We start from the raw sequence: 72,089 nt of genomic DNA on the forward strand, positions 1-72,089 counted from the left end.
GCGAGGGTCCCACAAAAAAAAAAAAAAAAAAAAAAATATATATATATATATATATATATATATATAACTTCCTTAAAAACTCTAGTTCCCTGAAATGTTTCATCTTACCAGCAAGATCCATAATACAAATCCATCACCATCAGCTACTTCTTTTTCATTTGACAAGGAGATGTGATATTAACAGTGTATCACAATTTTCAATTGCGAAACATTCCTAATACCCAGTACCTCAAAATGTGACCTTATACGGATGTCATCAATGAAGATGCAATTAGTTAAGATGAGGTCATTGACATGGGTCCTAATTCAATAACTGGTGTACTAATGATAAGGACAGATCTATTAGGACAGGCATGAATAGAAGGTGGCAAAGAGACAGAAACAAGATGGCCACCTACACCAGTTTTCTCTAACACTCACTGCCCTGCCTATAGCTTGATCTCAGACATCCATCTCCAGAACTGTAAACAAGTCCCACGTAGGCCACCCAGTTTGTTACTTTATGGCAAGCCCAGCATACTAATAAAACTATAAGCAGAAGTTAATTGTAAATAAGTAGTCATCTCAGAAGACTAATCATTTAAAAGCATGCAAGGATTTTCTCATCTCACTAAAGGTATACTTAGATATTTCTGAGAGTTTGTTAAATCCAACAACAAATATTCTACCAATAGTGGCCGAGTATGGAATCCAGTCTCTTAACATAGCATTTCCTAAACAATTCACAGGTTGCTAAGGTTAGTTGATGATGGAAAAAATGCAATGGTACAGGCCAGATGCGCAGGAGGGTGAGAGGAGTCACCAGAGACAGATCAGGGAACAGAACAGGCAGACTGACTGAAACACACTGCTGAGGGGAGCAGCGGGCGGGACAGGCGAGGTCTGCCGCACCATGTGGTATTCTCGCCAGGTGGCTGGGATCGAACTCGCGCTGCAGAGGCTGCGGACAGTTTCACTGCGCTGCTCTCAACCACCTGCGCCACCAGGGGAGGCCCCAACTATTAGATATTTCTAAAATGTTTCTCCACTTATTTGGTCTGCTTTTGTGTTGCTTCTATTGAGTCAGGCGACTCCATTCTTTATTTGTGCAAGTTAATTTTTAAGTCATGTGTGCTTTTCTCTCACCACACACACTCAGTTACCCTTTTTTCCCCCCTCAACACTGTCTTTTTGGAAGACACCAGGCCACTGTCTTAGAGAAGATATGACATACTTAATGAATGCATACATGCCCTCAGAGCCAACAGTTTCCTTTCTGAAAATTCATTTAACATTTACTGAGCAAATGCAAGTTAGAGCAGGCACAGGGGATAAAGGTAAATAAACCAGTTCCAAGCTATGAAGACAGTATATTAAATATATTAAACAATTCAAATACATAAGACTTTCTACTGGCAATATTAGGGCCCAGACACACCCAATTCAGCTTGTGAATGAAGGGGCTGGCATGCAAATCAGGAAGTGATTCAAAGGGAGTTGCGTATTACACTTGCAGAAAATATGCAACTGGACAAGTAAACGACTCTGGTTGCATAAGTTGCGTGTATCTAGTACAGCTATCCCATAGAGGTGCACCAGGAAGTGTGGGGAAAATAAATCCTAGGGAATTGGAGTGAACCACGTAAGACCTGTGACATCAGGTTAAGATCTTTTTTTCCATATGGTCAGTTTCATTTTTAATACAAGCCATATACTGGGACAGTGAGTTAGGGAAAGACAAGCTCATGACCGCTTCCAGGCAGTCCTTTAATGGGGGCTGACATGAGGTTTTACCTAAATTCCTGAATCTTCTGCCACCTCTAATTCTCTCATTGAGTTAGAATTTCATAGCAGTAAGACAAGAAGTCAACTGATCAAGACCTTGTTAGGACAAGTAAGCTAGACTGAAATTTATTTTCTCACTTTCCTGCAGAAGTTCTCTTTCTGCAGCTAAGTTGGGGCAACACTTTTTTCAATAGTTATTAAATTTAAGTAACAAGAAATTAATTTGATTTTACTTCAGAAATGCCAGCAAGAAAAACTGTTCCTAGAATTGGATTCCTGATCTTTTCACTACTGCTTTTGTTGCATTTTGAAATTACAGTTGATTATGCCTGAGTCTTAAAACTACACTATTTTTCCTTAATAAATTATATTCAATTCTCAATTTCATCAGTTTTGCTATTTGGTATTTAGTTAACCAGAAATATGATCCAGGCCTTAGAGCTGCAAGATTAAAATATGGTTTAAATTAAAGACATTAAATTATACTCAAAGTATCACTTAGTATATTTTCTTATAAACTTGATTCTCTGAAAATCTGGTTATCACTGTCAGCATCCCAGTTACCAGGGACAAATACAACTAATTTGTATATTATATCAACTCTATTTGTTTAAAACCCTCCGACATACTGTGTGATATATTTTTTGATCCCCATTTTAATCACTAGAAAACCCAAGTTAATAGTAATAAGTGTTGTTTAAAAATGTCCAGCTCCGCATCCATTGTTCTCCTTTTAATCCCCAGGTAGAAAATTTCGCCTTAGTCTATCCCAGTTCTCAATGTAGGACAATTTTGCTACCTGCCCACAGAGACCACTCAGCAACATTGAGACATTTCTGATAATCACATCTTCTGGGGGGAGTGAGTGCCACTGGCATCTAGTGGGTAGACTCCAGGATGCTGATAAACACACTATAATGTATAGGATGGGCCCCCCCAAAACAAAAAATAAAATCATCTAGTTCAAAATGTTAAAACTGTGGTTGAGAAACCCTAGTATGACACAATATTCCTCAAAATGTCTTCTTACAGGTGATTACACAGTCCCATCCTGGATTTTCCTAGAACCATAACTAGGTGTGCATTTAATACATGTTTGAATACATGTTTTAAACGCATTTCAAACGCTGAGTTTATTATATAAATTGCAAAGTAATAGAAATTTGGGGACTGCAATGCCAATTACTCTATATATTGTTATATGAATGCACAGTAGTGAAGAAATTATATATATTTGAAATGCTTTCACTGATCTGATTGTTGCGGTCTTTATTCTGTTTGATAAAGGGGGGGACACTGATTTCGGGAAGCAAAGGGGAATAGCATATTGTAGACATTTTTGTTTTTGCGTTTGTTAAGGCACAATGAAGCCACACCATGAGGCAAAAAAAACTGCTTTCTTGATTTTATTTCAAAAGTACACAAGGTCACAAAACTAGAGCAAGTTTTCTGTTTTTTTAAAACAAATTTTGTTTTTACAAATTTCAAAATCTGCACCATTGGATACTAAATCCAGAAACTATAAATACAAAGTCATTTTTGAAACTGACACTATCCATTCTCTACTTGTATATGTTAAGTGTCAAAATATCAGAAGCACAAGTGTATTTCTCACAAAAATTGAGTTAGGGATGAGAATAAGTGAATCAATGAATTGTGGTTCCCTTAAACACTTATGTCATTAAATAAACTAGTAGAAAACACAAGAGTCATTCTTTCCTTGAGCTGAACTTTTTAGTGTTCATGACCAAAACCAAACCCAAAAGATATTCACCACAAAATAGGGGATTCTGTAAAACTAGATTTTAATGAAGAAGCCAAACACAGTGAATAATTCCTGGTATTACCATCCATAAAATAAACAGAACCACAATTCACAAATCATATCATTCTTCCCTTCATCTATAACATTAATAACTAAGATTTGTGCTCAGTTGTGAAACGTGTCAAAATAGGCAAATGACTAAAAATTCCAACTGCAGAATATGTTGCCTTTTTTGCAAGAATAGTCAAAGGCATTTGAAATATTAAAACTTGCCCAGAACATGTATACTACTAAACACAGGAATATTATAAAGATGTAGGTACATATATAATATATAATGTCACAAGCCACTAAAAAGTTAAAATTGTGCCAACATTTTCTATAAACTATTTCTATGTGACGCATCAAAACATTGATCACATAAAATATGGACAAATAAGGCATCTGAAAGCCCTAAACACTGCTGAGATGAAGAGATTAGGGAAAAAAAACTTTAAAGGTTCACATAACTTCAAACTGACATGCTGCACACACACACACACACAAATCAGAGAATAGTTATTTTAAGAGCTATACATTACAGAATTTGATATAGAACTTCATGCAACCAGTTATTTTTATATTTAACCAAAATGTTTACCTGCCCCTTCACTAGCTCCAAATTTCCACAACTCAATCTCTTAATTAAAAATCCTTTTAGTAAAATCAGAATTTCTTCATATCCATAGTCTAACTGCGTTTCTTCAATTAACATCCCTGTCAGACACATGCAGGCTGTGTTTCCGTTGTAACAATCCCATGGTAGATAGCCCAAATTTAAAGGGAATGATTTGTTTGGAAGAACTAGCTGGTGTAATCGAGAACAGGTTTTATTTGTTTTTGGTTTTGCCTGCTAACAGGGGACTATTAATAAAATTGTCAATAAGAAAAAGAACACCTGTTGCAAACCTGTTGTCACTTATCTTTAAAAAAAAAATACCTGTAAACTACATATTCAAAATTCAGAGTTAAGTAACTCTACAGCAGCATTTCTTTTCAACATAATTGCTTTTCATGTTACACTGCTTCACTCAAAACCATGGTGCCAAGTCTGTGTAAAGTAGAATCAGGCAGCTTCCGAGATGCAGCGCCATCTTGCCTACTGTTGTTTGGCTTGAATGATTATATGTTGAACAGCTCAATGATTACCAATTGTAATTGTAGAAAAAATATTTGATCTCTGGTTTAACTAAAATCATCACTGAGAATTCGGGAAGTTATCAATAATACCTGACCTCTGGATTAACTGAAATTTATAATGCGAATACCTGGAAGATATTACCTAAAATTGAATTCTGTCCTCTAAACTCAGTGACACCAATAGGTCTCCTTCAGGTGACAGGAATGATTTTTTTACCTGCTCCCTTCTCAGGTTGTAGTTGGTATGGACCTGAACTATAAGTATTTTTGAAGAGATTCTGATTTACTTATCGCCAAATCTTACATATTTCCAGCTTTACATAATCTTCATTACATCAAAACTGAGACAAGGGAGGACCGAAAATTTTTTATTCAAATTTGTGCTATTACTTCTGGTAATATCTTACAAATTTTGCTCATATAAAACAGATATGTATCATTCAAAAACAGTTATAAAATCAGAAACACATCAAGAGTGTTGGGGATGTAGACATTTTTATATCTATGTGAATAACAGTCAATTAATTTGCATCCACGAAGGAACAGAGAAGAGGAGGTCAGACAGAGAATATGAGGATAAAGAGGTGTCACAGTGATACATCTAAGGAACAGTACCTTCACCTCTAAGCACCCTTTAGGTGATAGCTAGCTCATAGGCACCAGAAATTCATAATAAAAATTAAATTACCCAAAAGGCACAAATGAAAAATGTTAACACAAGTATAAAAAGCAGTATTATGAAAGGTTAAAAACCTATTTTTAAAATGCTTCCAAATATGTAAAACTATACACTAATCCATTACACATTCAGCTTAAATTTACCATTAAAGTGTACACAATACACCGCCTAGCTATAAACTCATGCCAACGTTGATTTATAATGCAGCACTGCTCATCACAGCACCCAAAGAGATGATCAGAAACCAACTCCCTACTAAAATCTAGGGAAAAGGTTTTAGAGCTAGTGAAATAATTTATTGCAGACCTTATTTACTATAAAGAAATTGTTGGCTCATTCTACTATATCCACACTCCCTCACAATCTTAAGGGAAGTAACAATAAACTCACTTTCTTCTACAAAAACAATATTTAACACATTTGGCAGTTAGGAGTATTCTACTCCTTTTCCTTTCATTTTTTAAAAAGAATATTCACTTTCACAAAATGAACACTCAAACTTCAAAGCCCAAATTTATTTTCTGCAACTACACAAAGACACGTTGGCCATACAATAGCAACCGTACATCCTCCCCAAGTCTGAAACACAGCACTGGTGGAGGACATGTACAGCTTAAAATGTATTTCATTATTCTGAATCTGTGAAGAAAATATTCTCCAGGAACTGCATTCAAGAGGGTAAATTTTAGATTATGTGTTTCTAGAATATATAATATGCAACACCATCCAAAACATGAAAGCAAAAAAATGTAATTTGGAACCAAGAAATCGGGAATTTTGATCTGTAATTGTCAATAAATGAGTTAGAACTTTTTTTCATTAGAAAAATACCACTTAAGGTGGACAGCCAGTATTTAGATGGGAACTACAAAACTACAGCCTTGATCTGGCTGGTCACTGTTCCGAAGACATCCACGAGTCTCAAGGATAAATCCATCCCTGCTATCATACCTGTAGTGTCACTGCTGTAGCTGAGAAGGTGATTTTTAAGTGAATCTTACAGATGCCAATTATTTTAGCAGGTTAAGAGCTTCCTATGTACTTGGTGCCTGTAGTGTCTACCAATGAATGATCTAAAAAATCATTTTATAGACAAGGTTATGAATGAACTCAGAGGTAAAACTAGCAATTTCTAATTGCTATAAAAATGCTATAAAAGATGCTACAAAAATAATAAACATTAATTTATGCAAGCATTTTTTGCCAGTAATGCTTCTTTACCAATTTGGGGTGGGGAGGCTAGTGGGTTAAAAACGAAGAAAGGCCTAATAAAAATAACGACAGAAATTATAAAGTACCACTTTCAGATGATTCAAGTATCAACTGGGTGTGCATAAGTTCACCAATTTCTTCATCTCGTATTTCATATTCAAAGTGCTACATTCTTAATTAAGTATTGATATTTAGAAACCTATAAAAGTCAACCTTTTAAAGGCTATCTTTTCCCAATAGTGAATTTGTCTTTAGAAATTTAATGCCTTTACTCTTTCAGTACAACCAAACAAAATTTTTTGAAGTATATTTCTTACAGTTTGTGGTTAACTTTTCTTTTTGCTGTATTTTGAGACTAGTAACGAAATTTAACAGAGGTTTTCTTTCCAGAGAAGACATGAAAGTAGGAGAGCACAGATGTAGCTGCAGAGGCTCTATACTATAGACCCGTCCTTGCTCTGTGCTGGAATCATCACAGGCACGGCTCCCATCCTACTTAGATTAGGCGCAGCTACCTTAGCAGGTGGGAGAGTTGGGCTCTGAGGAGCGCGTTCAAAGTCTTCACTCGGTACTTGGTTATACTGAGTCTTAGAATATCCTTCCATATTGGAAGGAGACATGGATCCCAGGGATGAGTGATTGCTGCCGATGTAGCTTCTGGCAGTGGACGTGCGGCTCTTTGGGGGAGGCACATCTTCCCTATGAAAGCAAAGACCCCAAAACAAGTTCAAGAAACAATTTTCTAAAAAAACTACAAGTATGCTAGCTATGAATCATGTAGTTGTGAGGGACAGACCCTCTATTTATATATAAGTATGTAAAAGCTTATGTGTCCCCCACAAAAATATAAATGCATTAAGATATAGCAGTGTGAACTATAAACTATGTATCCCAATTATGATTTACAGAGTATAATGAAATATGTTTTTTTACAAAACATGAATGATTCTACAATGTTGTCTTACAAGGAGCAAAGCTCAAATATTTGCCTATACTGGTGTATCACCCATCAAGATAATCTAGTTTCTGTCAGGTAACACTTCAGAGCTGACAAACACTAAAAACTGCAGATATATTTCTACCAAAAAACCTTTTTGTTATGAAAATTATCTTAATACCTTTTCTGAATACATATTTAAGTTGGCATAAAATGGGAATTTGGGCATAAAAAATTTCACACCAAACACTGACAAAGAATATGTGCCTGAGTTATCTCTGGTGCATTTAAAAAAAAACACAAGTGGGCCTCCCCTGGTGATGCAGCGGTTGAGCGCTGGGCTGCGAAGCTGCCCGCAGCCTCTGCAGCGCCGGTTCGATCCCCGGGCCCTGGCGAGGGTCCCACATGGCACGCAGACCTCTCCTGCCGCCCGCTGCTCCCCTCAGCAGTGTACTTTGTCAGTCTGCCTGTTCTATTCCCAGCTCTGGCTCTGGTGAATTCTCTCACCCTCCTGTGCTTCTGACTGTACCCAGTGCTTGTATAAATAAATAAATAAATCTTTAAAAAAAATAAAAATAAAAAAACACAAGGCCCAGACCCATGTGCACAATGTCAATTTCCTGGGTATTATTTAATTTGTTGTTATTTTTAAAGGTTCTGTAATTCTATGTGCTCTGCTAATTAAGATTTACAAGTTTAGAATACTTCTTAAAAATAAAAATTAAGGTGGATGTTAGCTGAACCTATTGTAATCATTTTCACACACGTTAATCAAATCATTATGCTTGTAAACCTTAAACTTATGTAGTGATATATGTCAGTTTTTCTCACAACTAGAAAGATGCAAATACATAAAAATCACATCATCAAAAGTGCTATAAACTACCTATATCACTTGATAGAGTCAGGTTTTTTTTTTTTTTTTTTTTAACAAAGAGAAACCTGCACCCCCCGACCAAAAGAAAAAAAAAAACACAACCCTCAACATGTTTTTAAAAACCTCATACCTGTATTTTATTTGGAGAAGACAGACTAAACTAGTTTGAGATAAGCATTTTGTAGTGTTTCTTAAAATAGGATCCAATAAGCAGACAAGTATGGGTATGTGGGGTGGGGTGGAGACTGCAAACTGAAACTGACTGCGACTGAAAGCAGAAGCAATCAAATGTGTATGTAGAAGGGAAGAACTCTCTTACCCAATTTTCATAAGGGAAGATGTTTCAGATGGATATGGAAATTAGTACCTTCGAAATATAATAGACGTAATAAACATCAATCAACTCTTGTGTCACTTAATTACCTGATATCATGATGAACTTCCTTTTCATATTTTTCTTCTCTGCGCTTTTTACGACAACAAAAGACGATTAGACCAATGAGCACTAGAGCAAGTAAAGTTCCTATAACTGCTCCTGCAATTGTTCCAGCTCTATTTGAAGCTAAAAGAAGACGTTAATAAAGTAAGTCTATATTCAGTCATATTGAAAGGATATACTTTAAGTCAATTGCATTTAATACATTAATGTTGACAAGCAAATTAATTAGCTTTTTCTTTTTGATCTTTTTAATTTTAAAAAAAATTAAAATTTTTTTTTTCTAAACTACACAATCTACAGGCATACATTATTTTATTCCACTATGCTTTATTGTGAATCTCAGGTACCACATGGTTTTTAAACAAATTGAAGGTTTTGAGGGAACCTTGTGTCAACAAGTCTACAAACACCCGTTACAACAGCATGTGCAGCATTTGTAACATAAAGTGTCTTTAAATGAAATATTTACATTGCTATTTTAGACATAATACTTGTAGGGTAAGGTTAAAAAAAAGTGTCAGGCTTTTCAGCCCTCCCGCCATTAGGAGAGATGATGGATCCCTGCGGTCCTGAATGCATGCCTGATGGCGGGCACCTGGAGTAGGGTGAGGGCATGCGTAAGTGGGGTACACCTGGGCTGAGAGACTGGGCTTATCAGGGTAGCGTCATGGGGACGCCAGCAGAAGCGGAACCACGAGAAGAGCAGAGAAGCAGAGAGAACACAAGAGAAAGCCGGAGAGCTCAGATAGTGAAGACTTGCTGGGGGCTAGGAGGCCTACCAGCTTCCTGGCCCCACAGCACCCCTAATCTGCCGTGTGCCTGGTAAATCCCAATAAAAGCCTGCAAAAGCCACCGAGGGCTCCAGGACTCACTCTTCCTTCACCCGTCTGCTCGGGTCATAGAGATCCTGCTCCGTGACCTTCCTGCCTTTACAATGCTATACTGCACACTATACTACCATATAGCAGAAACATAACTTTTATGTGGACTGTCAAGTCAAAATGTTCTTGTGACTCTCTTCATGGTGATATCTACTTTATTGGTATGGTCTGAAACCAAAACTGCCATTATCTTTGAGTTGTGCCAATATTTCAAACATGAACGTGATAAAATTAAACTAAAAGGTTTTAATATTCATAGCTCTCTTGATTGGCATATAAGAATGTTCTAAATAGCTAAATATAGTAAAAGTTGATTTGACAATGCTTACTTTCTTAATGATGCTACAAAAACAGAATTTTTTAACAAAATATAATTATTTTTTTCCTTTTTATGACTTAAAAAAGCTGCATACCAAGCCACAACATGCTCTGCTCAGTTAGATCACCGTGCCCTCGATACACACTGACAGACTGAACCAAACGAGGGTGAATGAAGATGAAGGACACGAACATTCTCACAAACAGTGAAAAGAAGATACTCACGGGGAACAACATTCAGGCGGAGCGTGCACTGATCAGAGCCCACTCTGTTTTTGACTGTACAGCTATATACTCCAGAGTACTCAGTACTGGCATTTTTTACAGATATAATTGGTGAATTCATTTCTGTGGGGAAAAAAGACCCATTGCTGAGTGTTCAGTAAAGGTAAACCCTACTGAGGACCTCCCTGGTGGCGCAGAGGATTGAGCGCAGCACTGTGAAGCTGTTTGCAGCCTCTGCAGTGCCGGTTCGATTCCTGGCCGGCCAGGGAGAAAACCCACATAGTGAGGCAGACCTCTCCTGCCTCGCCCGCTGCTCCCCTCAGCAGTGTCTTTGGTCCATCTGCCTGTTCTGTTCCCCGCTCTGTCTCTGGTGAATCCTCTCATCCCCGCACATCTGGCCTGTACCCCAGTTCTTGCATAAATAAATAAATCTTTAAAAAAAAAAAAGGTAAACCCTACTGAGAGTGACAATACAGGTAAAAGCCAAGACACACTGAGGTTGGGCGCAAAACAAACTGCCAGGAGCCACATGCATGTCTCCAGATTGCACACGGCTGTGCTTCCTGTTCATGTGCATCAAGGCAAAGCATAACCATGGTCCATAGCCAGGCACAGCGAGCCTCACCTGAAGCAGTCACATTGATAATAATGAAAAAAAAGAAAAAGAAAACCCTATGCCACAAAGGTTTTTTTGGTGCAGCAGACTCCTCCAGGTTGGGGGCGGCGGGAGACCAAAAACATACAAAGAATCATACAGATTGGCCTTTAGCTTGAAAAGAGAAAGGGAGGCAGGGAGAAATCCTACTAAGACCAATCTGGGGAGGGTGGAGCGTGACAAGAAGTCTGAATAACAGGTCACCTGCAACAAATGGTAAAAGATCAGATTTAACCAATGTGTAGCTTCCTATTTAGCTTCACATATTTTCTTTTTACAGACATATCATAGGTAAATGATCACATCTTCAACACAAACCCACTTAAAATGTTCAAGATCCAACTCTTGTTATCTAATTTACAATCATGAACATTTTCTATTAGTACATCCATCAACTAAAAATACATATCAAAGAAGCTAATTAAAGTATCTTAAACAGCTAAATCATTTTTAAAATATGTCTTCACTTATACTATGTGACACTAAGTCGTTACAAAACAATAAGGAATTCCCATGGAATCCTAACTGTTCTGTAAAGAAAAGTAAAGGTATTTGGAAATTAAATATAATCACACAGACCCTACTAGATTTAGTCCTACTCAATCAGCAGAATTGGCAGTACCTGCTAACCACGAGGTGGGCAGTTTCTGGGACTCAGAGACCCTTTGCCATTCATATCGTAATGGGAGTGAGCCTTCTTTTGGTTCGCATTTTAGTTTGAAGTCATTTCCAATTTCTTCTAATCCATCAACGTAACACCTTGTACCTGAAGGCTTAACTGAACAAAGAAAATAAACAATTTTATGCGAAAGAATAAGATTTCTGTTTATAACAATGACTTAAACACATAGCATGCTACACAACCACTGAGTCATTATCAGGTGGTTCTGGGTCCAGAGTGGACGAGACCAAGAAACTAGTCAACGCCAGTTTACTTGGCTTTATCCAACACAAAACAAGCAAGGATGAGCTCAGGCAAGCAGCCACTGCATAAGGAAGCTGGGCAGCATCTGCGGCGAGGCTTGTACCCCTCCATTCCATGGGGTACATCTGAGAAAAGCAAGGATGATGCAGGTTGGGCCATTTCAGACTCAAGGAAGAGTCCCCCCTCCATTCCTTACCTATTCTCCCACTCGGTGCTTGACCTGCAGCCCGCTAGGAGTATGTGCCATGTCACATCCCTCTGGGCGCCGTTACCCCGCCAATCAGGGGGTTTATAATAATAATGCTGATAACAGGGACAATTTGCTTAGTGCAGCCAGGACCAAGGAACATTCTACATTTACATTAACCCAAAAATATCCAGAGAACATTGTTATAAAAAAAGTAACTCTGAGGGAACTCCCTGGTAGTGCAGGGGTTAAAGTCTCAATGCTATCAAACTTTTCCCAACCACTGTGGCATGAGTTCGATCCCCAGCCAGGGAGCTGATGCACATGGGGCAGCAGACCTCTCCTGTCTCACCCGCTGCTCCCCTCAGCAGTGTATTTCAACAGATCTGCCTGTTCTGCTCCCCACTCTGTCTCTGGTGAATCCTCTTACCGCCCCCCACCCCCAGCACCTCTGGCCTATACCCCAGTTCTTGTATGCATAATTAAAAATAAATCTTTAAAAAAAAAAAAAAAAACTGACGTTACAGTCCATCTGTCTCTGGTGTAACTGTTTAAAGCAGCTGCTAACACTGTTAATGACAACTCACCCAACACTGGATTAATACCTTAGCATGTCATACTCAGCCCTGCTGAGCTCTATTAGGAGCATAATACACAAAAAATAAAATTAACAAATCTTAATTGCATGAGTTGATAACTTTTAACAAGGGTGTGTATATATGGATACGGACATACTACAGAAAAGATGATGTGGATACACATTCCAGTCCTCTCCCAAGCACCTTCCCTCCTGTTGGTTGCTGAAGTCTCACGTGACAACCCTGGCCCCAGGCAGCCACTGAAGTGATTTCTATCATGACAGATCAGTTCTGCTTTTCTATAAACAGAATACAATCTGCACTTTTGTCTTCTGTTCCTGGTAAGGCTTCAGAGATTGATCCATGTTGAGCACATCAGTAGTTAACTCTTTTTTTATTGCCGAGTTGTATTCTAGGGACTATGACATAAAGTTGCTCATCTGTTCACCTACAAATGAATTCTATTTTTGGCTACTCTTAAAGAATAGTTACATCAACCAGGAGTGGGTATATAGTCTATCAATGACAGATTGATCAATGAGGACAGCACGATGACCCCTACAGAAGGCCAGTGGACAAGAGCGAGGAGAGGATTCTGAAGGCTTCAGAGGAGAGTGAAGAGATCAATTCTAAATCAGATGCTGGGTCTTGAGAAAGGATCAGAAGTGCAGATAAAATAGAGATGAGCCATATAGCACTGAGTATGCCAGTAAAGGGAGGGGGTAGACCCAGTCCGCCTGGAGAGCTCTGAGGAGACAGCAGCAGTCCGTTTACTGCTGCTCCACCGCCTTGGGAGGATGTGTTTCCTTATAAACTGTGTCAAGTTTCATCTGCTTCAGTCCTGAATAAAAGCAGCCTGATAAATGGCAGACCTTCTTTTCTTTTTGTCTGAGCTGGTTTTCAATATTTCAGTCCCAGATGGGCTTGTGATACTTGCTCTGCTATAAACAAACATGTATGGGCTTTAGTTCTGCACTATGAACAGCACTGCTTGAACACTCCAGTAAATATTGGGATGTTTTTCTATCCTTTAGTGTTAATTGCTGGGTAAATATGGTTAATGTATAACTCTATAAGAAGCTGTCAAACTATTTTGACTGTTTTCTGAAGTTGGCCAACAAGATCTGTCATATTCAGGGGGGCATCTTTAAAGATGTCAATCATGACTTCATTTCTTCAAACATTTCTTGATAATTCACAATTTTGATTACATTTCACCCCCTCATCTGTGCTACTTGTACTTTTTAATAAGGACTCAACAGATGCACTTAACTGCATTGTTGATTTTCCTAAGCAAATCTGTTCCTTTTTTCCTGGGTTGATCAGTTGTCTTAGCGATGATATCATTTGGACTTTTAAATAAGTTTGTAAATCACTTTACCCTGCATGTCTTCAATGAAATGAGTCTTGCTCTTCATTTTCCAAACTACCAATAAATCCTTTAGTACATAAACTAGCAGCATGATATAAAAGCAATGCTTGGTACAAACAGTCACTGGTAACAAAGTACACTAACCCTAACTACCGTCATCTTTTTTGCTGAAAATATCCCTTTACCAAACAGCAAATATAACCAATAATGGGCAGTTACTCAAAGCTGCTGCTCAGGAAAGGGAGAGCCCAAATGAGTCTGAGATGTCAGCACATCCCATCCACAACAGAACAACACTTCACCAACACTGGTTTCTGAGTATTATTTTGGAGTAGCCTTCCTGCTTCCCACTGAGAGGAGAAAATACAAATCTGTTGCATGCCAAACCCCAACCTCACACAACAGACAATTAACTCCTAATCCACAGCACTCTTGCTGGATCAAAAGAATGGTAACACCAAACAGGGTATACAGGTTAAGTCTTGTCCCCTGTTTCTTTGGTCCGGGGGTTCCAGAACACCTGGTTGTTATCTCAGGTTCAGGTACATCACTGTCAACTTGTACTTGGTCAGTACCCCATCAATATAATAATGCTGTGCTCCACATGTAATTGCACCATTGTTTCTTCATGCTGGTGTCCTGAGCCTACTTTCTATTCCCCTATACAGGACAAGATAATATGTAATTACATCATTCATCCAGGAGTGATATTTCTGCTTGGCTCAAAAGATCTTGACTTGGGCAAAATCTATGCACAGCTGCTAAAAATCTGTGTGTAAAAGTTTGAGGAGAAACATGATATTTGCATACTCAAAGTGTCTTGCCCCCCAATTTTTTTAATTAGAGGAGAAAACGGTAATTTTATAGTAGAGAAACCCACCAGAAAAAAAATAGGTGATCATATACCTTTGACATGCCTGGAGGAGACTAAGAAGATATAAATGCAACCTGACCCTTGCACCAAAAAAACTAGTTGAAAACTGCAATTCTATTATGGTCTGAATTTAGTTAGTAGTACTGTCCCAACATTAATGTCTTGGTGTTGGTAAACATACTATAAATTTGTAAAATGTTAACATTAGGAGAAATTAGATGGTGGGCATATTCAGGAACTCTCTGGTATTACTGTAACTTTTTGATAACTACTAAAATTATTCAAAGAAAAATACCCCACCTGTGCCAATGGCTTATAAATCTCTCAGGTCTGGAAGGGCCAATGATGGCTAAGCCACCATACATGCTGTAACTACAGAGCTCTCTCTGGTGGGTGGGTAGCCTGTACTAGATTCACCCAAGTAACTTCATGAGCATGCCCCACTGTTCAAAACAACCAGTGTGTTTATAATGAAAGGTCTGAAAAATAGGCCTTTTCAGAGTTCTGGGGGGAAGTGTTAGTGATATCCGGCCACCACATTAACACTCCAGATAACGACTGTCTGTGTTATCACCCCCCTTTTTGGCTTCTTCACTGAACTGCATCCACATGCACTTTTGGGTTATTTGAAAGAGTGCACAGGCTGGTGGCAAGGCTGCAGCCTCCAGCAACATGTACCCTTCACACCCAGGCAAACATGTGTCATTCTGGTTCATTTCCACACAGCACAATGAATGACCTCTCACCACGGTGGCCACCATGATGGCATCTCCTCCAGATTTCCCAGAGACAAATCAAAGTTTGAGACAGTCTCTATCATGAACCCAGCAAGAGCTCCACTGGGCCACTTTCGGTCTGGTCCCTAGAGGGCACTTTCATCTTTCCTCAGATAATCCAAGCAGAACATTCAGGCAAAGCCAACAGATAAATTTCCTTCAACTCTCACTTTTAAGGGAAAATTCTGGTGGTTTTTCTCATTAGTGGTCATGACTCATCTACAAACATGGAAGAGAATCACAAAAAACCCTATGGCTCTGAGAGAACTTTCCCAGATCAGATTATGAGTCACCCTACTTCTCCCTTCTACAACCACTCTTCCCTTTTCCCTCTTACCCGCCCCCCATCCCCCTTCTTTGTTTGAATTCAGAGCTTGTTTGGTCGTGATGATCCCCCCAAGAGCTAAGAGGAGTCACTGTACTATTTTGGGGCTTCTCATTTATCCATCCAGAGGAGCTAGATATTGGGCTTGTGGGGTTTAATATAAAAGGGCCACTCCTCCTGCCCTGGCAGTAATGGCTGTGGCCAGGAGTGAACTCAGTCACACTATGTGTCAGTCACTACTGTCCAGCGCAGCTAAAAGTTTAATAACTTAAGCCCAGTTCTGGATTATGTGCTGCCTTGCGCTGCACTGATCCCTTCAGTCAAAACCTACAAATTCAATCTAGAACCTGAATCAGCCTCCTATCCACCCACCCCCACTCATTTTCACACATACAAATTGTGTTTGTCTACATCTGGGAATTCACGCCAAGTATTTTCCTCCTAGTCTACATGCTCCAAAGATTTCACAATAAATAATGCTGAGAAACAAATATAATGTAGTTGGCACATCATGAAATAGTTAAAATTCCATATGTATCTTAACCTACTGCTTCCAGCTCAGCAGTGTTGAACGATGCAGTGAAGTTATGTTACAATGCCAGGTATGACTGGGTCTGGGATAAGAGTTCCAAGAAGTTACTAAACTTTTACCTGCTTACACATGATAAGCTATCTCCATGTTTATTCAATATAGACACAGAAAGCTAGAATTCCCACCGTTACCACATTCCTTTTTCTGGTTCCTTGTTGAGCTTCATTTGCTTTCATATCATAGGAACATTCTGACCAAGTACTTTTAGAGAAAGACATCTTTTACTAGGACCAAGGTAATAAAATTACCTTATCAAATCTCTGAAGTTACCACTGGGAGGCACAAAAATCTGCATTCTTGTTCCTAATCTCTTATCTGCTCTGCTACAGTCCACAGGAAAAAAGTGATGTGCTAAGTTGAAAATCTGGAACCCAACTCACTTTTCTACTTCTCTACCCTCCCCCTAATCAGTTCTTTAAAATACAAGGAATGAGGTAGAAGTTGGTGTTGGGGAAACTGGCTTCGATTATATTTCCAGGAATACACTAGACAATTGTAGTCTTTCCTATGTGCCCCCAAACAGAAGACCTTAGATCACGAAATGGAGTTTACACAGCACAGGCAGACTGTTTTTTGCTTCTACATTAGAGCAATTGCACTTCTCTGAATTCCACCACAGTAATATTTTACAAGTATATTTATTTATGAACAATCACCCTTCAGAGTTTCTCAATTTGAAGGATTTGAGAGCCTATGCACAACCACAGAATCTAAGGATAAAAACCCTGCAGTCTTTTTTATAGTTTACACAGCAGTTTACACCAATTTCCTCAGCAATCAAAGCTAGTACAAGGTAACTGAGTAACCATCACTTAAGCCCCTTAACCATAAGTGAAAAACAGTGAAATGGCTGGCTGATGTCTAATGCCCTTAGCCATATCTCAACCCATAAAATCTCATTCTTTAGGCAATGTAGTTTGAACATGCTTAGAGCATCCATAATACACAATTTTGAAATGACTGCAAACAGACAGATTAAATGATAATTAAATTTCTTTGAATGTTTCAAAAAGCTAGACTGAGACCCAGGACGATGAAGAAATTCTCAGGGAAAAGGCAAGGATAACACATTAAAAGAAACCTGGATTCCTACCTCCTGGCTTAAGGTTTTTCTCCCATTATCACAAAACTCCATCTACTGTCAAAAAGTCTTAGAAATTTCACGAACAAACTGGTCACTTCTTATTTTCTCTCTCCAAAAAAGTGTGCTATGCATATATTGTACAAAAATGAAAAATAATGTAAAAAATACATAAAATTAAAAAAAAAAAGTGTGCTAGGTTTGTATTTTATACTGAGGACTGTAGAATCACTTCAAATATTTAAATTACTCCAAGAAATTACGCTTTGTGTTACATAAATGGTTCCACAGTACTGTGACCACTCACCCTCTCAAAAAAGCAACATGAATACAAACACCTTACCAAGAACTGTGAGCTGAATCTTCTTACTTTCAACACCAGGAGCTTTTTTCACTTTGCACTGATAGGTGCCGATATCTGACAACTGTAGATTTGTTACATTTATTGATGCATCACCAGATTTGAGATCACTGCTTGTAAAATGTACTCGTCCTTTTAGATCTTTATAGTAGTCCTCATAAATTTTGTCTCCAGAATATAAAATAATCTAGAAGAAAACCAAATCAAGAAGGAAAAAACAAACCCTCTCATTAAAGTAAACATTATGGTATTGTGGCATTTTAAAAAAAGTAAGAACATAGTATTATGACAAAACCTATAATTAATCAAAACATAGAATAAAAAAAAGTAAAGATCTCAACATGACACTTAAGAATCATCACACGTTCTCATTTTAAATTGGGAAATGGACGGCAAACAGAACTATATTTGTGGAAACTGAGCAAGAACAGATTTGTTAATTCCTCTGTGCCCTAATTCTCATATGTCTCAGAAGCTGCAGTAGAGCATACACTTGTATACAATCAGGTACATACCACAACCCCATTCTTCAATAAGGTTTGTGATCGTTTCACTGTGGAATCCAACAAAAAAGGTATTTTTTAATCTTAATACTAAGTTGAAAATACATGAGGGTTCTAGACTTTAAGACATAAAAATCATGAAGTAAACTTCTTAAGAAAAGTGTGCCGGGTGAGTAAGACCTCTCAATTAATCTCCTTTGCCTAAGAGCAAATACCCATTCCAAATTTCATGGAGACTTCTGAGTCACCATCACAGGTTTAATGAAAGAAATAAAGGCAAGACTTAGATGGAACATTAAATCCTGAGTTAAACTTGAACTTGGAAGAGAATCATAATAGTCATCTCTATCACTAAAATTAATTTTAACACACTTTATAATTTTTTACATTAGGCTAATGAAATTTTCCATTCTGGTCATTTGAGACCAAAGAAAGCAGTGCCAAATCAAATAAACACTAGAAAACACATCTGTAGTCTACACCATGCAATTAATTTTATCTGAAATGTCAATTATTGACATTACAATCAGAATTAGTGTGTCTGCAGGAATTTTCTTTTTTTTTTTTTTAAAGATTTATTTATTTCGCATACAAGAGCTGGGGTACAGGCCAGAGGCATGGAGGGTGAGAGGATTCACCAGAGACAGAGTGGGGAACAGAACAGGCGGAGTGACTGAAATACACTGCTGAGGGGAGCAGCAGGCGAGACAGGAGAGGTCTGCTGCGCCATGTGGGTATCTCCCTGGCTGACCGGGAACCGAACTCATGCAGCACAGGCTGTGGACAGCTTCATAGGCTGCATCTTAACCCTTGCGCCACCAGGGAGGCCCTGCAGGGATTTTCTTAAGGACAAAGCTTGGTTTCTGTTCTGTAGGATAACCTCCCCTACCATGTCAATCCCATTCCTGATCCGCTAATATCTTTTATTTTTATATGAAGTGTCTGCATCTAGGACACATTCAATACCATTTTGTTAAGTAAATAAAAGCAGCAACTGAAGGGGCCTCCCTGATGGTACAGGGGGCTAAGCACAGCACTATGAAGCTATCAGAGTTCAATTCCTGGCCAGGGAGCTAACCCATTTGGCACAGCAGACCTCTCCTGTCTCACTCGCTGCTCCCCTCAGCAGTGTATTTCAGTAGAACCATCTGTTCTGCTCCCCACTCGGTCTATGGTGATTCCTCTCATCCCCGCCCCCCACAGCACCGGCCTGCACCCCAGTTCTTTTATGCAAAAAATAAAACAAAAAAATTAAGTGGGCCTGACAAAAAAATATTTCCCTACCATGAGTTATTTTGTAAACTTAGTATTTTCCCATGAAAACCATGTTATAAACAGTAATCAAGAAACAGAGAACTAAAATATTTACCAGGCAATTCTGATTCCTCTTCAAAATGTTGCAAGGATGGTGGGCATTACTTACGCTAGCCTTTGGACTGAGAAAAGTAGTAGCTCTCACAGATTGAACCTTGCAATGTCACACAGCTGAGATACAAACCATTTTGACTAGGCACAATATACTGACTTTCCTAACATTTCTATATGACTTTAAGCTTACAGAATACTAAGCATATAATATTGCAATATTCATCACAATGATAAGGTAGGTATATTTGGTCCTATTTACACATAAGGAAACAAGCTCCTAAAAAAACTGGGACGCACTGCAGCAGAGTACAAAGGATAATAGGTGTTGGGGTATAGGGTGGGGGAAGGATCAGTGAAACCGGGCTTCATACCTGAGACTTAAGCCAGAAAAATTTACAACCTGTGCTCTCCATTCATTCATCTTAACCATGGAGCCGAGTCCTCAATTCTCGAGAGGATCGGCACTGCCCTGGCAAAGGTGTGCAGAATATGCAGGACCTCAGAGAGAAACCTGGTTTTGGGGGGTTGGCACTACCATAGACACAGAATGGGTGGGTAATGGCACAAGGCAGATAAGGATGGGGTATCTGGAGTGAGTATGCACCGTGAGTGTTCAATGTATTTCTGCTTAAGGAGGCAGAAGGGCTTAGTAAAGGGAGGTCCCACAGTAGAATCAGGACAGAGGCCTGCTATGTTCTGGGAGGGGATGTCCCCAGGGAAAGGGAAAGAACCTTTCATTTAAAAATACATCACAAAGCAAACTGCCCTGATTTGCCAAAAATAGTAAACTACCCAATTGTACCAATTCTCCCACTAAATACATCAGTAACCCCTTCTATGCACTATAAGTAAAAATAAAATTTCTCTTCCAATATATTACCATATTTCTCTAATATTTTAACTTGTTTTTCTCACCCTGGTCTAATATATTAGTATTGATTTCTTTCAAATTATATGTGTCAAACAAAACTAACATGAAAATTCTATATTAAGTGAAATATTTTGGTACCATTAAAAGGTAGACAATGATACATGTATGTAAAGAAGAGATTATTGAAGAGATTATGATACATGTATGTAAAGAAGAGATTATTATTATGTTCCTCCTTTGTGCTACTTTTGTCTTACCAAGCTTTCTATATTAGCCTCTTGTTACTTCTTAATTTGAAAAAACTCTTCAACATTTTGATAATTAGTATTTTAAATTTAATATAAAATATTTTATGAAATTTTTTTACTATACTTTGTTTTGCTTTTAATGAAATTATACAGGCTATTTAACTTAAAGAAATACAGAAAACAGACTAACAATACATACCCACATTACAGGCACCGTGCTATACTCGATGGTAACAGAGCACTTGTGCAAAATTAACAGATTCAATTCTAACTCAGATTCAATTTGAAGTCCAGCCTTTTGGCCACCCCACGACTCTGCACACCACCCCTGCCACACTATCAGTCTGCTCCATCTCTACACTCTTCTATTGCCTCATCTCAGATACACTTCCATATAGTGATTTTCTGAATATTCAAAAAGTTCACCTTTTTCTTGGAAGTCTCTCTATGAATTCCAGTGACTTTTTTTTGTGCTAAAACCCCAATTCAGTTACTAGTTTTCTCATTGGACCGGTCCTCATTTTCACCAGAGGGGCTGCATTCCTCACCCAAACTTTAAACAGAGAAATCTGAGATTTTCTTTCTGACTCCCCAGGCCAACCCACTGAGTGATAAGCACGTGCGGGGAAACATACTGAGTGAGCAAGCATTTATCACACTTACCACCTGATCCACCTGCTGATTATCAGCTGGTGACAGCAGCCACTCAATGTCTAGTGGTCCATGGTCTTCAGAACCAAGGGTAAATTTACACGGTAGATGTGCAGTTTCCCCTTTGGCCTTCTCAATCGTCTGCTCGGGAGTAGTAACACGCAAACTTCTGGTGAAATCTAGAGAAAGAAACATACATGGACAATGCATCAGTCAGGAGCAAGCTCAGCACACCCAGCCATTCAGGAGGGGCACAGGATGAGGTGGAAACAGGTGGACATTTGGGACCAGAGTGATGGAATTCAAGCTCAGCTGTGCCCAGCTTGTAGTTTGTCTTTTTAAAAATGGAATGACAATATATTAACATCTACCCTAACATCTGTCCAACACAATTTCCTTTAAGAGCTCTGTGAACTTCCCAACTTTCTATACAGTATTAGCTTCTTTCAGGACCATATGATGACCTGGAAGAGACCCTATGTTGGCACTGTCTTGGTACATGGAAACTGCCCCACACCCCCTTCCCACACCCTAAAAACAAACCCACCAGAGCAAAATCTTAGTACATATATCTGAGTTCTAATTCACCATATTCTGATGCCTTTTTTCAAATAATAAATTACAACAGAAGAACCAAAATGAAAAATTAAAAGATCCTTTCAGACCTAAAAGAAGCTTAGTATATATCAACTACTAGATGTAATAAAATGTTAATATAAAATATTAATATAATGTTAACATTAATGAAATAAAATGTCAATATAAAATGAAAAATTTTTTTTAAAAAAGCAAGAAAGGCCAGGTTACATTGCAGAACATTATTTTCAGGCACATCATGCATGTTTATCAATATTTAGGTGCACACCTCAAATAGCAGATTAAAACTGGGTAAGACTCTTTGTGGCTCCTCCCTTGAATCAGAGACTGGCCTCACTTTAACCAATAGCATGAGCACTCCTGTGCAAGCACTAAGACGGGGCCTCAACAAACCCTGCTGCTCCCTCTTGCCCTTGCAGATTCATACCCCCTGCAACCACATGAACACACCACCCAGGAGAGAAGTGAGGTGTCTGACCAACGGCTGTGACTGCCAACACAAGTCAGCTGGGAACTCACAGCCCCAGCCCAGACCCACTATCTGCAGCCCCAAGAGAGAGCCTAGGGGCCTCCCTGGTGGTGCAAGGTGTTAAGCACTGCACTATGAAGCAAATCTGCAGCCTCTGCAGCACGAGTTCAATTCCTGGCTGGCCAGGCAGCAACCCACATGGCGAATCATGTCTCTCCTTCCTCGCCCGCTGCTCCCCTCAGCAGTGTATTTCAGTCAAGTCTGTCTGTTCTGTTCCCCACTCTGTCTTGGGTGAGTCCTCTCACCACCCCCAACCTGTATCTCTGGCCTATACCCCAGCTCTTGTACGCATAAATAAATAAATAAATCTTAAAAAAAAAAAAAAAGGTGAGACTAGAACGTCTCGCCTCAGCCTATTTAAATTGGCAACCTAGATACATGCACTACACGAGTTTTCTTTTAAAGCCTCTAAAGTTTGGTTTCACATGATACACAGCCAGGGTGATGCTACACCATCCAAACTGCTCATCTCCATTCATGTCCACATTCCTCTTTCAAAATTATTTGACATTTATTTACGTGTATAATGTCAAATGGTTCTCCTGAATTAATTTAACTCTCTGAATACTTTTTAATCATTTCTAATAAAATCCGCTTTTATTGGCTTATTTAGTAAGGCATTCTTCTACTTCTCTAGCTATACGGTTTTTCCTTTTCTCTTTCTATCAATGGGCACAGTACTTATTTTCTTGCTATCACATCACCCTTTTGACACAGCATATACTATTTTGATTTTCTTTTTTCTCTAATAAACATTATTGTGAAGTTGACTAAGGTAGGCTCAATGATTTTGTCACATCTTCTAGATGTCAATGAGCTTATTCTTTCCATACATATTGTATTTTTAAAATGCATATCCTCATTTATCATTAAATCATTAGCTTCATTAGTTGCACAAAATTGTATCTCCATCTCCTGCCTTTGTATGTTAGTAGAATAAAGAAATGGTGGCAGAATTATAATTTGATCAATTTTAAAGAAGCTAAAAAAAGAGCATTAATCTCAAATAGCCAAGAAAAGTTCCTGCTCTTGAAGATCACCTTTCTATAGCTACTAGAATTTGTTGCCTGCATTTAACCTGCCTTGTTGCTGACACTTTATGTGAGAAGATTAGAACTTATAGTAAGGGGACTCCCTTGAGTCCCTTGAGCACTGTGAAGCTGCTTGCAGCCTCTGCAGCGCGGGTTTAATCCCGGCCAGCTGGCAAGAATCCCACATGGCACAGCAGACCTCCCCTGTCTCACCCTGTCTCACCGCTGCTCCCCTCAGCAGTGTGTTTCGTCAGTCTGCCTGTTCTGTTCCCCGCTCTGTCTCTGTTGAATCCTCTCACCCTCCCGTGCATCTGGCCTGTACCCGGGTTCTTGTATAAATGAATAAATCATAAAAACAAACAAACAAACAAACAAAAAAGAACTTACAGTAAATATACTCCAAAATGAGAAAAGATATATAGGAAGAACATAAATAAGAATGAAAATTGCTGTAAGAAACCATTAAAACTCCCTGGTTACTCTGCTTCTGGAGATTTTATTTTTATAAAAATCATATGAAAAAGCTAAAGGACATCAAGACACCTAAATGTGTTCAAGCTCAAATCCTTACTCAGAATATCACTCTTCCTTGTTTGATAAGTGGTTTATGTTAAAACTGTACCTTAGAAAATAGTTTCATATGTATAAAAATGAATTAGAAAGCTATCTACCATTAACAAGTTATTTTTGAGAACTGAGATTTTTAAGAAAGGTGACTGCCCATTTCTGCTTTGTAATGAGATTTCCTTTATAAGTATACAGCTGAAGAAAATTTAAACAGATGTTTTAAAATGGTTTCCAGTATTTCTTTTAAAAAAAAATGTTTAAAAAATCCATCTGTTTTTCATTGTGTTACATGAAAATGAAAATCTCAAGATCATACAAAACAGTTATTGGGTTTCCTAGCAACATTGAAGGGCTTCTCTGCAGAGACCTAGTTTTTCAAGTGTTGCTGTATGCAACAGTCACTTGAAAGACAAAAACTATGAAAGACAAAAACCAGATATTTGGTCTAATGCAGTGTCTGGGGAGTCTTTCCTAATATTGTCCAATTCTATTTACACAGCAAATTGAGTGGTAATTTAACTTGCAAACTAGCATGACCAATAACAAATCAAACACAGTATGACAAATAATAAACCTTATAATCTTGGCATAGGTAAAATCGTGGAAAATGTTTCAAACTTACATAAGTTGTGATAAAAATGCCACATACTATCACCAGTCTTTGCTGAGTCCAGTTAATAAATGCTCAGCATTGGATTATATAAATAAACTAAATCACATCTCATTTTTGTCAGTAACCAAATTAAACCCTGTTTTCTGTTTGCCTTTTTAAATTCCAAGTTCCAAATCATTTGGATCTTTAGCACTTCTCTTCTGTCCAGTCTGATTTCTAGGTATCAAAATGATAGGAGTTCAGAGTATTTTTCTAGCCCTTGATGTTGCCAAGAAAGCTTAGGGGCCTCCCTGGTGGCGCAAGGGGTCAAGTACCACGCTATGAAGCAATCCGCAGCCTCTGTAGCAGGAGTTTCATCCCTGGCCAGCCAGGGAGAAACCCACATCGCGAGGCAGACCTCTCCTGCCTCGCCTGCTGCTCCCCTCAGCAGTATATTTCAGTCAGTCTGCCTGTTCTGTTCCCCACTCTGTCTCAGGTGGATCCTCTCACACACACCTGGCATCTCTGGCCTGTACCCCAGCTCTCATATGCATAAATAAATAAATAAATATTTTTTTTAAAGGCAAGCTTAGAAGATCTATTCTTTTTTTTTTTTTTAAAGATTGTGTTTTTTATTTTATTTATTCATTCATTCATTCATTATACAAGCACTGGGTACAGTCAGAAGCTCGGGAGGGTGAGAGAATTCACCAGAGCCAGAGCAGGGAACAGAACAGGCAGACAAACAGAGGACACTGCTGAGGGGAGCAGCGGGCGGCAGGAGAGGTCTGCGCACCATGTGGGACCCTCCTCCGGTGGCCAGGGAGCAGCCGGGGATCGAACCAGTGCTGCAGAGGCTGCAGGCAGCTTCGTAACCCAGAGCTCAACCGCTGCGCCACCCGGGAGGCCCCAGAAAATCTATTTCTAACCTAAAACTGGGGATAACAGAAAGCAGTATTTCTAGAAGGAAGGCAATGTTTTGAACTGATGTCCTTCCTGACTCCTACCCGACTGTTTTCAAGGTTGTTACATGTTCAGCTGGATGGTGCTTAGCTATATTTCGTGTGATAATCTTAAAACCATAAGAAGCTGGCAAGTGTTCATTAAACTATGGTTAGTGTAAGAGCATGCTGAGAAATTTTAATGTTTTCAGTAAAGAAAACTTTCATGAAAAATAAAAAACAAAAATTATGAAGGAGACATCAATTTAACTATTTAGAATTTGAGGTCATTAAATCACTAGATTTTAATAAACACTTGCTGAATGATGGCAGCAAACAAAAGTAATGGTTTCAAACATATTTTCCACATTTTTACCTATTTCAGCAAGATACAAAATGTGAAATCTAACCAGTGATGGCAATATGCACAGGATTTTCAATATCATGTCTGAGTGCAGAATTCAAGCAGTGACAGGTAAGATCTTGTCACCTGGATACAAAGAGGGGTTATGAATCATGAGATAGGAAACCACATAAACTGTCTAAGATATAAGTAAGCAACAAAGCATCTTATTACAACAAAATACAACAGCTACCAAACAATCTGGATGCCTAGAGATAAGCAGGTCAGAATTCTAGAATTTGTTGAGTGAAAAGGAACAAAGCAAATCTCATGGCACAAGTACCTTTGTAAGGAAACAGAAAAGACCCAATTTGGCTAAAGTGTTGGGAACAGAGGTGGCATACATGGACAGTAAATAAGTTCAATTCACATGTCAACACAAAGTCCTGTGAAATGCAAGTGTGTGACACAACGGGAGACTTGTGAAATGTACCTGTGAAAACTGGGTTTTAGGAATTGAGATTAAATTCTCACAAAATCTATTATGTACATGAATATTACTCACTGAAGCACTCTGTAACAGGGAAACATGAAAGTAACCCAAAAAGTCCCAACACCCTAAATGCCTAACAAGCAGAAAGAGTAGATTAAAAATCCAAGCTCATCTACCTGAGACAAAGAGGTAGGGCAAAGATAAGAGGCCAGAACCAGTAAAATTGTTACAGAGCAGCCTAACAAAATGACTTTACTAAAGTATGAGACGGTAAAATCAACTTTAACTCACATTAACAACAGCCTGACTAAACACTGCCACCTCCAGGTTTAACTCTGTTCACCTCACAGCAAAGGCAGTCATCTAATCAAATTAGGTTTTACCAAAGGAATATCATCTTAAACATCTTAATAATGTACAAATAAAATAATACATTTTGCAGGGACTGTGGCCCAACAAAATTCATGTAGACGCCCCAACCCCTTCCCAAACATGTAATTGTATTAGAGACAGGGCCTTTACTAAGATCATTAAAGTTAAATGAGGGAGCCTCATTGGTGGCCTAGTGGTTAAGTCTCAGTGCTATCACCCCCATGGCCTGAGTCTGATCCCTCGACAGGGAGCTACCCACATGGTGCAGCAGACATCTCCTGTCTCGCCTGCTGCTCCCCTCAGCAGTGTATTTTAGTAAAATCCACCTGTTGTGCTCTGCACTCTGTCTCTGGTGAATCCTCTCATCCCCTGCACCTCTGGCCTACACCCCAGTTCTACACAAAATAAATAAAAACATTTAAAAAAGAAAAAGTTAAACAAGGTCTTAAAGGTGGAATCATAACCCAAGAGATCCAGTGCTTCCTTAATATCTAGTGTTGTGATATAAAACAAAAATTTTCTTCATAGAGCCCCTAAAATCCTTGGAATTTCCTAAGCAACACGAGAGATAAAGATACCTATCTTCTGTTATATTAATGAGATGACTATTGGAAAACTCCCAGGTAACCTAAGGATGGAGCTGGTTGCCAGAGGAACCCACCGTGCCATTAGAGAGTTAGGATTTTCAGGCCATTCCACCCCTTCCCCATGAATGGGAGGAGAAAGGAGCCGGGGATTTCATTCAGTCACCAGCGGCAAAGGAATTCATCAGTCATACTTATATAATGAAGCCTCCATAAAAACTAAAAGGGCCTAGGAAACTTCCCTGTGGGGGAAAGTGTGGAGATGCACGAGAGTGCTGAGGTTAAGATCACCAAAGTTCTGGGCCCTTTCACCACACCTTACCCTAGGCAGCTCTGCCTTCTTACCTTTCCAGAGTTACATCCTTTTATAATAAACCAGTAATCTCTGAGTTCCATGGGATGCTCTAGCAAATTAACTGAACTCAAACAGGGGGCTACAGAAACCTCTGATTTCTATTTGGTTGATCAGAAGTATAGGTAACAACCTGGACCTACAATAGGCATTAATTAGAGAGAGAGAGAGAGAGAGAGAGAGGATTCACCAGAGACAGCGTGGGGAGCAGTACAGGCAGATCTACTGAAATACACTGCTGAGGGGAGCAGCAGGAGAGACAGGAGAGGTCTGCTGTGCCATGTGGGTTAGCTCCAGGGCCAGGGGTCGAACTTAGGGCACAGTGGCTGGAGACAGCTTGAGAGTGCTGAGACTTTGACTTCTGCGCCATCAGGGAGGCCCCTTCATCCCACTTTTTAAGCCAAGTCCCACTATCCTGGTCTCAGTTTAGTTTAGAACACATTCCTTGTGTCCAAATATGGACTGAATCAGACATCATCTATATACTACCCTGTTACGTCGGGCAACACCACACTGACAAAGACACGGGAGTCGTGGAGCAGGCTGCATAAGGCAGGATGCTGCTGAGAGCAAGATCCTGGCCATTTTTATTGATAGAATAATCATAGAGCATCACTATGTGCGTTAGGAGGACAAGGAGAAAAGGATGGTGAAACTCAGGAATGTCATCTAGGGCTTGGGGACATGATTCTGCTGACCACGTTATCAGCCTGATGACCAAGTGTTGCAATCAAAACTAGACTCCAGCCATGGTCCTAATTTTATCAACAAGGCATTCCACCGATCAGCTTCTGGGGTCCCTTGTCATACATCAGTCCTTGGCTCCCCGGGTGTTCCCGGTCATACCTCATGATGTATACCCTTCCCGGAGTGATCAAGCTTTCTGCTCTTTTTTAAGGTTTTTTTTAAAGATTTTATTTATTTATGCATACAAGAGCTGGGGTACAGGCCAGAGGTGTGGGGGGTGAGAGGATTCACCAGAGACAGAGTGGGGAACAGAACAGGCAGATTGGCCAAAGTACACCACTGAGGCGAGCAGCGGGCGAGACAGGAGAGGTCTGTGAGCCATGTGGGTTGCTCCCTGGCCAGCTGGGGATTGAACTCGTGCTGCAGAGGTTATGGAGAGATTCGTAGGTTGCGTCTTAACCCCTTGTGCCACCAGGCAGGTCCCCAAGCTTTCTGCTCGATTGATATGAAAGGCAGCTTGTAAGGTATGGCTCGTATGACTGTGACTGAATAGTTCTGACCTTTGCATATAGGAATGCAGAACTGCAGGTAACCATAATGGTGGCTGAACAGGCCACTTAAGTCTAACAGACCCACACACTACTCTGGCGCAGTAAGACCCCCATCATAAGCATGTATCCTTCAGTAAAGTTGCTTTTTACATGTGCTATTTGTACCGTCAGCCCCCTGTGAATAGTTCACCCTAATTCTGAAGTCAAAGATCATACTTCTTTGTAGTCACTGGTTTACTTTAACATAGCAAATTTTCAGGTACTAACTTGGCCCTTGATACACTTCATATAAGAGAAATAGAGGATTCAGCAGAGATGAAAGATGATCTATTTTGAAAGTATGGAGAAAAATCAGCAAGATGTAATGAAGCCTAAAGGGGTGAAAATAGCCCTTTCTCTCTCTGTTAAAGATGGAATCACAAGTGAAAGTGTCCAACAGTGAAATAGGAGACCGCCCTGGGAGAGAGGAATGAATAAATGCACATTTGTGGAGCACCTGTGTCCCTGCATGCGTCCCTTCTCTGAAATGCCCATATTCTCCTTTCTCCACCTTCTTCCTCTAAGAGCATCTCCAGTCATTTATCAAAAAAGCCCTCATCTGTCACTTCCCCTGAAACTTCCCCATCCCCACAAGCAGTGTCAATTGCTTCCTCCTGAGTATAGTGTTCCTCTACCGCAGGTAATTGTTTACATACTTATACTCACTTAACAAGTTTCGGGGCTATGTCCCAAGATTTATTTAATAAATCCCATCCCCACTGTTAGACAGAACTGCTACACTGCTGTTGGAGACTCCTAAGGTGTGAAGTGCTAAAACAAGGAAAATATTTGGGTCATGTCTGGAAGACTGGTCATGGCTAAACTACTGATCAGTGGGGCTCAGAAGATTGTCCTGCACACAGACCAGGATATTCTTTCTTTCTTTTAAAATATTATTTATTCATGCATGCAAGAACCGGGGTACAGGCCAGATGTGCGAGAGAGTGAGAGGATTCACCAGAGACAGAGCGGGGAGCAGAACAGGCAGAATGGGGCCTCTCTGGTGGTGCAAGGGGTTAAGATGCAACCTATGAAGCTATTAGCAGCCACGGCAGCACGAGTTCGATCCCCAGCCAGGGAGCTACCCACATGGCGCAGCAGACCTCTCCTGTCACGCCCGCTGACCTCTCCTGTGTATTTTGTCGGTCTGCCTGTTCTGTTCCCCGCTCTGTCTTGGGTGAATCCTCTCACCCTCCCATGCATCTGGCCTGTACCCCAGTTCCTGTATAAAAATAAATAAATAAATCTTAAAAAAAATAATGCTAGGGGAGCAGAAAAAACACAGAGAAGTTTACAGTTACACTCTTTGCTGTGTAGGAGTTTTAGTTGTTTAATTTCCATGTGTGCTGCTCAGCAGTGTGTTAATATATACTTACAGCTAAGAAGATTAATGCTGCAGTCCAATAGGTCACTAACAATGAGAAATGACATAAAGCAAACTTAGTTACTTTTCCATTCAGTTTTTGTAATACAAATTCCCAGCTATATACTCTCAAGGAGAAATCAAACAGCAGACACCAGGAGATTAACTTGGATGGAAATAGGGAAATCACCATCCTAATAGTAGTAACTAAAAATGATAAGTACTTATGTGCCAGATACTTTTCAAAGTACTATATACGTATTAATTCCTTCAACTCTCCTAACACCTCTGCGAAAAGTACCAACATTATTCCTATTTAGGCAAAAAAACAGACTGAGAGTGAGCTCAAAGTTACTCAAGGAGCAAGATAAAAATCTCAGCCTACTGACTCCCATTCGTAAGCCACATCCGTCCTATAAGTAGAAGTCCACTCACCAGTAAACACCCTGGACACAGATTTCTTTGTTAAAATTACTATAAAACACAGCTAGTATATTACTAGAAACCCCATTCCAATCACCATAGAGGAGGAGTTGGAATTTAGACTACTTCTCTCTTATACTAAAGTTCTAAGGAGACAGCAGTTTAGTTGGGATGCACCTTAAAAAAAAAACAAAACAAGGAAATAAATACCAGACTAGGAACTTCTTGTGCAATTTTTCACAAAACCAAAACAAACCAAAAAAAAAAAAAAAAAAAAAAAAAGCTCTATGCTTTTGGACACATGCTCCTCAAAGTCTCAAAAAAAATCAAGTGTTTTGAACTAAATTATTTAAGATCTAAATATGTCCTAATTTTAAGCTATCGATCACTGACCAACAAGAAAGAAACCTTCCCCTCAAATCCATCCTCTCCCTTCCCCTTCTCATACAAGTCAAAGGCAGTAACACTACTTCTCAGAGTTCACTTCCCAAGTGCAGACATTTCTGAAACACTGGTAGACTGAATCATGGAGGTGGTTCTGTCTTCTAATATCGTGGGTTCTAAAACCAGATCTGAATTCAAATTCCAACTGAGTTCGCTCACATTTCTAGCCTTTTACATCAACCTTTTCTTATGCCGAATGGGAAATAGTAATAATGTACTATCCATTGTAGGGATTTGAAAAATTAATGTGGGGCCTTCCCTGGTGGTGCAAGGGGTTAAGACAAAGCACTACCAAGCTATCTATAGCCACTGCAGCAGGGGTTCGAGCCCAGCCAGGGAGCTAACCCATATGGCTCAGCAGACCTCTCCTGTCCCCCGGCTGCTCCCCTCAGCAGTGTATTTCATTCAGTAGACCTATCTGCTCTGCTCCCCCCTCTGTCTCTGGTGATTGTTCTAGTGAATCCTCTCACCCCCATATACCTCTGACCTGTACCCCAGTTCTTTCATGCATAAGAAATCTTTATAAAAAAATGAATGTAGGGCCTCCCGGGTGGCGCAGCGGTTGAGCACTGGGTTGCGAAGCTGCCGGCAACCTCTGCGGCGCCGGTTCGATCCCCGCCAGCTCCCCAGCCACTGGAGGAGGGTACCACATGGCATGTAGACCTCTCCTGCCACCCGCTGCTCCCCTCAGCAGTGTACTTCGGTCCTTCTGCCTGCTCTGCTCCCTGCTCTGGCTCTGGTGAATTCTCTCACCCTCCCGTGCTTCTGACTGTACCCAGTGCATGTGTAGACAAAACAAACAAACAAATAAATAAATGAAGCATGCCTCTATTAAAAAATAATAATAAAAAAAATAAAACGTTGTCTCCCACTTTAAAAAAAAAATGAATGTAGTAAAATACAGAGTTTACTCATTCTCACTGAGTACTTGCTAATATGACAACACGCTGTCATTTCATAAGTCTTTTGTGCCAACTATGATATAAACTTCTGATGCTGGGAAAGTGCCTCAAAGGTATCAATTCTTTTATCCCTCACACTCATCAGTGCCTCCCACAAGAACTCAAATTTTTTTATGTAAAAATATGACACTGAAATGTATCCATTAGGTTTGGTAATAATAACATCACTGGTGACTTAAGTAAAATCTGGTTCGGTGAAAGCTTTGGGGAGATGTAATGGGATATATCCAACTAGAGAGATTGAGATATGTGACTACTGTTTGGGGAAACATGGTTCTCAAGGGGAGGAGAAAAATGCATACAGTGTGACATATGGTCAAGGAAACATAGTTCGATAATGAAACGTGTAGAGCATGTTTATAAATCAAGAGGGAATAATTTTAAAATGGGATAGGTTAAAAATACCTACAGTAGAATGATCAACACCCCAATACAGAATAAGACATAGAAAACAGGGGATAAAGACACCTTAAAGAAGAATGGAGGGAACTGGTAAACTTATTACTAAATAAGTTTATAGACTTATTTAGTAAGGGGTACAAGAAATTAAGGGAATTTGCATCTGATGACTTCTCTATCCTCTGTGACAAAGAAAGTATACAGCACTTACGTAGGATAGAAGAAACAGGAGGAAAAATGCAGGTAGAGGGGTTTTGGAGACTGGTCTGAAAAAATCTGTGAAGAGGAATGGTAAAAGAAAGTAAAGGATTGCAGAATGGGATTGAGGGTCCAACTGAGTGAAGCTGAGCAAAGACATATATTGGGGTTTATCATACCATTTTTTCTAGTTTTATATATACATATCAAATTTCCCATAATAAAAAATGTCAAACAAAAACCACAATGAGGGCCCCCGTGATGGCACAAGGGGTTAAGATGCAACCTATAAAGCTATCCAAAGCCACTGCAGCAAGAGTTCAATCCCTGGCCAGGGAGCTACCCACATGGCGCAGACCTCTCCTAACTTGCCAGCTGCTCCCCTCAGCAGTGTGTTTGGTCCCTCTGCCTGTTCTGCTCCCTGCACTCGCTAGTGAATTCTCTTGCCTCTGATCTGTACCCCAGTTCTTGTATAAATAAATAAATCTTAAAAAAAAAAAAAGTCTAGCTAAATTAGAAAATGAAAACAGATTCCCCACTGCTCACAGCTGTGCATCTGTGCCTTCTCTCCAGCTGTGCACCACAGGCCATTAGCAGGAACAAAGCAACCAGCCCATTGAATTGACTCATTCTGAGAGATGGGAGCTGGGGGCTGATCATGGGACCAATGGTTAGTGAGGAAATTTTTGTTTTAAAGTAACCTGAAATCCAGAAGTGGAGTGGAAGGGGGAAAGAGCCTGGAGACCTATCTCACTGGCAGCAAAAAGATGTGATGAAAGTTTGAGAAAGCTGGGAAACAGTGACAATCGAGTTCATGATTTTGGAGAAGAATAAACGGTAAGGAGAGGGGTGCCTAAGTAAAACAGACAGAAAATTACTGTACTTCAGGTCATGGAACTGTGGTATGAGCATGTGAGAAAATTGAACTGTAAAATGCAAGTATTAAAGGTAAGGGCCTCCCTGGTGACACAGGGTTAAAGTCTCAGTGCTATCAAGCTATTGTCAGCCACTGTGGCATGAGTTCCATTCCCCAGGGAGCTGAAACACATGGCACAGCAGACCTCTCCTGTCTTGCCTGTTGCTCCCCTCAGCAGTGTATTTCAGTGAGTCTGCCTGTTCTGCTCCCCACTCTGTCTCTGGTGAATCCTCTCACCCCCCAACTCTGCACTGCTGGCCTACACCTCAGTTCTTGTATGCATAAATGAATAATTTTTTTTTTAATAGAGGCATGTTTTATTTATTTGTTTGTTTTGTTTATACAAGCACTGGGTACAGTCAGAAGCGCGGGAGGGTGAGAGAATTCACCAGAGCCAGAGCGGGGAGCAGAGCAGGCAGAAGGACCGAGGTACTGCTGAGGGGTGCAGCGGGTGGCAGGAGGGGTCTGCGCGCCATGTGGGACCCTCCTCCAGTGGCCGGGGTGCAGCCGGGGATCGAACCGGTGCTGCAGAGGCCGCGGGCAGCTTCGCAACCCAGCGCTCAACCGCTGAGCCACCGGGGAGGTCCTAAATGAATAAATCTTTAAGAGAAATAAAATACCAAAGTATGCTATGATGGGGAGTGACAGTAGGAATATGAAGTTGTGACATGCAGGGAAGCAAGCAGAATTTTGGCACAAGCAGAGGGCAGGAGTCTTAAGGGCTGAAGGGTGGTCCACAAGGTAGAGAGAAAATGATCTGGAGAAATCAGTGGGTCTTCAAGACAAAATCAGGAAACTGTTATTACCTTGCCTAGCACATCAGCTCTGACCCTCACCTGTTACCCTTGGTATCACAGCTTCGGGATTAAGTGCCTGACCCCCACTCCCCACAGTGAAGTTTGCCAAGAGTATGGGAATGGCGTCTTCATTTATATCTCTAGACACACCTATTACAATGCTTCATCCACAGGTACGTTATTTCCCTCAAACATCTATGAAGACGGAGGTGCCATAAGATATATTTAATATACAATAAATCAGGACCAGAGAAAATAAAAATGATAATGGAAAGTCAGATAGGCAGGGAGGTTAATAATGTGAACAATGAAGAGAGATATTTTTTCTATGTATCTATATATAATCAATCAAATCGTGACCCACCAGCTTCCCCAGGAAAACTTTCAAACTTCAATTCCAATCAAAATGAAGTCTCAAATTTTTTGCAATCTATGAAGTATATTATCTTCTCCATATTCTCTAATACACAAATGCCAATTTCAGAATTCTCTGGCAAAACAAATGCAAATAAAGTATTTTGCATAGCGGGTAAAGCAGACCGGTTGCCATGGTGACCATATTCATCACCTTCATATTGTATGTATTGCTCCATTTCACAAAATCTTCTTTTGCCTGCTAGCCCATAAAACCCTCAGTTGGGCTCTAGTCTCTTCCTTTGATTAACATGAAACAGGAAAGGGAAATGAGTTCTTGGCAAAAAAAAAAAAATCTGGTAAAGTGTCTTACAAAGGTGAGATCATAAAAAAATAAAGAAATAGACATAATAACAAAGAGAGAAAACAAAGTCTCTCCTTATAGAAAATCCTGATGTTATTAAGGAATGGGTTAATTACCATAAGAAAATTCTCTCTGTTGTAAGCCTGTCGAGCTTGATTGCCTCAATGATGGCATTATTCCTTTTGACTATCCCAATGTGAATTCAAATTTCCCTAGCAACCATTACCAGGGGCCATGTTATCCTTATCTCCTACTTCTCCACAAATGCATTCATTGCCCCCATAGGCAAGTTAAAAATATGATTTTTGTGCATATATTTGTTTTCCTGCCTTACACCTAAAATGTAAATGCATGTAACTATCAAATAAGGACAGCTGATATAATTTTGTGAGTACCAAATGTTCTGTTACAAGAAACCAAATAAGAAACAAGAGACTTTAGATTGTTGCCAACAGGAACACTATGTGATACAAATAATTATTTTAGAGATAAAGTCTGATGAGAATAATTCAAAGGCATGTTCCATTTGACAAAGCTGTTTTGATGGCTAGCACACTCTTGCTTTTTTAGTTGTTAGAATGTTCTGAGACCAGACCTATGCTGACCAATAGGGGAAGCACTTGCTATACCAGTCTACTGAGCACTGTATTGTGACTAATGCAGAGAGCTGTTGCAGGTAAAACACTGACCCAAGTTCATCATACAGTATAAAATGTTTTTAATCTCATTATTGTTTTATTTGATCACATATGGAAGCAATGTTTTGTATATATTGGATCAAAGAAAATATAGTTGACTTAATTTTTTTAAAAGATTTATTTATTTATGCATACAAGAGCTGGGGTACAGGCCAGAGATGCGGGGGGAGGGGGTGTGTGTGTGAGAAAGGATTCACCAGAAACAGAGTGGGGAACAGAACAGAGAGACTCACCAAAACACACTGCTGAGGGGAGCAGCAGGCACAACAGGAGAGGTCTGCTGCACCATGTGGGTTGCTCCCTGACTGGCTGGGGATTGAACTGCAGAGGCTGCAGATTGCTTCATAGTACAGTGCTCAACCCCTTGTGCCACCAGGGAGGACCCTTAATTTCTATTTACACGCGGCTACTAGAAAAACTTAAAATTACATATGTAGCTTGCATTGTTCTTATTGGAATGACACAATGGAACATAAAGCCTAATCTGCTTTATGACTTGACTGCTATAAATAAGATTCAAATGGATATGTAAAACTGTCTTTACAAATAATTTATCATTATCATTTTTGAGTCCAGATTCCCTATTTCATTCTGAAAGTACTGAATTTCACATTGTACAACCAGTAGGTTAAAAAGCCTTCTCAATTTGTACACAAAAAACTGGCAAGTTTTTGTCTGGTCCACTAAGAAAAAACCCCTGGGAATCACCTGGCATTCTTCACTCTTCACTAGGGAACCCAAGAGACTGAGGGTCACTCTAACAATGTCACAAAGATGTGGCTCAGCACGTTTAGTTCACTGTAACCGCGTGTTCCCTGAGGTCCCTTGAGAACATGTCACCTGTGCGGTCAAATTGTATGAGGAATAAAACCTCCCCATAAAAAGGGCAGGTTTCATGTTCCCTGCCCCACCTAATAAAGGGTGGAGCTGAACAGTCAGGTGAAGCTGTGGAACACTTGAGACACACAAAGCAGAGACAGGTGGAGCAGAGAGACATGTAGAAGAAGGGAACACTTATTTCTCAGTTTGGCTTTGGACCTGTACTAGGGACTTAGGAAATGGAAGAGGCGTGGGGAGGCTGACAATGGCAGCCTTTATCTTGATTTGTACTTTTAATTTTGCTCCTTTCACCCCAGCCTTGCCTGGTCTCTTCAACCCCTTTTCTATGGTTCCCCATCAGAAGGTACCTTAGACTTGTGGAGAACTTTCGGGTTTCAGTGGCCCCACTTTGGGCCAACCCTGTTTGACTGGGCATCTACCCACGAGGGGATGGGTAACTTGGGGTATTTCATTGGGGATCTATTATCTTCTCTTCTGAACATTAACCTTATAAAGGTCTTACACTGTGTCATTATGCAGGGGATGGCAAAATCCACTTAGAGCATGCTGGTTTGGTGGTCTCTCAGTGTGCCTACTAACAAAACAATCTTGCCTTTGGAGAAATCCATAAAACCCACATAGAACAAACAATCCTGGAATCAAGCACTCCCATTCCAACTTGTAAAGTCACCTTTAAAGATTTATTTATTTATTTATACAAGCACTGGGTACAGTCAGAAGCACAGGAGGGTGAGAGAATTCACCAGAGTCAGAGCGGGGAGCAGAGCAGGCAGACTGACGCGGTACACTGCTGAGGGGAATAGTGGGCGGCAGGAGAGGTCTGCACACCATGTGGGACCCTCACCCAGCGGCCGGGGATCCAACCGGTGCTGCAGAGGCTGCGGGCAGCTTCGCAACCCAGTGCTCAACAGCTGCTCCACCGCCACCGGGGAGGCCCTGTAAAGTCACCTTTAAAAGAATGAAAGCAATGCAACAGTTTCTAAGGAAATCTACATTGTTTAGGTGTGTGTAAACATGTTAATCTGTTGATCCTTTTTCTCATCCACTATCAAAGGACAAACAAACCACTGATATCCCGCCTAGCCTAAATATAGATTTACTATCTCTCTCCCCTCTCCCTCCTTCCCCTTGTCAACAAAGCAGGCAATGCTCTTTTCCTCTACAAGCATGAGGCCAATTAAAATACATTGCAAGTATTGCTGAGTCAAGTTATGGTCTTCAAGTTCTTGACTATTAGAAATCAGAACGGGTAAGGAAATGAAATGAGGTTATAAGTCAATGGATGAGGGGGTAAACCGTGCCTTCAAACCACGGTGTTGCCACTGAATATAGAAACATGTTCAACTTCTTTATCCCATTTCCTTTTTCAAAGAGTTTCACAGGAGTTAATATAAAAAAAGGGTAGTGAAAATGCAATGGGATGAAGAATTAGTGGACATGGGGTAAACAATGAAGCCCGCAGACAGATGGAGGCAACTTTTTAAAAAAAACATCGTGTTGAGAAAGGAAAAGTAGCGGCAGGGCAGGGCTGAAGGGGGGAAGTAGGGTTAAAAGGCTATCAGACAGGATTCTTAAACTTGTTGAATGCTGACATGATCCAGAAGAAAAAAGAGAGGGGCAGGAGAGTGACATCCCTGTGATGTCAAAGGCTTTAGAGTTCAGGAAATAGTCTAGGGAAGGATGCTGTGAACAAACTTCTAGGTCTGGGTGGCTGGAAGTTATCTGCTGCTTCTACCTTCTCCCCTGAATGCTGCCACATGAAGTGGCCAGCAACACTTTAGGTCAATTACCAAATGCAAGTGATGGAGGATAAGAATAGAAAAACTGGAAAGGAGATGCAAGGTCAAGAACCTAACTCACACAAGGAGGTAGGGGTGGAGGGGATTAGTGTAAGCCATTAACCCAGTTATAGGAACCAATATCTTAGTATCAATACCCAGATCATGAGGGGCAACACCCAGAAACTATCAGACTGCTATAGGGAGTGTCAAGAGCACAAACCAATCACCCACAATGATAAGCCCCTCCCTGAAAATGATAAAACCTAATGCTGCCCTCACAACAGGGCAGCCGTCTTTCTGCCCACCTGAGACTATGCAGGTGCTTCCTTTCACGAACTCTCTTCCTCCGCAGGGCAGCCTGCCCATGACCTGTTCCATGCCCGGACTTCTCTTCACTGACCTCCCTCAGCACTCCTCAAGGCCACCGGCCTGAAACCATGCAGGCCTCTATCAACAAAACTGTTCTTTTCGGGGCAGCTCTTCACTTGTGTTTATGCAAGTGACTTTTACTGTCCTATCCCTTTTCTAATAAAGGTGCTCTTTAAATATAACTACCATCTCTGTCTCATGGAGAAACTGGCCTGGGAAACTTGCCACATGTGCTGAAAGGGGCACTCTAGTGAAATCTTTCCCAGAGTGAACCCAAGGGCCCGGCACTCCAGACCCACTGACTCCAAAAACGACATCACAAGCGTGTAAAGTGCATTTCTCATTCTCCACTCCTCCATCTATTAAAACTAGCTTTACTCTCAATGCTACAGAAGCTTGTCCTGTTTACTCTCACCTTCCGGAAACTACTATGGAATCAATTAACTTCCTGAATGTTCTCAATAATCTCTTACTGGTAGGACCCACTGGCTTTATTTCTGTACCAGTTTCTGGGACACCCTCATCTTATATTTGTACATTCCCTATCACTCCTTACTGGTCCCTTATTTGTCTACTTACTAAATGCTGATGTTTCTCAAAGTCACACTGCACCTTCTCTCCTAGTCCTACCGGCTTCTCCTGGTTAACCTTACAGACAGTGCCTATCAGCAGTGATTCTCAATTCTGTATCACCAACCCACTTCTCTCCTGAGAACCAGTCCTTTGTTTAATCTTTCTATTTAATTTTTTTACCTCTATTTCCCTCAAATATAACCTGTCCAGGATTAAGTACATTGCCATCTCCCTAAATCTTGTTTTTTTTTTATTCTGTGCAGTCAGTGACATCACCTTGTACTTGAGTCACAAAAGTGATGAGTGACGTCAGGAGGAAATGCAAACTCTCAGGCCCCACCCTACACTTCGCTAGAAGAATGACTCAGATGGGCATCAAAAGTTTGAGAGGATGGGCCTCCCCATTGGCGCAGTGGGTTGAGCACAGCGCTGTGAAGCTGTCTACAGCATGGGTTTGATTCCTGGCCGGCCAGGGAGATTCCCACATGGTGTGGCAGACCTCTCCTGTTGTGCCCGCTGCTCCCCTCAGCAGTGTATTTTGGCCCGTCTGCCTGTTCTGCTCCCTGCTCTGTCTCTGGTGAATCCTCTCACCCTCCCACGCCTCTGGCCTGTATCCCAGCTATTGTATAAATAAATAAATAACAGAAGTCTCTTTATAAAAAAAAAAGTTTGAGAGGACACACAGGGGTTAAAATCTCAGTGCTATGAAAGCTATCACAAGTAAGCCACTGCAGCCAGTCAATCCCCAGCCAGACAGCGAACCCACATGGCATGGCAGACCTCGCCTGTCTTGCCCACTGCTCCCCTCAGCAGTGTATTTCAGTAGATCTGGCTGTTCTGCTCCCCACTCTGTCTCTGATGAATCCTCTCAGCCCCCACACCTCTGTCCCTCATCCCAGTTCTTGCATGCATAAAAAATAAAATAAATCTTGAAAAAAAAAAATTTTTGAGCAGCTGGTAAGTACTTTATATGTCCTGTACATCTCAACTCCTGAGACCAACATACCCTTTCAGATCTCCGTTATTGTGCTCAAGTTGTACCATCTGTTGGGAATGTATCAAACCTTTTGCATCTTATGAAGCTTGATGCTACTGTAGGGGCACCTAGCATAGGGAGAGTACATGGTTGGCTATAAATATCTGAATGACTGGATCACTTAATTAGTTGATTCATGGATAAGTGCGGTTGGAGACCCACAGAATTTGAGGCACTCAAGTGCATTCAGATGAAAGTTGAATGTCAGGTGTTACGCATATGTGGGGTCCAGAATTCAAAGGAGAGGTGGACTGAGGGAGCAGTTTAAAAAAAAAATCACTAGCAATGACTTGGAAGTTACAGAGGTAGATAGATGAGGTCACCTAGGTTTGAGGAACATTTAAAAGGACTGCGGGCCAAATCATGGGAAAACTAACATTTAAGAGATCTACTGTTATCTATTGTAGAAGTCAGTGAGGGCAGGTTAGGCTAACAGGGTGAGAACAAATCAAGTGTTAAGGGGTTCCAAAGAGAGAAATGGATTTGGCACCCAGGCTATTGTTATCTTTGGCAACTAAAGCAGGTGACTGGAATAGAAAGGTAAGGTCAAAAGTAAAGCAGAAGCTTAACTTTTTTCTACTAACTAAATAAAACAAGACCAGTGGAATGATCACTGTAAGAACCATCTTCATTGTATGAGAAGGAAGGGGAAAAAAAAATGGACCCCAAAGCTGGCTGTTTCATACGATTTATGCCTAGGGACAAAGAAGTTGACAACTTTCAGTTGGGAGCTGTAACAATCACCAACACTGGTGAAGCACCTGCCCTGTGACCTAATGCAGTGAAAAATATTGGGTACTTGATGGAGACCTCACAACAGATAGGGTAAGAAGCTGATATAAGGTGGTTAGCCTTGAAAAAGCAACTTTTGCTCAGGTAGTGGTATAATGGCAGGAATGTTGAAAGGGATATAGAGGGGATAAAGTTCACACCTAATAATCTTCACTTTTTAAATGTAAAGAGATTGAAATAAGGCAAAAATGATTAATATTTCACCGTGCTCCTCAACAATTCTAAGATAGTGGGATTTTGAAACATAAGGCATGTGAGAAACAGAGGTCAGCGACCAGTCCCTCAAATGGCTAACAAGTGGTTGAGACACCAGATTCACTGGCCAATACTTCTGAAGTTCCATTCATGTGGACAGTGTGAAAAACAGCAGCACCCAAATTTCCACAAGATCCCTACGTCATGCTGATGTTGCTGCTACATGGGCCACATATTAGCTAACAACACCAGTCTAAGTCCTGGATCTTCATATTCTCAGAGTGCCTGAAGTATTCAGCTAAGATGAAGAAATTAAAGGGCTAATAATGAAAGCCCTCAGTACTTGGCACAGTCAAACCCATAAGCAGGTTTTTAATAAATGACAGCTATCCAGTAATAGAAATTAGGATGTCTATCAGAAATACTCCAAGAGGAAAGCCCAGCTTTACAGGCAGAACCACACATACTCAGGAGGAAACTGTGTGACCTTGGCAAGTTCAGTTACCTAACCATGGTGCCTCGCTCGCCCCTCATGTACAACCACCCCTTCTCCACTGAGTATGCATAAAGCCCTGAGAACAGCAGCTGGCATTCAGTAATAGTTCAATTAAGGCCTTGATTTTACTCACATTGTTGCTACTGCTGCTCTACTACTACCGCCACTGTTATCACTAGCAATAGTGATATCACCATATGACTTTCAAGAAAGTAAGTAGGCAATAAAATCGCATTAAGGAGTTCCACCAGCAACCACAGTGTACCACAAAACTTTCACAACCCACGCAGAGACAGATAGAGAGGATATCTGTCAGCTACAGATAGTAGCAATGCAATTTTTAATACTTTGTCCTGGGAATGCAGGGACCCAACATGTTACCACTCAAATGGAGTGCACAGTAAAACTGTTTCTAAAATGGCAGGAAGTTTCTAAAGAAATCAACACCTTACATGAGTTATAGTTTTTGAGTGGTTCCCCCATCAGGAAATAAGAATAAAAATAGGCGTCCTTTTTTAGCTAAAGACAGCAGAACTCTAAGGAGAAGTTCACTTTGAGCAGGACAACAATGCTACATATATCGAAATATCCTTGGTTGAGATGACGCCTAACAATGAGATACCCGGAAAAATCCAATTATCTGGCTAGTCTCAGGGGGAAAAAAAAATCTTCCTGAATGGTTTCCATACTTCCACTTTTCTGCTTCAGATGTAGCCTAAAACATTCCCCCGCCCCACCTCCCTCCAGAGAATACAAACATTGTGTTGTCAACTTCAGGTTTAGTCAGTTGGGTGTTTGACAAAACAAAGGTGGAAACACACCATTTAACTGGTTATGTGACCCTTCATCTTTCCCGGAAGCTCTACTTTGGAAATTTCAGCCAAGTCTAAATGATATGTAACAAAAAGGTGGAGATACTGCAATAGACTCTGATCGAACATTAGACCTGTCCAGAGAATGCTGATCTCATGAATAACGCCTCGCAGCTGTGGCATCCAACAATGGGATCAACATTTCAACAGGAAGCAGAGAGCCATCCCAGCAGAAGGGGCCACCCGATCTCGCTCTCGAGCGCTTTGAAAAAAAAAAAAAAATTATCCTTCTGGAGACTCACACCGAGCGCCTCTCCAAGTCCACCTATGGCTTTTTTTAATGAACCATTTGCTTATGAAAAGCGACAAGTTCTTATTCTGACGCGCAAGATCAGCTCTGACTTACAACACTGACACGGAAACATCAGTTTTAATAAATAATTATTCCTTCTAATGATCCACACATTTTTTAAATGCCTCCTTCCCCTCCCGAGAGCCGCGCGGTCGAATAATGCACTTGGCGAACCCTTTAGGAATCGCCCAGCCCAAGTATTTGCGTCCTATCTTCCAAAGGAATCAACTCAGTACACACTCAAAACAGAGATTATTAATTTTCCCTTTGCACTTTGCCCTGGGACTGCAGAAATGAGCCGCCTTTAGATTTCCCAGCGCCTGCTCGTTCCCGTCCCGGTGCAGCCCGGAGCTGGTGCTGAGCTCGCCTCGCCTGCGAGCCCAGGTCGGTCCCTGCTCGCCCGGCGCTTTCCTGGAGGCAGCCTGGGGGACCCCTGGCACCCACCAGCTCGGTGTCCATTTAATCATGGCGTTTGCCATTCGGTCTCCCCGCTCGCAGCGCTCGACACCTGAAAACTCGCCGCCCAAGGCTTCTGAAATCGGGCAAGCCTGGCCCGGCGCAAGGCGGCTAACAAGGCAAAGGCAAAAGAAAAAAAAAAAAATAGAAATAAAGCAGAGCCCGCACCTGCGGCAAAGAGCCATCGGGGAGACACGCCGGGCGCCCCCCGCGCGCCGCGCCCACCCACCCGCGCCCCGGGGTCCCCTCCACCGCGGCAGCTCCTGCGGGTGCTCGGCCCCCGGTGCGCCCCCGGTGCACACCCCACTGGCGCGCAAGGCTCCCTCCTGAGCCGCTGCACCTCCCGGCTCGGGTCTCGGCACAGCAGAAAAAAATCTCCCGGTGCAATGCCGCCTGCCGCGCAGCCGGCGCCGCAGAGCCCCCAAATAGCGCCCGCCCCCTCCCCCCAGCCTCATTGTTCCCGGGTCGCCGCAGGCAGCGAGCGCCCCGGGGCTGGGCTGGCAAGGGGACCCCGGGGGCCGAGGGGCCCCCCACCCGCCCACTCACCCGCGACTCCGCACAGCAGCACGAGCCGCAGCAGCAGCGCCATGGTGCGGCCCGCGGGGCGGCGACCGCAGGGAGCAGCTCTCGCCGGGGTCTCGGCCGCCCCGCGCCTCGCGCGCTCCCGACTGGCTGGTGGAGACGGCACCTCGACACCCGCCTGCTGGGCAGGTGCACCACGTCACTTCCGGCAGCGGGCGAGCCGCAGCGGGCGCGGGCCCCGCCGGGCGCGTGGGGTTGCCATGGCAACCGCAGCCCGCCGCCGGCGCCCCCCGCCTTAGGTAATTCCCCACAGCCCCCAGCCTGGAGCTCCGTCTCTGGCCGGCCAGCAGCGCGCGGAGTTGGGGTGCACCCGCCACCCCTTGATCGGTGCCGGAGCCGGAGCCCCGCCTCCCTGACTTCAGTTAAATCTAGTTTTGCGTCCGAAGGTCGAGCCCGAGCCTCTCCCGAGATAGCAGAAATGCAGTCCCGCCCTAGCTTAAGGCAACATTCGCCCGCCAGCACCCGTACCCTAAAGGGAGACAAGTGGCAGGGTCTTGTCCCCGCCCACCCCAGCCTCCCTTTGGGGGAGAAAGGGGTGGGGAGCCTCCTGCCTGGTCTCCCTCCAGGGATAGTTTGCTGCAGGGGTGGGGGCTCCCACCTAAGGCCCCTGCAGCCCGTCGTGCTGCTCGCGTGTCTTTGAATCACTTGGGCTGCTGCAGACGCCGCGTGAGGTTCTTCTCCTGCAGTAATGACCGAACCCCTAAGCTGCAGCTTCAGATGCTGGAAATGCCCGGATTGGGTGTTTGTGAAGGTTATCCTAGCCCTGCAATCTGACAGCTAGAACCTGTAAGCTTGAAAAGTGGGAAGAAGTAGGGGTGGTTAGAGTCCCTAGGTCTTGGGGGGTGTGGCCAGTACGCAGGGAACTAGAGCTCTGGAATTGCCTGGTCCACCCTGCAATGCCACATCTTCCTCCTGGTGCCCTCCATACTTGTTCTTGTGTCATTTTGCTGCTTGGTCTCAGTTGCTCTTTGCAGATAACGTTTATTTATAACTACAGAGAGGCTGTAGTATTCCAAACAGTTCTCTATCAAGAGTGTATAAGAGCACCTGCACCCCTATGTTTATAGCAGCACTGTTTACAATAGCTAAGCTTTGGAAACAGCCCAAATGCCCAAAAATAGATGACTGGATCAAGAAGATGTGGTACATATACACCATGGAATATTACTCAGCATTCAAAAAAAGATAAACACATGCAATTTGCAGCAACATGGATGGCGCTGGAAGGGATCATGCTCAGCGAAATAAGCCAGAAAGAAAAAGAAAAATACCACATGGTCTCACTCATAGCAGGAATCTAGAAAACTTAAATAAGGGACCAGGAAAATGAATAACTATAAGAAAGTGAAAATCAAAATCAACAAAAAACTATGAACCAGAGACCCTTTTTGGGGGGTGGGGGGCGAGAGGGGAGGTATTGGGGTCAAAATGGGGGGTTGCAATTGTATGGGGAATATAAAAATAAATATAAAAATATAAAAATAAAATTTATTATAAAAAAAAAGAGTGTATTAGGAATGCTCTGGGATGAGGCAGTAACTGATACTGAAGGTCGGCCTCAGTTTCCCTCAGCCAATAAAAGGAAACAGAGTTTGAGGAAAAGGAAAGTGGTTTGATTTGTCCATAAATGAGGAGAGCAGCAGACTCATGTCTGAAAGTCAACCGTCCTGCTCTTTGGCAGAGTGCAGAGTGCCCTCTTCCCTGCAAAGGGAAGAGGGTAGGGGTCAGCACGAGCTGGTTGGGCGTCAGCTTGCTTTTTTTCAAAACTACTGTTTTCCTTGGAATGCAAGAAGGCAAACTTGTCAAATAAAGAGGGAATTGCAAGAAATATGGGAAAGACAAACTTGTTAATGCTTATCTGAGAGACCAGTCATTTGTAACCGCATCATAATCCCCACTCTCTGGTATAACCTTCCATTTCTATAGAAGAAATAGAAGGGTGGTAGCATCTTCTGGCTGCTTCCTCCTGAATGGGGTCCGGTGGTGGAGGGGCTTACTGTGGAAGGCCTGCACTTGATGGTGCCACAGTTCCTGACATGATATTAAGTTGTTGGTGGCGGTGTAGCAGCACTAAGGTATACAACATATCATAGTCCTAAATGTAATAGGGGTTACTTTATACCTTCCTCAAGATAATGACATTTAGGATACAGCCCTAACTGAAGAGGACCAGAGACTAATATAAATAGTTACTAGACATAATTTTTTCTCTACCCTCATCCCAATTCTGTAAAATAGTAAACCAAATCTAATTTTATTTATTTTTTAAAAATATTTATATATTTAATAATAACAAGAAACCGGGGTACAGGCCAGATGTGTGGGAGGGTGAGCGGATTCACCAGAGACAGAGCGGGGAACAGAACAGACAGACTGACGAAATGCACTGCTGAGGGGAGCAGTGGGCGAGACAGTAGAGGTCTGCTTGCCATGTGGGATTCTCACCTGCCAGCCGGGATCAAACCCATGCTACAGAGGCTGAAGACAGCCTCAAGTGCGGTGCTCAACCACCTGCACCACTGGAAGGCCCAACCAAATCTAATTTTAAACAATTTTACCTATATTTGCATAAACTCAAAGGGCAGAATAACCAAGCAGAATGTTGTTGGCTTTGTTGAAAACGCCACAGGGTCTAGAATGAGCTTTTTAATACCCAGTCCATGCAGGCTTCATCAAAGTCACAGTCTTACCAGACTTCACCTGAGCTTTCCTCTTCTCAAGGTTCCTGGGTCTTTTTCCAGGTTTTTTCCAGTCTTGCCAATGGAGACAAGCTTCTTTATCTTTTATGGAGGTCTTTGGAATCTGATAAGCAAGGTGACAGGCTCTTCTTGACTCACTCTTCTCAACTCAGCTCTAATTTTACTCCCAGAAGAATTTCACTCAAAGCCTTGCAACAAAACATGTTTTCAATTTTATAGTTTAAGGAGAAATAAATAAAATTCCCTATTGAGATTATGCAAAGGTAGACACTGTCCTAAGAAGTACAAATATTGCCTATAAATTTTGGGGATGAGAAAAGAGAAAAGCCAATGTTCCAGTTTGCTCATAAAAAGATGCAAATTGCCACTGCTAACATCATAGCCCAGTTTAAAGACAAGTTCTCTAGAGATAAAAACCAAAAGAAAACATTAAAAACAAATATTTTTTAAAAGTTATTAAATATTATACAAATCCTCCTCAGTGTACTTTTCCTGTGTATTAAGTCTTGATCTTCTCTTGGTAATTTTCATAAATCCAATTTTTTTTTATAGGCTCGGTAGGTCTTCTCAGTTCCATAGCTATATTTGCAGTCTCTTTTTGTGAGTTTTCTGAAGACAAAGCTCAGCAAGTAAGCTTTAGAAATAACATAAACTTGAAAATGACCATACCTAAAATTATGGTATAAGGCAAAGCCAAGGATGTTTGCTCAATTTTATGATACACACATATATATTTCAGAATAATCAGAATTGTCCAATAATATTGTACCGGAACATACTGGGTTTTAAAAATCTAATATATTTTAGAACACTAATCAATTTTTATATATGCTGAAAAGATGTAACTTTTTCCCTCATAGAAAAACTATGAAGTTTTAACATCTCTAGATTGGTCCAATGTGTTTTAGCATTTTACTGCAAGGAAAATAATTTATTAAGAGTCCTAAGACATATCAAATCATTTTACTCATCAAAAGCTTTACTATTTCTGAAATTTGTCTTCAAGGAAAATTTTGTCACAGGCTTAATACATATATACAGATTTTTATAAAACAACACTAAATTGCCCAGTGATAACTAGAAGTTTTTTAAAGTAGCTATATTTTTACAGTGCTCAACAATGCTGACAGGAATATATTTTTCAATTAACCAAGTCAGGGTAAAAGAGAACCAAGATTTTTGATTACCTGACCAGTCTTTAATTTGTCATCAAGAACTAGTAAAGGCAGTTTACGAATTCTTGAGTCGTTACTGAAGAAGAAAAGAAATTAAATTTGGTTTTACATAAGTATACTACTGATAATAAACTTAAATATTTCTAAAGCAAGTCATTCTAGCACATAACATTTTTCTAAGATACCTCTCAGACCTTCAGACCTTCAACACTTTTTCTTTTGCCTTCCTATTTTGCATCTTTTTTCCCCCAAAGATAGCCATTTTGTTTTGACATTAAATTTTTCAAGATCTCTAACATACCTGTTTTTAATACATTTTTTAACACACCTCATTTTATTTGCATTTAGAGTTACAGCATTCTAGTTTTTAATTTTAGTTTTTAATTTTTAATTGTTATGGCTGAATTTTGTCTTTATTTATGCCTGCAGGCCCAGAGCAGATCTCTTTGCAAAGTCTGAGCCCCTAGCAATTAGGCAACAAAGCATTCATTGCCCCAGTGGGGGCACATTCATACTTAAAAGCAAGCAGGGAGTATAGAAGCAGAAGACTCCCAAGAGGTCATCCGGTCATCTGGGGCACACAAGTCAGGCGCCTGGCCAGAGAAAGTCCATCATTCACTCCCTGAAACTTTTAGTCCACACAGAGGTCTTTCCCAACATAACTTCAGCTCATTAACAGGTCAGCCTCACATTTTCACTTCAAGACATTTTAAGAGATGTTATGCTATTATTCCTTTGTACTTGGATAACTCATACCTAAACACATGTTTTGTTTCAGTTTTTTTAGGTGAGAAGACAATAAAGTTTAGTTTTCTACAATAAGAAGCAAAAATAAACCAAAAGCCCATTAAGTAGTCAACAAATTTTCATTATTAGTAGATCCCTACTTTTATAGGAGAAATATACCACCATTTAAATAATGATAAAAAGAACAGATTTAAGATGGAATTATCAATTGTACTGTTAGTTTTTCTTAGGATAGGAAGTTCAAATTGCAGAGTTAAAAATGAAACAATTTCATATGCCAGAGGTTTTTTGTTTTGTTTTTGTTTTTTTTCTTTTGGCTAGGACAAGGGAAGGAAAAATCAATTAAGGTACTTAGCTGGGGGGAAAAGGTACTTCTTTTAAGGGGAAGAAATTGTGGGTTAGTCTTTTTAGAAAAGAATTTTATCAAAACATGGGCCTCCCTGGTGGCTCAGAGGTTGAGCGCTGGGTTGTGAAGCCGCCCGCAGCCTCTGCGGCACCGGTTCGATCCCCGGCTGCTCCCTGGCCACCAGAGGAGGGTCCCACATGGCGCACAGACCTCTCCTGCTGCCCGCTGCTCCCCTCAGCAGTGTACTTCGGTCCTTCTGCCTGCTCTGCTCCCCGCTCTGGCTCTGGTGAATTCTCTCACCCTCCCGCGCTTCTGACTGTACCCAGTGCATGTATAAATAAATAAATAAATAAAAATCTTAAAAAAAAAAAAAATTGTCAAAAGAAGTCCAGGTGTATCTCTGTTAACATAGACCAGGTCAGTAACTCTTTTTGACTGCTCCAAACTTTTTTTTTTTCCAAATTAAACGCATTTAAACATAATAAAACTATTAACACCCAACATTATAAATTTAATAAATTTATTAAAGCATTATATAAGCTTTAATTAAACCATTACATTTTGAACTAGTTTTTGTTTACCAAAAATTTCAGATTGTGATCTCAAAATTTGTTTTTTTATTAGCATTGATATAAGCACCATTTATAATAACTTTAACACAGCAACCCTCCAGAGACAAAAGACACAAAGGCAAAGGCACAGACACAGAGATCACTTTCATTTAGAATTTTGGCCATTTGCACTAATTTTTAGAGAGTTATTTTACCAATATTTCTGACAACACTAACAACAAGTATTAATTTATTTTAAATATTCCTTTTTAACTAACTCCTTCAGATAAGAAAATATTTCTCAAGTTATATTTGTAAGAATGCCCCTTACATTCTAAAAAAAAGTGGGGCAGAAAATTCCCCATTAGTTTTTTAAGGCCATATTTTTCCTTAAATTCCTACAAGAGATTTTGGATGGGTGAATGGTTTCACCAAAACTATATCCCTTTTCAAGACAAAGATAGACTAATTCCTAAAACAACTTAAGTTATTCTAGTTAACTTGATATAGTCATTTAAGGTTTTTGTTTGTTTGTTTGTTTGTTTTTTGTTCTTGTAATTCAGGAGGTTTCTAATATGAGATGGAAACTTAAGTCCTTACATGTTATAATAAATATCCCATTTTAATCATTTTAAAATCTCTAGAGCCCAAGATTGGAACCATTTTAAAGACAAAGCATAGAAAATTCAAATTGTTCTATAAAGTCCTGGTTTTTGTTTGAATCACAGATAAGGCCTGCTCCTAGGAAAGATAAAAGGTGTCTTATACATGAGCCATGAGGAGGACATGAGAATAGATAGATTAAGATCTTACTTTGCATTTTGTCTGCAGTTGTTCTTAGACTCTTATCAAAAATTTGGTCAGGAATATTATTTACAGAAACCTATATGTAGTTTTTGATTACTAAATTGATTATTTTAAATAACAAACTTAGATTTTGGGTTTTTGTTTTGTTTTGTTTTGTTTTTACATTAGACATCGATGTGTCTATCTTTATTCTGAGGAGTATGTCAATATCCATTTTTATAGGAATAAGTTATTCCTATAGAAACTTAGATTTTGAAAGAAACCTGTAATTTTTAATGGCCAATGAGAAGTTTAGAAATTTTCCAACCAACTAGCAAGCTTCCTTTTTAGTTGACTACACAGTCCAAAGTAATTTTGACAAAACCAACTGAGCCTGATCCCAGAAGACTCAGGGTGTGATCAGAAGAGGCCAGCAAATTTAGATCAAGAAAAAGCCTCCTTAAAGTGGAGAATACTCTCTTCAGCTTACTTTATATCCAATTTGTACAGTGACTAGTAGATACTGAATTAGTTGTCTGACTAAACACATAAAAAGCAGAAAAACACCAAATTTTTAAATTATCCAAGACTTGATTCCAGATACTTGCTTGAGTTCCTTACACAGGCACAAAGATCAGATTCACAAAGCTATTTGCACAAAGTGAGGAAAAGGTAAGGTAAGTAGAAGCCCTGGTCTAGGCCCACTGCTATCATTGGAACAATCTAGCCCTTCCAGCCATATAGCCAATGTCCTAGAAGAGTCAGGGTTATCCTAGGTTGCCTAGAGCCAAAGCACCCGAACTTACACTGTATTTCAGGGTAAGATTTTAGAAGAGGATAGATAAAAGGAACTCATGCATGAGTCAGCCAGTGTGGAAAAGGAGAGAGTATTGCCTGGTTTTTGTGTTATAAAGCATCAGTCTGCTCCCCACTATCAGTTGTTCCTGGGCTCCTGCAGGGAAACAGTGATAGGAGCTGTTTCTTAGACGTTGGTTTGTAGCTACAAGGTCCACCACTCAGTTAATGTTTTCCCCAGGGGGCTTTCAGATGAAACAAATACGGCACCTCTCATAATTTTAACCAAATCCCTGGCTACCAAAAAACAAACAGGAAACTCCAAATACCAGATACCAAATAAAAATACCAAATGTTTCCCAATTCCCACCCAACCGGGCCTAACACACCAAAAGCGCCCCAAATTGAGGGAGACTCATAGGCTCCCTCCCAATCTGAGGGGAACTGTACTCCCTCCCTGAGGGGGACTCCGATTCCTCCCAAAGGTGTGAAGGCAAGGGTCTTGGTGTACATGCCAGGGAACTTACACCAAACGCCAGGGACCATGGTTTTCCATCCAGTTATCGTCTCCTCAAAGGTGAATCCTGGGGGAAGAGAAGATCTGAGCATCTCCCCGGGAGGACTTGGGAAGTTCCCCAGAGGCAAAACTCTGGCAGCTGCTGGAACTCTCCCTCATCCTCCAGGAGAAAGGGTGCTCCCTCTCAGCAGGAGGGTCGGATGCCACCTGGGACGCCCAGGCCTTCCTCTGACAGCATGGACCGGTAAGCCCTGGTGCGCTGTCTCGGCCAACTGCTCCATCCGTTGGAAGTCAGAATTGGGGTTGGGAGAGCCGAAGTGGCACCCAGCTCCTGGCTCTGGCTGCCCAGATTGCTGGCCTTAGTTTCCCTCAGAAACAGAGTTTGAGGAAAAGGAGAGTGGTTTAATTTGTCCACAAATGAGGAGGCAGCAGACTCATGTCTGAAAGACAACCATCCTGCTCTTTGGCGGCAGAGTGCAGGGGTATTTATAAGGGTCTGCAAAGGGGAGGGGCAGGGGCCAGCATTGAGATGGGTGGGCGCCAGCTTGCTTTTTTCAACAACTGCCGTTTTCCTTAAAATGCAAGACGATAAACCTGTCAAATAAGGGGGAATTGCAATATATGGGAAAGACAAACTTGTTAATGCTTAGCTGAGAGGCCAGTCACTTTTAACTGCATCATAACTGGACAAGATACTTAGAAATAACACCTCAGGGTAGCCTTGGAAATTAGATGAGATAATGCATAAAAGAATGCTTGGCACCATGCCTCAAATATAGTAAATAGGGTAAAGTAAAAGGGAAATTAATAAAAATAATAATGGAAAAATCTTAACATTTATTGAATAAGAAAAGAAAAAGTAGGAAGAACAGAATTGCCCGATTTAGCTTGGTGGTTTGTAAACCTAACTGCACGTTAAAATTACCTGGATAGGGCCTCCCTGGTGGTGCAAGGGGTTAAGACACAACCTATGAAGGTATCCGCAGCCACTGTAGCACGAATTTGATCCCCAGCCAGGGAGCTACCCACATGGCGCAGCAGACCTCTCCTGACTTACTTGCTGCTCCCCTCAGCAGTGTATTTTAGTCGATCTGCCTGTTCTGTTCCCCACTCTGTCTCCGGTGAATCCTCTCCTATACCTCTCACCTGTACCCCAGTTCTTGTATGCATAAATAAATAAATCTTTAAAAAAAGTAAAATAAAATTACTTGGACATCTTTTACAAAATACCAATGCCTGTGCTTCCCTCCAGTGATCCTGATTAAAATTCTCTAGTAGAAACCTGATTGGTCTAAAGGTCAACATGAGTAGGGACTTCATACTCATGGAGGAAACAGGAATTCTACCAGAGAAGATTGAACCTATGTGATGTTTGGAACTTAAATTTTTAGTCGCCCCATTATACTTTATGAAATTAGAGAAGATTAAACATTAAAGTTGTTCATAACTATTTCAGACTATTTTGTGAGAATTTTTTCTAGTATTAATCACTTCAAAGTAACACCCATTTGTTATAAAGTTGCTATCCTGAGTGTCCCTGTGGAAATTAAACACACCCTTCAGCGATCTTCTCAATTATTTAGGTGAGTAAATCTTTATAAATTACCCAAAGGGGATTTTTATCCTAACTCCTTTCCTCCTGCTACATTCCCCCTTCACATCCTCATCCTTACCTTTTTCTCCTTCCTGTGATAGGTATTTTTATAGCTATCAATCTCTCCCCTTACTCTTACTCTGAATATTTCTTTGTCACTTCTGGAAGCACAGCACATAATAGGTTCTCTAGTATTTGTTGAGATGAGTATATTCAATTCACAGATTCATATGTTGACTTGTGTAGTAAACATTATTTAAATATCCATGCAATAACTCAAAAATCATTATACTTTATATACTATATATATATATCATTATACTTCAATATATCTTTTTAGAATCTACTTTTAAAGATGTAATTTTGTTAAAGATGTATTTTTATTTATGCATATAAAAGGTGCAAGGGGAGTGGGTGAGAGGATTCACCAGAGACAGAGCAGGCTGCAGAACAGGCAGATCTACTGAAAATATGCTGCTGAGGGGAGCAGCGGTAGAGAAGGGAGAGGTCTGCTGTGCCCTGTGGGTTAGTTAGCTCCCTGGCTCAGGATAGAACTCACCCTGTAGTGGCAGGTAGTGCTGAGACTACCTGCAGGTAGTGTAGTGGCTTGATAGTGCTGAGACTTTAAGCCCTAGGGGCACCAGGGAGGCTCTAGGAATACAGAAGCTTTGAAAGTAGAATTATATCTTATTTAGGGAATTACTGTTCTTTACAAAGTTATTTTTTTTTTTAAGATTTATTTATTTATTTATTTATTTATTTATTTATTTATTTATTTATTTATTTATTTATTTATTTATACAAGCACTGGGTACAGTCAGAAGCGCGGGAGGTGAGGGAATTCACCAGAGCCAGAGCAGGGAGCAGAACAGTCAGAAGGACCGAAATACACTGCTGAGGGGAGCAGTGGGCGGCAGGAGATGTCTGCGCCCCATGTGGGACCCTCACCAGCCCCTGGGAATCGAACCGGCACTGAAGAGGCTGTGGGCAGCTTCGCAGCCAAGCGCTCAACCACTGCGCCACTGGAGAGGCCCTACAAAGTTATCTTAAAGCTGGGAGGGAGAAAGGAAAAATGTTATATGAAGTCATGTTTAGATTACATTTTTCATATAATTAAATTTTTTCATATAAACAGTAGCTAAAACTAGGCAGATTTCTGAAACTTCTAAATGGTATCTTAAATGACTTTTGTGACAGTTGTCAGTTTGGAAGTTATGTCCTCTGGAAGTTATCATTACAAAATCTCATTAATTCCGTAATATAGCACACAATTCATTGAATGAATTGCCCTGTCTTAGTATCAAACCAAGTATTCTATTTACAGTCTCTAGATAAACTTAGAAGAGTGAGTCCTGCTCTAATAATATAGTGATAATTATAGAGACATAAATAACTCTGTGGCTACTACTGCATCCATGCAAAAATGGATCTGTCAACACTGTCACAGATGATTAAAAATCCTATAATCACATTCAGAGACTGACTTATACTTAAAAATTAAAGAACTTTCACTTCTTTCCAGCCTGGAATATGAAGCAGTGAGACTTTATACAATACACTGATGATTTCTATATTTTCTGGAAAATGTTAGTGGTGATCTTAACAAGGAATGCCTCCTTGGAAGCTGTAATGAAATAGAACTTGCAAGTACATTCTACTTACATTACAAGAACATTGGTTTTATGGGTTAATCCATCTAAGTCATCTATTTATTCCTAAGCAAATAAATTTATAAAGATATACACTTTATAAATTTTATACCATATCGGTTTTGTAAAAAGATTTATTTATACAAGGCCAGAGGCACGGGAGGGTGAGAGAATTCACCAGAGACAGAGCAGGGAGCAGAACAGGCAGAAGGACCAAAATATACTGCTGAGGGGAGCAGCGGGCAAGAGGTCTGCTGTTCCATGTGGGTAGCTCCCTGACCAGGATCGAACTCATGCTGCAGTGGCTGCGGATAGCTTCATAGGTTGCGTCTTTAACCCCTTGCGCCACCAGGGAGGCCCGAGAAACAACTTTAATATATAAATCTCTGTGTATAGAATACAATATTCCACCCCTAACCCTGCTTGACACCCCCTATCCAAGGACCCTCTTTTAATCCACTTATTCTGTGTGCAGTTTGCAAAAGGGATTAAGTGGGATCTCAGTGTTTTAATTTTCTTTTTTTTGAGTCTACAATTCAAAGATCTTTACTAGATATATAGAGTTGTAAAATCATCACCATAATCTAGTTGTGGAAACTTTTTATCACTCTAATAATTTATCCCCATGCCCATTTTCTGTTTTCCAGGGTCCCTAGCCCTTGATAACCACTGATTCTGTTTTTCAGGCTCCCTAGCCCTTGATAACCACTGATAATCACAGGAAACCTTCCTGTTTCCATAAATTTACCCTTACAGATCATTTTATGTGAATGAAATCATACTATATCTAGTCTTTTGCATCTTGCTTCTTTCACATGGCATGGTGTTTTTTGAAGTTCATCCACATTGTAGTATGTTTGAATAGTTCCATGCTTTTTATTGCTGAATAAAATACCATTGTAAGAATACACCACATTTTGTTTATTCACCAACTGATGAACAAACATATGAAGTATTTTGAAGTTTTGAGCTATTATGAATAATATTGTTACGAGCATTCATGTACAAGTCTTTGTGTGGACAAATATTTCGATTTCTCTTGAAGAGATACCTAGGAATGGAATTGCTGGATTGTATGGTAAGTTTATGCTTAACTTTTGAAGAATATGTCTCAAAAGGTCTGTACCATTTCACGTTTGCCAGCAATGCTGAGGGTTCTAATTTTCCCATATCCTTACCAAACTTGCTACTATCTTTCGAATACAGCCATTCTAGTGGCTTCTCATTATGGTTTTGATTTGCGTTTTCCTACCAACTAATGATGGTGGCCTTATTTGTGTGTTATTGGCATTTGTACATTTTCTTTGTGTTGTCTACCTTTAAATCGAGTTTTTGTCTTTTATTTATTGAGTTGTAAGAGTTCTTTATGTATATTGGAAACAAATCCTTTATCAAATATGATTTACAAATATTTTCTTCTACTATGTATCTCCTCTTTTTGCTTTCCTTTTTTTATTTATTGAGGCATAATTGACATATCATGCTATATTAATTTCACATGTACAACATAATGATTTGATGTTTGTAACCCCACTTTTATTCTATCTTAAATATACTTGATGTCTCTAAATCCTGAAACTCTTTGATGGTTCACTCTGACCACAGCTGGCTTAGAGTTCAGCTTTCTTGAGTGTATTCAGTCATTAAACTTCCATCCATCTAATTTCCAGTTTCCAAAAATTGGTTTCTTTTAATCTTCTGTTCTGTTATTTTTGTCTTTGTGCCAGGAGGCTTTTCCAGGACAAAACCATTTATTGTCATTTAGTTAGGTATACAGGAGTAGAGGAAAATGCATGTATTTAATTCTCTACATTTATTAAAAAATCAGCCCTCAGTTGGGGTGAAATGTCTCCATGCATATTGAAATGTTAAAAGTATAAAGAGAATTAACATCCTTACAAGGATTCTACGAGGGTCTTAGACTGGTTTAAGTCTTACCAAATTCCTTTCCTAATCTATAATTTCATCCATTGTTTTTGTTTTGTGCACCTTATAAGCTGTGCATTGTCTTTTTTTTTAGAACCAATGTTTAATTTGATTTGTTTGTATATTTTTGTTCTCCATTTCTTCTTTCATCTCAAAAAACTTCTATGATATTTTTCCTTTATCAAGAATTATGTTTTTTACAAATTCCTTTACTGAGGACCTCTTTAAGATAAATATTATTTTTGCTTGTATATAAAGAAAACTGGGGTACAGGTCAGAGGTGCAGGTGGTGAGAGAATTCACCAGAGATAGAGTGGGGAGCAGAACAGGCAGATTGACTGAAATGCACTGCTGAGGGGAGCAATGGGCAAGACAGGAGGGGTCTGCTGCACCATATGTGGGTTAGCTCCCTGGCCTGGGAATAGCAGTCATAGTGCTGAAACTTAACCCCTAGGCCACCAAAGAGGCCCTAAATCGCCCTAACTCTTAAAAGGCAGAATTCTTGGTACATAATTTGTGGCTCACTGGTCTTTTCTTTCAGTGCTTTCAAAATACTATTCAAAAAAAAAAGCAAGCAAAAAAAAAAAAAAATCAAAATACTGTCCCACTGTATTCTGACTAACATGAGGTCAATCTAATGACCTGTGTGGTTTATTTGGTGGTTTTTAAGATCTTCTCTTGATTTGTTTTTCAATTTCGTTAAAATAAGTCTAGTTTTGATTTTTTTTTTCAATATATCCAGCCAAGAATTTTTTGAACTGCAGAGTATTTCTGTTATCCCTCAATTCTGGAAAAATATAAATATTTCAATTCTGTTTGAATATTTCTTTACCTATTTGCTATTATCATCTTCTGAAATGCCACTAACAAGTATGTTCACCTCCTTATTCTATCCTTCATATCTTATTCTTTTACATTTTTATGTATCTGACATTTGAAATGAATTTCAGGTAATTTTTTCCATTTTTGACTCCAGTTAATGACTTTACTTTTCAGTTGTATGGAATCTACTATTCAATTCTTCAAATATTTAATTTCAATTTTTTCCCTACCTACAGATATTTAATCTTTTTTTGTGTAGTTTCTTATTCCCTACTCATACTTCCAATTATTTTTTTGTAATTGTTTATACTAAGCATAGGAAATAGATATTATGTGTGCTATAATTACTTGATTTTAAAGATTTATTTATTTATGCATACAAGAACTGGGGAACAGGCCAGAGGTGTGGTGGCAGGGGAGGGGGTGTGTGTCAAATGATTCGCCAGAGACAGAGTGGGGAACAGAACAGGTAGACTGACTGCAATACACTGTTGAGGGGAGCTGTGGGCAAGACAGAAGAGGTCTGCCACACCATGTGGGTATCTCTCTGGCCGGCTGGGAATCGAACCTGTGCTGCAGAGGCTGTGGTCAGCTTCACAGCACTGTGCTCAACCCGCTGTGCCAACGGGGAGGCCCTCCAAAGGTTAGTTTTTATCTTGTTTATTTTGGACTTATTTTTTCAGTGTTTTATGACTTTATAAGATTGTAAGTTCATGTTTATCTGTTAAGTTACTTGAGAGTGTTCATTATTTGGGAGAGGGTTTGTACTAGCTTTGTTGGGACACTAGGAGCACTACTAATCTAGGGAAACTTTAAAAATAATTTTGGGTGTTACCTTTCTCAGATTACACAGTTAATGTAAATATAAATCAGAAACCACTGCGAGTGTTTGTAGTTATAAATTCTCAGATGAAGTTGATCCCTGATTTCTTCAATCAACCTTAAATAAAATAACACTGCAGGTTAAAATCTGTAGATTAGAAATCTTACTTTGCTGATTCCTTCAGGTTTTTTGTTTTATTTTGTTTTGTTTTGCTTCACTCAGTTTGTTGAATCATTTATAAGACATTATATTTAGTTGCTTTGTGAGATTTCCTAGTGTCTATAGAAAAAAAATAAAGATTTTTCTTGGCCAGTTTTCCTTAAAATATCTAAGTTTAGGCCAATTTCCAGGATCAAATTCTGAATTTCAGAAGCTCCAAGTACTTTTGCCTTTGTGGACTCCTCCCAAAATAAAAAATATTTAAAATTTGTCTTTATGACAAATTTGTCTGAAGACAAGTATAATCCAGGCTGGAGCCTACCTTATTTCTTCTGCTCTTAAAAGAAATGAAAACATTTTCACAGGTCCTGTGTAGGTTGGCTGTCTCTTCTCTTTCTCTTCCCCACTATAAGTTGTTCTGGTGATACCAATAATATTACAGGTTTCCTCTGAAAGATACGGAAAAGAGTGAACTTAGAAAGTTTCCTCACATCTTTATCTTCCTTTCACCTCTTTTGTAAAAAGTCCTTGTCCTTATGTAGTCTGCATCTTTGGTGATTTTTCTCTACTCTTCTTCTTAGGCCCAACCTATTCCACAAAGTACTAAATGTGTCCCATACTAAAGATAGGGGGGAGGGCCTTCCCGGTGGCGCATTGGTTGAGCGCTGGGTTGTGAAGCTGCCCGCGGCCTCTGCGGCGCCGGTTCGATTCCCGGCTGCTCCCTGGCCACCAGAGGAGGGTCCCGCATGGTGCGCAGACCTCTCCTGCCGCCCGCTGCTCCCCTCAGTAGTGAGCTTTGGTCCCTCTGTCTGCTCTGCTCCCCGCTCTGGTGAATTCCCTCATCCTCCCGTGCTTCTGACTATACCCAGTGCATGTATAACCAAAACAAACAAACAAATAAATAAATAAAACATGCCTCTATCAAAAAATAAATAAATAAATAAATATATAAATACATAAATAAATAAATAAAATTAAAAAAAATAAAGATGGGGGGAAAATTTACCTATCTCAAAGTTTGTTGCTTGTTTTTTTTTTGTTTTTTTTTAAAAGATTTATTTATTTATGCATACAAGAGCTGGGGTAAAGGCCAGAGGTGTGGAGAGGTGAGAGGATCCACCAGAGACAGAGCGGGGAACAGGACAGGCAGACTGACTGAAATACACTGCTGAGGGGAGCAGTGGACCAGACAGGAGAGGTCTGCTGCACCATGTGGGTTGCTCCCTGGCCAGCCAGGGATCAAATCCATGCTGCAGAGGCTGTGGATAGCCTCATAGGTTACATCTCAACCCCTGGTGCCACCAGGGAGGCTCTGTTGTTTATTTTATTTAAGCTCTTCTTCTTTACAGTCTGCACTTTATATTTTGGCTCTGAGATGTTTGTGTTTGCTTGTTTGAGTGGAAAGAAACAAGACTGACAGAATAAAGCAGGAGCTTATAGCCTCTTCCCATATTTTTACGCTAATTTAGGTGGTGACCTTTAGGAAAAAAATTAACTGTAAATTCTATCATAATCCTCAGGAAGAAAGAATTACAAAGACTGGTGTTTGTGATACATACCTAGGACATTTTGAGAGTAAGTGACTTCATGTTTGCACAGTGCCCTGGGCATTTTACATCAAAGATACTGGGCTGACCCAACATTACATCCATTTAATTTATACTCATGTTGTATATTTCAGTATCACAGAAGTGGATGGAGCTTCATATACTTTATATCTTGCTGGCTTCTTTTTGGTTGGAGACAGCTTTCTGTCTGATAGATAATAACAATGCTCTACATTTATAGGCAGCATTACATCTTTCATCTAAGGAGTTCAAAGAACACAGCAATTATGACTCATTGTTCCTTAAAATATCTCTACAACATTCAAGATGACACACATAAAGGTAAACTGGTTTATAGGAAAAAGAAATTGGAGTCATGGACGCTTTAAGGAGCATTTCAGGAGTTAGAGCTGAACTTCAGAGTAAGGTCTCCTTTCTTTGGACCATAACCATTCTCTCCCAGGAAAGAGTTGCCCTTATAGGGCCCTCCAATTCCATCCAAGATAATATTTAACTATGAAGAATTTAACCCTTACCTCTTCAAGATCATCTCAGACTCTGTAACCCCCTCTTGCTACAGCCACATTGCAGCTATTGTTCCCTCTGCTGGAAGTACTTGACTGCCCCAAGCAGATGTCTCCTGGTAATCCTTCCAATTTCAGACTGAATGTCCCTTCCTAAAAGACCCCCCAGTTGGGCCTCCCTGGTGATGCAGCGGGCTGAGCACAGCTCTGTGAAGCCCTCCGCAGCCTCTGCAGTGCAGGTTCGCTCCCCGGCCAGCCAGGGAGATATCCACATGGCACAGCAGACCTCTCCTGTCTCGCCCTTTGCTCCCATCAGCAGTGTTTTCCGTCCATCTGCCTGTTCTGCTCCCTGCTCTGTCTCTGGTGAATTCTCTCACCCTCCTGCGCTTCTGGCCTGTACCCCAGTTACTGTATAAATAAATAAATCTTTTAAAAAAAGACTCCCCCAATTAAATCAAATTCTACCATTACAGGTCCTCAAAGTACCAGGCACCTTCCCTTTAGAGCACTCACTGTTACAGTTTTATACTTGAGTGTGTGAATTGCTTGATTCATTATTGCTTACTGTAGGCTCTGTCATGGCTGGAAACATGCCTGGTGTTGCTTGTGTCTCCAACATCTAGTTTACTGCTTGGACTAAATACAAGCTCAAAACCTTTTTGTCGACAATTAGGTGTGTTCTTTCAGAACTTGAGCCCAAATCTCATACTTCAACTTGGAATTATGATCAGGAAGAAAGTCGTTGACATCCTAACTTATTATTTTATTAGGTAATGAGAAGGAAAATGTACAGAATGTCCTGACAACTTAATTAAAACTAAAACCATTAAAACGCCGGTAAAATGAGAAAAACCTAATTAGGAAAATGGTGGAAGGGGTGGCAAGAATTAGGTAAAACTGATTAAGGGGCATTATAGCCATTTAATAGATCTTTCTTGCCCTTAGAAATCTGAGATTAGGCAGGAAAGCCAGGATTATTTCTTTAGTTGGAGTCCCCACTTGAACCGAAGAAGTAGATTCTCTATTTCCCTTTAGCTCTTAACCATCTTTACATTAATTTAAATGGTCAGGAGGCATGCACTGGAGATTTTTCCAGGGCCCCTGAGGAAGACAGAGAGACTAGATGCATTGATGTTCTGTCCCATGGCCTTATTAAAGGGCTCAAACCCAAGGCTCTTGCAGAATTGCTGCCAGAAGGAGACTTAGGTGTCCCAAACAGCTGCTCAAGTGTAACACAGAGTGGGCAAGAATTTCTTTTCTGAATTCAGTTAAAAATCCTTTTTTGAAAAAAATTACTGGTATATAACATTACCGCAGTCAGGATTTTTAATTTAACAGAAAGAGCAATCCAGGAGCTGGTGTGTATGTGTTGTTTTGTTTCTTGTTTTATTTTTTTTTTTTAAGATTTATGCGTACAAGAACTGGAGTACAGGCCAGAGGTGCAGGGGGTGAGAGGATTCACCAGAGACAGAGTGGGGAACAGAACAGGCAGATTGACTGAAACACATGGCTGAGGGGAGCAGCGGGCGAGGCAGGAGAGGTCTGCTGTGCCATGTGGGTGAGTTCCCTAGCCTGGGATCGAACTCGTGCTGCGGAGGTTGCGGATAGCTTCATAGTGCTGAGATTTAACCCCTTGCACCACCAGGGAGGCCCCTTGTTTCTTGTTTCAAACATGATCTGCCATAATCCTGTCTGTTTGGGCCAAGGATGAATCTGAAGAGAGTAGGGAGAAAAACAAAAGGAAGCGCATTGAAGAAAGTATTGTCATAGATTCAATGAAAGTTCATGGGGCCTGAACCTCAATTGCAGCACTGAGAGAGGTTCAGAGATTTCAGAGAAAGAACTCGCAGGATCTGAGCCCAGGTGGAGGTGAACAGTGAGGAACAGGAAACAATCAAAGTCGACTCAGGTTTCTAGGTTTAAGTCATCAGGGAATAAGGGTGCTATTTACTGCATAGGGAATAGAGGACAAGCAGGTTTAGTGGCATGTAAATGTTAGGTTTTTGGCGCCTGGGGGACATCCAAGAGGAGACGGACAGAGAGACGACCTGGCTGGAGATTCCGATTTTGGAACCAAGATTACACGCCTTTGAGGAATTCATTTGTTTTTTATACTGGTTGTACTTCTAAACACAGCTTCTCATAACACATGCTGGAAATGGCAAACTTTCCAACGATGCCCACCAACGCTCTTTTAACCCACAGTGGTCCTGAGAGAGCATGATGAAATATCATTCGTAAGAACCTTTCTCTGAGGACTTGTATTCACAAGGTCCACTCATTACTCCAGTAAAGCAACTTCTCTTAGTCGGACATAGAATTGGGAGCTGAGACTTCTGTGGCAAACATGATTCTCTTCTCAGGAACAATAAAGCACAGAATACTTAAGAGCAAGGTGTAGATATTATGGTGTGAAACTAGTGTTTTGTATAGTTTTAGGGAAAAGTGACTACATTTGCATTTAAAGAACTGAGAAGGAGAATTGGCAGATTTTCAGGTGTAGCTAGGGGGTCTTTCTAGATAGAAACGGGGGGATACAGAAGAAAGTTGGTGTAGGGTAGTGTAGGGTAGTGTAGGGTAAAGAAAATGTCAGGCTTTTCTGCCCTTCTGCCATCAGGATAGAGGATGGATCCTTGTCCTGAATGCATGCCTGATGGCGGGCACCTGGAGTAGGGTGTGGGCATGCGCAGGTGGGTACACCTGGGCTAAGAGACTGGTTTATAAGGGTGGCGCAGCAGAGTGTGGTGTGGTGGTGGTGCGGTGTTGAGGGTGGAGGAGTGCAGTGGAGTGTACGGAGGACAAACAATGGTGAAGAGCATGTGGCTGCTAGAACCGTTAATAAACCTGCCTGGAATGGGTTGGTTATGCGTTACAGTTGGAATGAAGGATTCTGATTAGGACTGAAAGGGTGAGTAACAGGAGTGGTAAATCCGCAAGAATATAGATTCTGGGATCACAGATCCTAGGCAGTTTTGGTGACCATATTGGTGGGTTTGGGAAGATATTGGCCATGCATTCTGCTAATCCATAGTGAAAAAGAAGTGGAAGGTGGTGTGGAGGGTATGCCCAGGGCGTGGGCAAGGAAAAGCTGAACTTTGGACCAACAGATAGCCCCATGGCCAGGCTAGTCAATCATAGCTAATTAGAAATTTCTAATTTAGGATTGCTGGTGGTAAGAGCGTATATCCTGATTCAGGTTTTCTTGGCCTTTAGAGATTGAGTTATGAAAGTTTCTGATAGTGAAGGAACTTTACTATTGTGTAGATGGACATGCTATCAACATGAACATACCTGTTCCTACTCTTGTAGGTTAAAAGTCAGTTAGGCATTTCCAACCCCACAGAAGTATCACTTATCATTGAAAAGTGTTCTTGTCACTGTTGAGCATTATGAATTCCTTATTGCATATAAAACCTTATTGCATATAAAAAACTGTGGCTAATTTTTTTTCTAAAGATTTATTTATTTATACAAGAACTGGGGTACAGGCCAGATGCACAGGAGGGTGAGATGATTCACCAGAGCCAGAGCAGGGAACAGAACAGGCAGACTGATGAATACACTGCTGAGGGGAGGAGCAGGCGAGACAGGAGAGGTCTGCCGGGCGATGTGGGACCCTCACAGGCCAGCCGGGATCGAACCAGCGCTGCAGAGGCTGCAGACAGCTTCACAGCACTGCCCTCAATCGCCTGCATCACCAGGGGAGGCCCTGTGGCTATTTTTTTTTTTTTCTATCTCCCTGGTTCTGCTATTGCTAAGCAAAGGGAATGTAAGGAAATTAAAGGAAATCAATTTCTGTTGTGTGAGTAGTAAGTCAGACAAATCACAGATTTGGCAGAAAGACTGAGTGGGTGTGGAGTTAACACACCCTTTGAAGAAGGTTAAGAAGACCCAGGTTATTTTTTCTTCCCTCTCCCTCCCAAACCCCACCCCCCACCACCCCTGAAAATTTAAATGTTTAAACCCTAATCTCCAATGTGATAATGCCTTAGGGAGATTATAAGAACTGAGCCTTCAGGAATAGAATTGATGCCATTATAAACTGAGGAAAGATCATTTAAACATTTAATATATATATAATATATATGTTATATGTTATATTACATATATGTTCAGAAGTATTAAAGTAGGGCCTCCCTGGTGGCACAGGGGTTAAAGATAGCGCTATCAAGCTATTGCCAGTCACTGCAGCACAAGTTTGATCCCCAGCCAGGGAGCTAACCCATATGGGGCAGCAGACCTCTCCTGTCTCACCCACTGCTCCCCTCAGCAGTGTATCTCAGTAGATCCGCCTGTTCTGCTCCCCATTCTGTCTCGGGTGAATCCTCTCACCTCACGTACCTCTGGCTTATACCCCAGTTCTTGTATGCATAAATAAATAAATCTTTTATAAAAATGTATTAAAGTAACTCCAATTTATGGCTTTTTAATTTTTGTATTATTCAGATGGAGATTAAGTGCTCTCTGGCTTGACCAAGTGGAGATGCATTCAGTGCATATGGACTTTGTTAATAAAAAAGGAATTTTCCAGAGTGTGTTATACATGTGCTAGATTATAGTATACATTTCCTACTTTTTTTTTTAAAGATATTTATTCATGCATACAAAAACCGGGGTATAGGCCAGATGTGCGGGACGGTGAAAAGATTCACCAGAGACAGAGTGGGGAGCAGAACAGGCAGAATTACCAAAATACACTGCTGAGGAAGCAGCGGGCGAGTCAGGAGAGGTCTGCCATGCCATGTGGGTATCTCTCTGGCAGGCCAGGTTCAAACCCATGCTGCAGAGGCTGCGGGCAGCTTCACAGCATTGCACTCAACCCACTGCACCACAGGGGAGGCCCACATTTCCTACTTTTTTGATTAAAGAAAGAAATTGACTTCTGGTGAGTAGTTCTAACACATCCATATGGCTCTCAACAAGTGGCTGCTGGTTTCCTGATGTGTGTGTGCGTGTATGTGTGCATATGTGTGTGTGTAGGTGCTCTTTCATGCACTAAAATTGCTTAATGGACAGGAGAAGAATCAAATGGACAAACATTGGCAGCTCAAATAGAAAATCAGATGACAACTCAAAATGGATAATTAGGTTTGGCTTGCAGAACTGGAAAAAGCCATCTGTCAAAAGCATGCCTGAAGATTCTAGGGGTTGACCTCTTAGAAAATGACTAAGACCTCAATTAATATCTTTAAAAGGGCGAGAGCCAAGTCAAGGCAAGAAGGAACGGTCTCAATCCTAGTCAAAAACCAAGTAAACAAAAATAAGTCATAGTCTTCAACAGAATAAGGAAATGAATATTTAGCCTTTTGATATCCTAGGTCAGTTCCTTTTGCTCTCCCTTTATTTTCCCTCTCAGGCCCCTAATTCCCCTGCTGAGAATTTTAAGTAGTTATGCTGGGCACAGAAAAAAAGCATTAAGAAATGTGTTTTCTCCATAAGATGTCTCAGCTGTGGTGCAGAGTGCAGGGAGGTTGACAACAAAGTAGAGTTAATTCAACCATCACAAGAGGCATCAGTGTAGCACAGGTAGAACTCCAGAGGGAGATTTAGAATGAGACCAATCCGGCAGGCTTTCTGATTTCTGTATCTGTTGTTTAGGGTACAAATGCTTCAAATCATAACCAGAATGGATGGTCCAATGGAACCAATAGGGCAGTGGTTTGCCTTGGGTTGGCCCTAAGGTACAGATTTGAGGCAGTTTTTTATTTAGAAGATGATCCCAGCAAGTACAATTATGGAAATTATAAAATGAGATAACTGTGAATGAAAGCAATAGAGGGTATGCTGGTGAGCAGAGTCATTCTCTGAGTAGTGGGTCGATCTCTGTGGAAGATCCTAAAAGATCATGTAACATAGATATTGGAGTTGTCCCATCTGATTGAGGAGGAACTGGGCTATTTATTCGCCAACTCCCATCTACAGTCATCTATCAATGACCTTAGACTGCTTTGTTTCTGAAGATATTAACTTCCCCACATTTTCCATCTGTCCCTTAGGAATCTAGCACATTTTTTTTTTTGAAGATTTATTTATACATACAAGAGCTGGGGTACAGGCCAGAGATGCGGGGGCAGGGGATGAGAGGATTCACCAAAGACAGAGTGGGGGACAGAACAGGCAGACTGACTGAAATACACTGCTGAGGGGAGCAGCGGGCGAGGCAGGAGAGGTCTGCTGCACCATGTGGGTTTCTCTCTAGCTAGCCGGGGATCGAACTTGTGCTGCAGTGGCTGCGGATTTCTTCATAGTACAGTGCTTAACCCCCTGCGCCACCAGGGAGGCCCAAATCTAGCACATTCTTACAGAGAAGAAAGCAGGCAGGCAGTCATTGACCCATCCATAGGCAATATGAGAACAGTTAAGTATTGAATGAATATGGGCCAGGTACTTACAATCTCTGCTATGCAATTCTTAAGTTGTTGTTTTTGTGGTTAATACTCTTTGATGAATTTAATTATGTTGTGGATCCTTTTGTTAGAAAAAATAAATGCATAATATATGTGATTTTGCATTTAATTTACTGAGATTTAAAAACTTGCTCCTGAAATGTTAAATATGTCTGCTTTGGGGGATTTATGCTGATCTATAGAAAAATTTTACTTGTCTCTCCTTGATGGAAGGTAAATACAGAGTACTTGGATCCAGATAGGTATAACCAGTCTTGGGTAGGTTAGAAGAAAGTGTGGTAAGATCTGAATGAATGATGGATTCCATTGTTGTATTGTAACTCCTTGTTCTTGATGGAAGAATGGATGCTGATATTAGCAGCCATTATTAGTTCAGAGGTGTGAGGCAGGGAGGTTCAGATGTTCTTGTAGCATGTAGTATAACTAAGATATCATTGTAAAAGTATTATACCAGAGAGAGACGTGAAGTCTGAAGAACAGTATTACTAGAGATTGAATATTTGTCCTCACCCCCCCCCCCAATTTAAATTTTGAAACCCTAATCCCCAGGGGGATAGTTGAGAGATCATAAGAGTTGAGCCTTCATAAATAGAATTAGAATCATTATAAAAGAGACCCCAGAGATCTATTTTGCCCCTCCACGTAAAAAGGACATCTATGACTAGGAATCTGTCCCTCTCCAGACACTGAATCGGTCATTGCCTTAAGTCTGGAGACTTCCCAGCTTCTAGAACTGCATGAAATAACTGTTTGTTGTTTAAGCCATCCAGCGTATAGTGCTTTTGTTATAGTAGCCCAAACTGACTAAGATAAGAAATTTCCCATTGAGTGAATTGTGAATGTTGATTCGATCCTGGTAAGGACATCTAAAATTCCTATAGGGCCTCTCCGGTGGCGCAGCGGTTGAGCGCTGGGTTGCGAAGCTGCCTGCGGTGCTGGTTCGATCCCCAGCTGCTCCCCGGTCACCTGAGGAGGGTCCCACATGGCGCGCAGACCTCTCCTGCCGCCCGCTGCTCCCCTCAGCAGTGTACTTCGGTCCCTCTGCCTGCTCTGCTCCCCGCTCTGGCTCTGGTGAATTCTCTCACCCTCCCACGCTTCTGACTGTACCCAGTGCTTGTATAAACAAAACAAACAAACAAACAAATAAATAAATAAAACATGCCTCTATTAAAAAATAAATAAATAAATAAAATAAAATTCCTATAGCAACCACACAATCAGTCTATTCTATTTTCCATTTTGTTTGTGGAGTGGGTAATGCAATTATGTGATTCCAATTTGTTTTTTTTAATTTTTTTAATTTAAATTTTATTTTTATATTTCCCATACAATTACAACCCCCTTTTGACCCCAATCCCTTCTTTCCCCATCCCCCATCCCCCATAGAGTGTCTCTGGTTCATAGTTGGTGATTCCAGTTTGAATGGGTATGAAATTGTACAAAACATAAACATTTTGCCCTAATGCCCCTGGCTGCCAGTCATCTGGAATTCCTCCAGAAGCAGTAACTGTTATCATTCTCTAGCACAGAGGTGTTGATGGCTGTGGGAGGACATTTTCCAGTACCTAGGAAAACAAGCCTTTATTGAAAGAGTAGCCACCATTGCTATGACATTATGGTTTTGGAACAAAGGTATGAAACTAGTAAATATAGTCCTTCTTACCTGGAACAGGTAAGAAGGAAGCTTTTTAATTTACTGGTGAGATTTCTGGCATGTACCTTGCATCTTGTCATATGTAAGCTTTCACTGAGGTAGATCAGGAATCACTGACTAGCTCTTATGGCTAGGTTATGGCCAAGAGATTGCCTGACGACACATTGTTGGGATTGTGCCAGAAAGTACCTGGGTTCTGGTGCAGACTGGGGGCCTCCCAGCAGTGGTCTGGAATGCTGCCAGCATGGAATCTTTCCTGTAAACAGAAGCTGGTTGGGTAGATACTGTAAAACTCTTAAAGGCATAAGGATTTTGTGTTTTTGCTTTCTTAGAGGACCTGCTGATCTGAAGGGTCAGTAGTGGTGATGTGTTTCAACAAATGGTTCCATGTGGTGCCTGAATGACCAGACAGGAATAGCAGGGAACAGGGAATATGATTTATGGGCCAGAAGCTCCGTAAAGAGAATGATTGACAAGATTGACAACATAAATAACATACAATAGCTATATGTCAGAAACTGTAAAAAAAATTACAAGAGAAAATGACAAACTGGAAAAATGTTTGCATATATAATGAGATTTATCTTAAAATGCATTTTTTCAAAATAAAAAAAATCATTAAGAAATTTAAATACCCCAGTTTAAAAATTAGTAAAGTACACAAGAGGCAATTAAATATGTGAAAAAATCCTTGATAATTAAAGAAATTGGCAGTCCTTAGGAACATGTAACACTCCATCATGGAAGGTCCTGGGAGCAGGCTCTTGCAATCTTCTACCGAGTGTGTAAATGGGGTTTGAGTGAGTGTGGAGTGAGCGGTGGACGTGATGTCTGTGTACAATTTGCAGTACTTATGAGTCTGCAACACTTATCAAAACTCTTATTAAAAAAATTCTGCTTCTAGAAATTTGCTTAAGGTTAATAGCAGTAAAACACAAGAAATAACTTTAAATATCTAAAAACTGGGGTTTTGTTCAACAGAGTAGAACTATGTTATGATTATCAGATATTTTTAAAAATCGCTGAAGAATATAAAATGGCTTGGAAAAAGCTTGCAATATGTTAAGTGACAACATCAAACTATAAAATTGAATGTGTGCCGAGAATCCAGTTTTTGATATTAATGACATGAGGATAATTTTTATTTTCTTTTTTTGCACTAGTCTCTATTTTTGAAGTTTTCTCTAGTGAGAATTAATTTTATATTCAGAAAAAATAATATAGACAATACAGATAATTCTCAAGTTGTTTTTTTGTTTTTTTACAGTGTGATTATATTGTAAAAATATTGTAAAATACAGTATATATACCATATAAAAATACAGTATACATTATACATTACATTATACATTGTAAAATACAATATTTAAAAATACAGTATATATACCATATAAAATGAGTGAATTACTATAAGTAAGCCTCTGGTCAATGGCAGGTGATTGTTAGTACCTATGTTTTGTGAGAGTCAAAAAATATGGATGGTAAGATTTTTGACTGTGCGGGGTCCATCCTCTTAATCCCCAATTCCCATGTTGTTCAAGGGTTGAATGTATGCATATAAATATTATGATTTGATTGATTTGCCTAATGAGATTTTCTGCCAATTCTATGCCCTAGAAAGGAGTATATGAATATTTCCTTACTCTTATTTGCAAAAGATATTTCCACTTCCTCCATGTAAGGGTAGAGATGGAAGATCATCTCGGAACACACTATGCCTTTTTGAACCTTTGTGTTCCTCCCAGGTTCATATGTTGAAACCCTCATACCCAATGTGATATTGTTTAAAAGTCAGGCCTTTAGGCAGTGATTAGAATGAGATTAGGTCATGAGGGTGGGGCTCTTGTGATGGAATTAATACCACTATAAAGTGAGGCAGATACCTGGATCTCTCTCTCTGCTGGTATACACAAAGGAAGGTATTGCGAGGCCACAACCAGGAAGGCTACCTTCTCCACGTATGGATTTCCAGCTTCTGGAACTGTGAGAAAGTCACACAATTCTGTGGTTGTTTAAGTCACCTAGCTTTTGGGATTCTGTCTAGCAGCCCCAAACTGTTTGAGCATCTTTATCATTTTAATGTCATGCTGGCACAGAATAACCTATGACCCTAAACATTCACTATGGTAATTAACATCATTCTCAGGTCCTAGGGAAATGAGTCCTCCCATCTGTCTGCCTCCTTTCTTGCAACTAATGGCTACCAGGACCAATGTGAAGGGTTGGGCCTGTGCTGCTGCCGATGTTGGAAAAAGACCCGGCTTCAGTGCAGGGAGGATCTACAGGGCAGGAAGACTAAGGAAGAGAGAGGACACATTGTCAATCCTTCCCCTCAGATGCAGCAGGGCAGTATATCCTTCCTTGGTGTTAGGATCATTTTCTAGTTAGTGGGGAGCCTCCATTTTTCTTGTTTCTCCATGTTCCCAATTATGAGTGCCTTAAAGATATTAAAAAATTACCTGGCACTTGAAATGGCACTATGAGGTTGAATAATTGGTGTTACACTCTTACATGAGCATGTGTGTCTGAGCAACTGAAGTGACATGATGATTCTTTATGTTGGCATCTAGACAGCAAATGCTAGATTTGGCTTAATTTAAATAATACAATTAAATTTCCAAAAGTTAAAAGTTCAGCACTTAAAATAATTTTGACTTAAACTCATGATCTTTATTTCTAATTAGTAATATGCCTTCAACTTCAATAATTTTGAATGCTTTGAAAATAACACTGTAATATAAAAGTTTTCATTTGATTTTTTAGCTTTATTTTAGTATATGTGCTGCGGAAGCAAACACTAGTTTTATTTTAATTTCCTTATGTTGAGGAAAGTATTCGTCCAATT

At 40.5% G+C, this 72,089-nt stretch overlaps 1 protein-coding gene across 1 annotated transcript; it reads right to left on the reverse strand.

The window, feature by feature from the left end:
- Positions 1-3,146: 3,146 nt before the first annotated feature.
- CXADR (CXADR Ig-like cell adhesion molecule) lies at positions 3,147-44,619 on the reverse strand. The gene is made up of 7 exons (XM_037525078.2): positions 44,488-44,619; positions 21,656-21,822; positions 17,985-18,189; positions 11,554-11,709; positions 10,277-10,399; positions 8,837-8,975; positions 3,147-7,298 (listed from the first exon to the last, which is right to left on the reverse strand). The coding sequence occupies exons 1-7, from the start codon at positions 44,528-44,530 to the stop codon at positions 7,034-7,036; spliced, it is 1,098 nt and encodes a 365-aa protein (XP_037380975.1). The 5' UTR covers positions 44,531-44,619; the 3' UTR covers positions 3,147-7,033.
- Positions 44,620-72,089: the final 27,470 nt, after the last annotated feature.

The sequence above is a fragment of the Talpa occidentalis genome, unplaced genomic scaffold (assembly GCF_014898055.3).
Source record: "Talpa occidentalis isolate TD23 unplaced genomic scaffold, MPIMG_talOcc4v2.1 talOcc4.4, whole genome shotgun sequence".
NCBI classification, from domain to species: Eukaryota; Metazoa; Chordata; class Mammalia; order Eulipotyphla; family Talpidae; genus Talpa; species Talpa occidentalis.

Excerpts from the sequence above, each read along its gene's own strand:
- CXADR (XM_037525078.2), bottom strand. The coding sequence starts at position 44,530 with ATGGCGCTGCTGCTGCGGCTCGTGCTGCTGTGCGGAGTCGCGG. Across the intron at positions 11,710-17,984 it reads GATTCAGCTCACAGTTCTTG|TTAAGCCTTCAGGTACAAGG; the intron begins GTAAGGTGTTTG and ends TTCTTTGTTCAG. Across the intron at positions 8,976-10,276 it reads CCGCCTGAATGTTGTTCCCC|CTTCAAATAGAGCTGGAACA; the intron begins GTGAGTATCTTC and ends GTCTTCTTTTAG.